Source organism: Bombyx mori, chromosome 13 (assembly GCF_030269925.1).
Source record: "Bombyx mori chromosome 13, ASM3026992v2".
NCBI classification, from domain to species: domain Eukaryota; kingdom Metazoa; phylum Arthropoda; class Insecta; order Lepidoptera; family Bombycidae; genus Bombyx; species Bombyx mori.
Window position 1 is genome coordinate 15,277,944 of NC_085119.1, and position 72,089 is coordinate 15,350,032.

General features: G+C 40.0%; 1 protein-coding gene across 1 annotated transcript; it reads left to right on the forward strand.

Annotated features, from left to right (window-relative positions):
- Positions 1-1,851: 1,851 nt before the first annotated feature.
- On the forward strand, positions 1,852-32,128 carry LOC101738889 (low-density lipoprotein receptor-related protein 6). Its single transcript, XM_038014932.2, has 24 exons — positions 1,852-2,222; positions 2,435-2,658; positions 3,251-3,441; positions 4,543-4,833; positions 5,257-5,444; positions 6,288-6,517; positions 7,278-7,448; positions 10,390-10,623; positions 11,185-11,326; positions 11,786-11,950; positions 12,446-12,590; positions 13,382-13,509; positions 14,075-14,228; positions 15,607-15,881; positions 17,613-17,855; positions 18,858-18,996; positions 19,546-19,821; positions 20,942-21,124; positions 22,232-22,400; positions 23,366-23,544; positions 24,413-24,571; positions 25,277-25,388; positions 25,679-25,875; positions 26,799-32,128. Exons 1-24 carry the CDS (start codon positions 2,132-2,134, stop codon positions 27,019-27,021), a joined length of 4,509 nt encoding a protein of 1,502 aa, XP_037870860.1. The 5' UTR covers positions 1,852-2,131; the 3' UTR covers positions 27,022-32,128.
- Positions 32,129-72,089: the final 39,961 nt, after the last annotated feature.

Here is a 72,089-nt window from a genome sequence, read left to right on the forward strand (position 1 = left end):
GTGTTGCCAGCCAATTTGTGCAGTTGAATTTTGTACTGTTTTCTAGTTAGAGCTTTATATTAAGTAATTTTAGAGCACATAAATTAAAAATCTTCATTCTTTTATGATGCATCATTTATTTACGAATTATTTTCTCAAAAAACTGTTATATGTTCTAAAATAACGTACATAACATACTTATGTGAAGTCAAACCTCTGATATTAAGGATTATAATAATTAAATTGTCTGACTACATTTACCAATGGCACTCATTCTTTTTATTCAGATACCTATGTATTTATTAATAATAGGGGTTAAATTGCCGTTTTATCATAATAGGTACTTCGAATTGACATAGAACCTTCATGGTTTGAGATTTTTGAGTGAAACTTTTTTCAGATGGTACCTATAAGGTTCTTCTTTTAAAAAATGTGCAACATTCAATTATCGACTTTCAGTTGTTTTTTTTTATTCAGCTTATACAAGAAAGATGGATACTTCGAAACTTCGAGTGATTTTTAGATACGAGTTCCGACGCGGAACTAACGCTGCAGAAACATCTCGCAATATCAATGTTGCCTTTGGAGAGGGGACTACTAATGAACGCACCGTGCGATTTTGGTTTAAACGCTTTCGTGATGGAAATTTTGATTTGAAGAACGAATCACGTGGAAGACCGTCCACACGTGTGATTATCAATGAATTGAAAGAGATGATGGAAGCCGATCCGTGCCAAGCTACCCAGGAATTAGCGGCATGGCTTAACGTTACCTTAGAATATTGACTCATTTGCGTTGAATCAATAAAATAAAATAAATACGAAAAATGGGCGCCTCATGATTTGACTGATCTGCAGAAAGAAACGCGTGTTGAAACTTGTGTTGCCTTGTTGAATCGATACAGAAATGAAGGAATATTAGATCGAATTGTGACATGTGATGAAAAGTGGATTTTTTCATAAGCGAAAAATGCAATGGCTGACCCCATGTCAAACGCCGCAACAGTTTCATAAAGCAAAGCTTACCAATAAAAAGGTAATGGCAACTGTTTGGTGGTCTCTGCTCTGATTCACTATAGCTTTCTCCGACCTGGTCAAGCAATAACGGCAGATGTATAATGTGCTGAACTCCGAACAATTGCCGACCTTGCTCCAACAGACTACAATTTTTTTCGTGATTTGAACAATTTTCTACGGTATAATAATAAAAAAAGTTTTCTTCCCAGGAGGCAGTACCAAATGCTTTCACACAGCTTGTAGAATCTAGATCACCAGAGTTCTGTCGCAAAAACATGAATGACCTTCCTATTAGATGGCAGCAATGTATACTTAATAATGACAGATATATTGATTAAATAAATATTATGATAAATAAAAATAAAAAACGAATTTAAATTGTTCAGTAGGTATAAATCGGCAATTTAATACTTTAACCCCTAATATTATAGTACCTATAGTAAACTAAAGCGAGGTTAAAGTGTATTTAATCTTATTGCCAGTTCCGAAGGCCTGGAAGAGCTAGGTGCAATTGGAAATGTCATGATATTTTCTTTATTGCTAAGATAGGTAGACGAGGTCACGATCCACCACTGTTCGAAATATCGGCTGCCACCTTCTACCACCTATACTATATTAGAAGTTTGCAGCGGTACATCTAAGAAGTTGAAACCTAAAAAGAGGTACCGAAGCTAAGTGGGAATAGGGGTACCTATTCTCATTTATTGATTGCCGGAAAAGAAAACTATTATTCTAACAAGCATCTGCAATTTTTTGCTATTTTACAAACTTTAGGCCATTGAATCTTGGTTATAGCATGCAATATGCAGCAGCCTAAAATTTGATTGCCAAAATTTGTGTATAGTCTGTGTAATTTGAGTTCTCTGTGGAACGAAACGAACTCATAATACCTACCTACCTATCGGCACGGCATTTATTTTCGTAAAATAGTTGAAGAACTCCAGAATTCTTAGAAACATGTGAATAAAAGAATTTCGTCTATTTCAGGACGACGAAACTTTTACAAAATGAAGTTAATACATTCACCATAGTGCCTTAGTACAACGTTAATATTTGTGATTGTGACATTAGTTGTGTTTAAAAAAATAAACAATAAATTATCGTTATTTATTCGTTGATTTTCATTTGTTTTCAATATGACAAAGCGTCGGAGAATACTTTACGCGGACAAAATCATTCAGAAAGTCGTTCATGTGTTTTGTTTGTTGATGTTTTTACAGTTGAAAGGTTAGTATTGGCACAAATATCAAATGTTTTACTTATTAAAAAAAACATTAATCCTAAAAAATTAATCGGTCAAAATAATTTTACTCTGCATACATAATTTTAAGTTCACGGAGTTTCAAAAAGTCAGCTTTATTGCACAACAAAATAAGATATAACAAATAAATACCCAAATACAATGGTCACAGACAAAAATGTGCATTAATATTTTTCAGGTCACCATACCACACCTAGCAATCCTATACTCCTTTATTCGACTGCTTTAGATATACGTATGGTAAATACATCGAGATTAACTAGAATCACTACAATCGCTAAGGACTTGGAGCAAGGCACAGCGGTTGACTTCCATTATAGAAAGAATTTAATATGCTGGTCTGATCAGAAGCCCGAACTTATACAGTGTATGAATTATAATGAAACTTATACAGGTGAAAAGGTGAGGTCACTTCAATTTGTATAGATTTTCTATAATAGAAAATAGTAATGCAGGGCAGATGATATGTAGATAGCAAATATTTACTAAACTGTTCAATTCACCGAATGTTTGTCAAACTATTTAAATTCCACCATTATTACTGACATTTAAATACATTTTTAATGGCATTGTATGTTCTCTTTTGTTCATTGAAAAAAAGGAAGACCTAAATCAATAACTAATAAAAAATAAATAAAAAACGTGACAAAAAACAAAGAGAATGGTTTTTTCTACATAGACAAGTTATTGACTATTTCTGTGATTGTTGTGGGAGTATCCTTCATTTCAAACAATTTATGTATAATAATAGTATATGTATTCCTGTGAATCAGAATGCATCCTCAACAAAAATACAGGCAGTGGCTTGGCTCTGCCCCTGGCATTGCTGAAGTCCGTGAGTGACGGTAACCACTCACCATCAGGTGGACCATACGCTTGTTTGCCTAAAAGGGCAATAAAAACTTGAAAATTATTATTTAAGTAATAAAATATTTTGTTCATAATGAGTACACAATATTGACAGTAATGGAAAAACTTTACTTCTTTTTTTTAGTTTAAAATAGTATCAGAAGGCCTAGTGACTCCAACTGGTATAGCTATAGATTGGTACACAGACAAGTTGTACTGGACAGATGGAGAAACAAACAAAATCGAAGTTATTAGTATAGTACAAAAATATAGGAAGGTTCTATTTTGGTCTGAGGTTGATTTGGCTCGAGCTATCGCTGTTGTTCCAGAGGATGGGTGAGATATTGCTACATTTCATTTTGATATTCTGCATAAAAGACATGAGTTCAATTACATTTTTTAGTATTAGTATACATAGTAAATACATATGTAAATGGTAACTATAAAAGTACCAACTTCAGGAATAGTAAAAAGAACAATATATAGGAAATATATAATTTTTAAATATCTTTCACCTCTGAATATAATATTAGTTTCAAGAAGAGAGCTTAATCAAATATGTATACAAAGATATAGGTATAAACATAAATAAGGTTATTGTCATTAGTACAGTCACAACATTTCATAATTTGGGAAAATCCTAATGTGTGTTAATGTTTACCATTGCAATTGATAACTGCAATTATAAAGAATAAACTTCTGATAAAATTGGACCTTATTGTAACTTATATTATTGCTATTATAAATTACTGTGTCATTCGGAGCTCAGGAATTATCTCATACTAAGATAAAATATATTGTTTATCAGAGTTTTCCTGTGATTTCATAGGTAAATATGGTTCATCTTATTTGATCAACTAGTTAATGGCTAGCCCACAGTTAAGTTACCGGAGCCCTTTACTGTTCATATATCTATAGTTAATCTTATCTTTTGTATCAACATAGTATGGTGATTGTAGTTAGCATAGTAATCTATATATCTATCTATCTTCTTCTTCTATATATATAAAAATGAATCGCTGTTCTTTAGTCTCGCTAAAACTCGAGAACGGCTAGACTGATTTGGCTAATTTTGGTCTTGAATTAGTTGTGGAAGTCCAGAGAAAGTTTAAAAGGTAGATAAATATGAAAGCTCGGAATTAGACGGATTCCTTTTGTTTGCTTAAAGTTTATTTTATATAAAATTTTAGGTCTTTTATTTATTGATTGAGACACTACGAAGTCTGCCGGGTCAGCTATTTATACTATAGTTTTACCAAATGCATGAAATACACACACATTGATAAGCATTGAGCCGACATGGGGCTTGTCCATTGTGTCTTGATGGTAGTTTGTTAGAAACCTCCCCAGCAAAGCCAATAAATTCAAAGACTATCAATAAACAAAACGAATGCTAAACTTCACAAATCGAATATAATATGTGAATAAATGTTTCAGATTAATGTTCTGGACTGATTGGGGTGAAATACCAAAAATAGAAAGGGCGGGTATGAATGGTGATCCAGCCACGCGCAAAGTTATAGTCAGAGACAACATATTCTGGCCCAATGGAATAACAGTGGATTACAACAATAGCCTAATATATTGGGTCGATGCCAAACTCCAATTTGTAGACGTCATAGATTTTAATGGCGAAAAACGTAAAAGGGTTGTCAAGGGTGGATTGGTTTATCCTTTTGCTTTGACTTTTTCTAACGATAAATTGTATTGGACCGATTGGCAAAATTGGTAAGTTTGTTGTTAGTGTATCTTTTTTTGTTACTGTTATCCTTTCTTTAGCTATCTTGAAAATTAGGGATGCTTTTTTTTATGTAAAAAAACTAAACAATCAACAACAATAAGAAACATCTCTATTTGTAGCATTGGGTCATAATTACAAGTGTTTGAACTGGCATAAAACAAGGGATATATGAAAACTCTCCTGCCATTGCACAGCCCATCAATTTTACTTGTTTAACTGCCACAAGTTTTCAGCGAGCTTCCGCTGTGTGCACACACCTTAACTTCGTTTCACTGTCGATTTTCCTGAGGGATCCCCCTTAAATTACAAGCAGGATTAGTTATCCACAAAAATTCTATTGAAACATTATTTATTACGGTAATACTATATAATTGAGTGTATTACTGCTACTTATTTATTGCTGTTTTTAGGTCTATTTATACTTGGGATATAGCAGCTAACGGTCCTAAAATAAAGGAGTTGATAAAATCGCATCCCGTTCCTGCAGACATCAAAGTGTATGATGAAAGTAGACAAATTATATCGGCTGAAGATTATCCGTGTAAAAAGAATAATGCTGGTTGTTCACACTTGTGCCTTTTATCACCCGATCCCCCAGGTAAGATGACTTAATAAACTAAGGGGCCTAACTAAACAACAATCAATGCTCATTATGCTCACCTTTGTTCTCTGTATTGCTCACCCTGTCCAGACAATTTTGATGTGAACCTCTTAGCTTTGGACGTATGCTCATGTAAGGAGTTTATGGATCTTCTCGACAAGCCTAAGTCTTTTAGTAGGTTATAGAGAGATTTCGCTAGTATACCTCTCGATCCCGCTTTGACACCATATAAACTAACCACACTAGATGCATGGTTAGTTTTTTGGTTAGCTCGTTCGTAAGTTCATGGTTTTTTTTTTAATGCGTGGTATTTAGGTGTGTTTGTTTCCTAAGTGACAGTAAGCCTAACTATGTAGTAGTATAAGTTCGATTTTCTAAGAAACGAGAATTATGTCAGGTCTGGCAGATGAAATTCACAAGTAACTATACTGAGACCTTAGAACTTATATCTCAAGGTGTGTGGCGCATTAACGTTATAGATGTCTATGGGTTCCAGTAACCACTTAACAACAGGTGGGCTGTGAGCACGTCCACATACATAGGCAATAAAAAAAATAAAAAAATCCTCGGTGATTTTATGATGCTTATCATACGAGTCTTATGATAAACATTATGAGCTACTGAAGGACTCACTGCTTCACGTGTTTTGAACAAACATGCTTTAATTTTCCGGAAAAAAGATTTCTCATAAAGATTTTGACTTATGCTTGTTGTTTGTTAGTTCCTAACATTTCATAGAAGATTAGACTTTAAAGAACTAAAGTTGCATATGTCGCTCTTATCTCCACTATAATGGTAATAGTCACAATAGTACATTTTAATAAAGTAGTATTATTTCAGGTTACAATTGCGCGTGCCCAACGGGCGTGAAGCTGAGGGAAAATAGCAGCACGACTTGTTACGACAGCCCCCAGATGCTGCTGGTGGTCGCCCAGCGCTCCACGATATCCAAGATATCGCTGGACTCGCCAGATTTCACTCCATATACGTTGCCCTTGAAGGATTTGAAACGGACCCTGACTGTTGACTTCGACCCTAAAACGGAATATATTTACTGGGCTGATGGTTTGGTATGCACTAACTATGTTACATTCGTATAAATATGAAGAATTTGTTTTAGATATTGGATTTTTTTTAGATAATATCTATATATTAAAACCTTTAGAATTGTGAAGAAAAACCGAAACTATTCGCGGGCCACCTATCGCACGTGGATTGTACCATGACATATTGCCTTGGATTGCCAACAACTGTACAAAAAAATCCTTTTTTTTTTAATAAGTCGTAACTTTAGAATTGAAGTGATTTAATCCAAAGTTCTTGTTTTATGGTAAACGCTAAAAACGCAATTGAGGAAATGTAATTTTTTTGTTTTTATTTATTTTAATACTGTAATTTGAAAGGTAGGGAAAAAATAAGTTTGTCCTCTTGCTGGACTAAAAGAGAAGAGAATTTTATAAACTAATACAATACATGTTTACAACTCCTTCGAAGCACAAAACTAATTTTGTTAAAAGTTTTAGTTAAACCACTTCAATTCTAAAGGTGCGATATATTAAAAAAAAAGCAATTTTTAGTACAGTTATTGGCAATCCAAGATCTACAACGTAAATGCCGCCACCCACCTTGAGATATGAGTTTTAAGTTTTCAGTATAGTTACAACTACTGCCCCGCCCTTCAAATCGAAACGCATTACTGCTTCACGGCAAAAATAGGCGGGGTGGTGGCACCTGATCTGTAGGACAATCACATTTTCTGTGCACATTTTCCTATCGGCCACAGTACAGATAACCGTAACCAATAAACAAATCCAACTGTCTTAATTTCAGGCGAAAACGATATCGAAAGCTCGCCTCGACGGGAGCGACCAGTCCGTCGTGGTGCGCAGCAGCGGGGTGCCGGACAGTATAGCCATCGATCCTTTGTCCAGGAAGATTTACTGGACCGACCCGGTCATGGACACGATCAATGTGGCCAGACTCGACGGCAGCTACGAAAAGGTGAGATATTAAACTGGGGACGTAAGAGGGCCGTAAGAGGGCAAGAGGGGCAGTAAGACAGCTATTTACCGGTAGGTACCACCACCCTGTCTATTTCTGCCGTGAAGCAGTAATGCGTTTCGGTTTGAAGGGTGGGGCAGCCGTTGTAACTATACTGAGACCTTAGAACTGATATCTCAAGGTGAGCGGCGCATTTAAATTGTAGATGTCTATGGGTTCTCAATAACCACTTAATACCAGGTGGGCTGTGAGCTCGTCCACCCACCTAGGCAATAAAAATAAAAGCTATTGACTATCATACTGGAGTTAAGAAAACGAAATTAAATTAAGTCAACGTCTGTTTTCAACCCTTTTAGTGGTGAGCTTATTTTCATATGATGTTTGCAGAAATTGCCCAAGGAGTATTAAAAAATAAGTGCCGTATAAAAAACAAAAAAATACAAAAATCAATGCTAAATTCATAACAAAATAATTTTAAATGGTTACCGATTTATATGTGTTATTTACTTATTGAATACGTTATACGTGCACGCGTCAAGACACTTTCTATTATAATAATTTACTATTATATAATAATTTACTATTATATAATAATTTACTATTAATCGTCTTTTCGTGAAGCACGCTCAGTTGATATTTTGAAAGCGAAAGTACATGATCTCTTTTTCAATACACAGATAGCTTGATTGTTTTGTAGTATGTTGTGGTTTATGTATCTCTATGTATCTTTGTATGTTTTTGTATGTATCTAGTCAGGTCATAAATTCTGTCACATGTTTAATGTAAAATAATTGAAACAAGTTTATTCATTATGTAACCATTCATATACCAAAATGAACTTAACAAAACATAGATTCTTATGACACTAAAGTTTATTCAAAATGACCTCCGTGATTGTGAATACAGGCCTTCAATCTGCGCGGCCAGTCGTCTATCGCAGCACGAACGAGGTCCATGTCAATATCGACGGCTGCCTTAATCAAGGATGTCTTGAATGACTCCAAATTGGGATGAGGCTTTGAGCACGCCTTTTCCTCCAGGTGTTGCCATATCTTGTAATCTAACGGATTCAAATCTGGACTGGAGGAGGGCCAGTCTTCGTGCCGGATGAAGTCGATTTCACGCGCCGCCAGCCAGTCTTGTGTGCTCTTCGCTCTATGAACTGGCGCCGAATCTTGTTGGAATACCCAATGCCTGTTATTGAACATGGTATGAGAAACAGGTTCCACAAGGTTCGTCAGGACTGTATTTTGATACACAACTGCATTCGTTTTTACACCTTTCTCACAAAAATGTACCTCTGTTAAGCCCCAATAAGAAACTCCCAACCATACCATGAGCGAGGATGGAAAATGACCTCGTTGGACACGCGGAATACGGTTGCTCGCTTCTTCACTACTGTGTGCGTACACCTTATCATTTTGTTTGTTGTAGCTACGGTAAAAAATTTTTCATCCGAAAAAAGAATTTCCCGATATTTTTTTCCCGCGTACCGCTTCAACAAAGCGCGGCATCTCTTCAGTCTCAGGTCCATTAGACGAGCATTCAAACGATTTCCTGTTTTTCTTCGATATGCCCGAAGCCCTAAGTCTTCACTTCTTTAACACCCTTTTCACCGTGGTTCTGCTTAACCCCATCTGAAGGGCCAACAGTTTCTGCTTACGTTTGGGATTTCTTAGAATTCGCGCCTTCACAGCTTTTATCACTGCTGGAGTCCTAGCAGACCGAGGGCGACCACTTCTTGACCTGTCATCTACACTAGAGTCTTCATTGTATCGTTTGATGGTACGATAAACGAATCTTTTGGTTATATTAAAATTTTTCAGTATGTTAAAAATTTGAATTGGCGCGTAACCGCAACGATGCAACGCAATAACTGCAACACGGTCTTCTTTAAGCGTCCACTCCATATTTAAAAATGAGTAAATTTCTAAAAGTATACATTTTTATTTTCATGAACAATTCGAAATTCGAATTCAATAAACTTTTTTGTGGCCAGCATTCTAAAAGAAAAGTTTTTACTGTGTGACAATACTTATGACCTGACTAGTTATGTATTTATGTATTTGTTTTGGCAATGTAATTTATAATCTAGTGTTCATTTTACTAATGTCTACTGTAATTCTTTAAATTATCGCCATGTATTAACTTCATCACAGCAGCTACGCAGCTACGCAGTTCTTGAATCTTTCACTTCATCAACGAAAGTTAACTGAAAGAGAATGCCTGCATGGCGTTAAGTTTGCCTTTGTACAATATTTTGTGCAATAAAGAATTTTCATTCATTCATTATTATTTACTAGCGACCCGCCCTCGCTTCGCTTCGGAAACTGTAATTTATTATTGATTTGTCCACTATTTAATGGATGTTATTATACATACTAGAGGTCCCGCAGTAGTCGAAATTCGACTATAATTAATTGGAATCGTAAGTTTGTACACTATTATGATTGTATTTTATACTACTATAATGACAAATTTCGCCAAGACTACACTATAAAAAAAAATATTAATAAAGACAAACAATATTTAATCTATTCTTAATTTGACCACAGACGACAAGAACAAAAGTTTGACAATAAATAAATAGTATGCATGCGTGTGTGCGTCAAATAGTAATGGTAGTGTGTGGAATGTTTTCTTTATTGATTAAATGTATATTTTATGCATTATTTAAAAAAAAATTAGCATTGTGCACTTTCTCTATATTCTCTATAAGTATGGAAAATTTCATACTCCTCCGTCCGCGCAATTTGCGTAAAAAGAGATACAAAATTTTTGCTTCACGTATTAATATATAGATAAAACTTCCTCTTCAATCACTCTATCTATTAAAAAAAAAACCGCATCAAAATCCGTTGCATAGCTTTAAAGATTTAAGCATACATAGGGACAGAGAAAGCGACTTTGTTTTATACTATGTAGTGATAATACTTTCAAGGTCATAATCCACACGGAACTGTACGATCCGCGTGCGATCGCGTTGCACCTGACGGCCGGCTGGATGTTCTGGTCAGATTGGAACGAAAAGAAACCGAAGATAGAACGAGCTAATTTGGACGGCAGCGGCAGAGTCTTGCTCATCTCCGAGAAGTTGACCTGGCCTAACAGCATCGCTCTAGACACAGTCAATAATAAACTCTATTGGGGCGACGCTAGGACGCACAAGATCGAGGTTTGTGTGAAAATTGTTTTGTTTATTTCAATAAGCATAAGTTGGTAATCAGCAGACACCACAATATGAAAGTTAAACGGTCAATCGGAAATGACAGGTTGAAATCTCAATTATTCTATTCTCGAAGATAAGTAGAACGGCTCGTGCGGGTGTTAAGTGGTTACTGGAGCCCATAGACATCTACAACGTAAATGCGCCACCCACTTTGAGATATAAGTTCTAAGGTCTCAGTATAGTTACAACGGCTGCCCCACCCTTCAAACCGAAACGCATTACTGCTTTACGGCACAAATAGGCGAGGTGATGGTACCTATCCGTGCGAACTCACAAGAGGTTATACCACCAGTAATTACGCAAATTATAATTCTGCGGGTTTGATTTTTACTACACGATGTTATTCCTTCATCGTGGAAGTCAATCATGAACATTTGTCAAGTACATATATATAAAAAAAAAATCCGAAGCATCCGAAAATTGCATGTTATGGAAACAACAAAAAAAAAATAGAACCAGATCCGAAATTTTTGGACAACACTGTACTACATCCAAAACGATCTTCAGGTTTGCAACATGGACGGGACGGAGAGGAAGGAGTTACACAGCAACGACATCATACATATATTTGGACTCACGCTACTCGACGACTACTTGTACTGGACCGACATGCAGAAACGCACGCTCGACAGGATCAATAAAAATACAGGTAATTTTGAAATTATCTTAAACTAATTTTATTATCGAGTGTGAATATTCATTAAAAACAAAATATTAAAAAAAAAAATTTAAATGGTTTTTAATTGCCAAAAAAGGCCTAATATCTTCTGTATTTGATTTAGGTGACATGTGTATTTCCACATGAATACATAAAGCGTTCACAAACTATGTCCATAGCTTTAGTCGTTTCCTTAGGTTTTACACAAACACACACTTAATTATATTTTTAAAGAGAGACAAAGGAAGAGAAAGACAAAGCCTAAATAAAATTTGGAAAATATCTATTACTAAAGTTTTGCAAAGTTTATGCATATGGTATACATGTATTATAAATGCTTGTTTCTAATTTTCACACACTTATTTTGACTTGTGAAGTCAATACTTATAGGCAATACAAAATAATTTATTCTTATTTTTTTCAAAAACTTAATTCAGTTTTTTTTCCTAGGTTTAGACAGACAGCCAGTGGTAGAACAAATGGCCAACATGATGGGTGTCAAGGCGTTCCGTTTGGGGGCGCCACTTGGCTGGAATCCTTGCGCCGATGACAACGGAGGATGCTCACACCTTTGCTTCAACAGGCCCGATGACTACATATGCGGATGTCCTTTAGGTATGACACTTAAAAATAAAACTGACAGACATCCACAACGCCATTGGTAGACACGTGTATTTTGTAATAATTGTCGGAACTGTCTTTTATTTTATTTATTTATGACTTTATATACTAGACGGTATAAAGGCGGACTTATTGCCATAGGTATTCTCTGACCTTAGGGAGGTGCAGAGATGAACCTTGGTAGGTGTAGTGTTGTAGTGATATTACTTAAACATATGTGTATATATAACATACATAATATGTATAGATAAAAATACTCGTACATATAAATATATACATATAAAAATATATATAAATAAAATATTATCAATACTGTCCATCAATATAAATAAATATTACTGTCGACTCGGGAAGAAAGTCGGGAGGTCTATAAAAGCACATAAAGTCGTTAAACGCGGTATAAGTGTGAAAGTTTATGAAATACTAACTGAACTTCGTCAATGAATCGACGACATTTTGTAACTATAATCAGAAACGAAATATTTCCAGGTCTAGAACTAACTGCCGACAAAAAAACGTGCGTCGAGCCAGAAGCGTTCTTAGTTTACAGCCGGAAGAACATCATCGGTCGCCTGAGCATCAAGAACGAGTACAATGACGCTGTGATACCTATTAAAGATTTGAAGGAAGTCAGGTCAGTACATAAAACAATAGTACATTGTGCACCAAGGGAGAAAAGTTGGACATTTTCTCTTGAGTGTAAAATTGCAAACTCAGAAAAACAAAAAATTCTATCCATTCTAGTAACCTAGAGAGGTTATACTAGATTCGCAGAACGAGTAGGTGAGTTAACGGGGCTCTAACCTGAGGAATAAAACGAAATTAACTAGTACTCCTATTTATAGTAACAAGAGGTCCCGCAGTAGTCGAAATTCGACTATAATTAATTGGAATTGTAAGTTTGTACACTATTATGATTGTATTTTATACTTCTATAATCACTAATTTCGCCAAGACTACACTATAAAAAATCATAACAAAGACAAACAATATTTAATCTCAATTTGACAACTGACGTCAAGAACAAAAGTTTGACAATAAATAGTATGCATGCGTGTGTGCGTCAAATACATGGTATGTAGTGTGTGTAATGTTTTCTTTATTGATTTAATGTATCTTTTATGCATTATTTAAAAAAATATATAAGCTTTGTGCACTTCTTCTCTATATTTTCTATAAGTGTAGAAAATTTCATACTCCTGCGCAATTTCCGTCTGCGCAATTTTCGTAAAAAGGGATACAAAGTTTTTGCTTCACGTATTAATATATAGATGACCAAACGGTCCCTGTGGTTGCAGCCGCATTGGATTATATTTTTTTATTGCTTAGATGGGTAGACGAGCTCACAGCCCACCTGGTGTTAAGTGGTTACACCGGACCGGAGCCACGAAGTGTGAACTAACCGTAGAACTGGTTTTGTTACAGCGCTCTAGCTCTGTACGTGTCAGGTTCGAAGCTGTACTGGTCGGACAGTAAGACCAAAACAATAAACCGGTGCTCCGTTAACGGTTCCGCTGTGGAGAAGATCGTGGAGTGGCTGGGACTCGTGGAAGGTATGTGTTTTATTCATTCAACTTATATCTAGTCGCTAAAAGTAAAAAAATGACATTTTCTATGTCGGTGAAACATAACTGAATGCTGTTTGTAAACTGATTAAGAATTATCAGTGATAGGTGGTAGGGCGTGTGAAGGAATGACGGATCATCTCTATACAATTCTTTCTATACAATTCTTCAGTTTCTGTAATGGCTTTTGACAAGAGACGACTCTTCAGAAAGTCGTCGGGGCTTAAAGGATAAGACGTCCGGTGCATTCGCATCTAGCGATAAGAGCTAGCGATAGATAGAAGGACCTCTTGTGAGTCCGCACGGGTAGGCACCACCGCCCTGCCTATTTCTGCCGTGAAGCAGTAATGCGTTTCGGTTTGAAGGGTGAGGCAGCCGTTGAACTTATATCTCAAGGTGGGTGGCGGCATTTACGTTATAGATGTCTATGGCTTCCAGTAACCACTTAACAAACACCAGGTGGGCTGTGAGCTCGTCCACCCATTTCTGCAATAAATCAAAAGAAGGCTGGTGTGTTAATAAACTGATATATTACTCAAAATTCATTTCTCAGGCTTAGCGATAGATTGGTCGGGACAGAACATTTACTGGACCGACACGACAACGCAGCGCATAGAGGTATCCAGGCTCGACGGCTCCAGTCGAAGGGCCATCATATGGCAGGGATTGAAGAAACCAAAGAGCATAGTGCTCGACCCTAAGAAAGGGTAAGATTATCATGTATTATGGTGAAAACTTTGTTTTGTTCGTCCACTTGGATAGGCAAAAGGGTCATAGGCCATTCAGCCAAATTTATCGATCTAATATATGTTGAGTGATAAGCCTTCAAACCGAAAAATGTAATGATGTAAAACATGTACTAAATGGTGGGAAATTACTAAAGTTATAATGGTCTTTTCAACGGAAGCCATTGAACGATATCTAGGAGCTTTTTTTTTCGGTTTGTGATTTTTACCAGGAGTCTTATCATACTATGTTATAGGAGACCATAGACACTACGAAGTGAACGCGCCGTCAATGCCGTAATCTCAATAGCATACCAAACACGGTCATTCATTTGAAACACCTTATAGAACATTAAAATGCGTGATCGTTATAAATCGTATAACATTATGGCGAACGATTTATTTATAGGATGGCTTTGAGTTTTTTTTAAATATTTTATGGCCTGGTAATGAGACTTTTAAGCTGAGTCTAATTTTTTTTTATATTCTGCTATATATGAGAAATGAATATGAGACTTTAATCAACTGAGGAGAAATTAAATGAAATACAGTCTCAGTAAAATGCTTGTTATTTACTTAAAACTTTACACTATAGTTTTTGGAAGACCCCTTGAAGCTATGTCCAGCGGCTTAGTTACGTTTTCCCAACTCGTCCACTTCCACAAGTGTTAAACAGTCAATAAACCACCGCCATCCACATTTAAACTTGAAGTTAAATGAACATAGTGGAACAATTCGCACAACTTCGCTCCTCGCGGTAATGAGTGCTAAAATATCTTATATATTAATAACACGAAGCAAAAAGTTTGTACCCCTTTGCGCAGACGGAGGACTATGAAATTTCCCACACTTTAGAGAATATAGAGAATTTTTTATTACGCAAAAAAACATACTCTTTGTTTATTTTCAAACTTTTGTTATTGTTTAAAGTCTGGTCAAATTGAGAATAGATTAATATTGTTTGTGTTTAATATTATTTGTCTATAGTATAGCCATGGCGAAGTCTGTTATTATAGATGGTATTATAATCTTTGACATTATAACCATAGTAACGTTCAAGCTTATAATTCCAATTAATTATAGTCAAATTTCAACTTTTTTTCAAAAAAAATTATTGCTTAGATGAGTGCACGAGCCCACAGCCCACCTGGTGTTAAGTGGTTACTGGAACCCATAGACATCTATAACGTAAATGCCGCCACCTACTTCTAGATATGAGTTCTAAGATCTCAGTATGGTTAGAACGGCTGCCTGACCGTTCAAACCGAAACGCATTACTGCTTCTCGGCAGAAATAGGCGGGATGGTTGTACCCACTCCCGCAACTACTGGGGGACCACTAGTTATATGAATTGTTTCAGCTACATGTACTGGTCAGAGTTGGGTTCGAAGAGTATCAAACGCGCCGCAATGGACGGCTCCTCGGTGTCGGTGTTCATGGAGCAGGTCGGGCGCGTCCACGCCCTCGCCATAGACTACGAGAGGCGCGCCATCTACTGGGCGGCCCTCGACCCTCCCGTGGTCGAGTTCGCGTTCCTCAACGGCACGGGCCGCCAGACCTTGGCCGACAACATACCCATGCCCTATGCTCTGGCCCTGTTCAACGATTCGGTGTATTGGGGCGATTGGAATACCGGTGAGGTGATCATTTAGTTCAGCGCCATCTATTAGTCAGTGTGTAGTTTTTTTTTACTTACCTAATCTGATAGCCTTGAAAAGCTATGTCAGTGTAATCGGGCAAGTAGGTGAGCTCACGTGGCTCGAACCTGACGTTGCTAACACGAACCATACATAGCAAGAGCCGCGCTTCGCAGAATCTATCACCGGATCGGAAACGCGACCCACTGAGAAAATCCGCCGAGAAACTCAGTGGGCCGTCGAGCCCTTCGTCGCAAGCGACGGGTTCGATGAGAACGATGACCGGGTGTAGGTGTAACGACAAAAGGAAGATCTTCCATGGAGCGGGTGATTATTGCTAGGTAGACCGACGGTCCGAATGTTGTTGGGATTTTTTTTTATTACTTAGATGGCTGGACGAGCTCACAGCCCACCTGGTGTTTGTTGAGTGGTTACTGGAACCCATAGACATCTATAACGTAAATGCGCCACTCACCTTGAGATATAAGTTCTAAGGTCTCCAGTATAGTTCGGCTTGAAACGGATGAAGCCGTAAAAACGGATCTTGAAAATGTCGTAAGTGAGATTCAGGCATCTGTCAAATATATTGTGTTGTATGATGGCTACCCGCCACAAGTGCACATAAATTCGATTTTGTATTTAATACTTTAATTATGAATTTAAAACTTATTAACAATTTAAAGGCACATGTCGTTTACAATTCGGTTTCAACACAAATGCTTAGTTATTTAGTTGATTTATGTTGTACTTTTATATTGAAAACTAGACTAGATTGAACTGGTGATAAGCCCGTTATAGGTAGACCACAAGCTTGTTTATTTCTGCTGCGAAGACATACGCTTTGATTTGAACAGTGGAATAGCAATTGTACAGTGAAATTAGAACTTTGTACTCATGCCTTAAAGTCCGTGATGGCATTCACGGGCTCCAGTGACCAGTCAGAATGTGGTGTGCTGTGAGCTCGTTTGATTCATGATGCATTAAAAAAATGCATAATATCTATAAAGAATGCAATTCAGAAAACTTAGTTGAAATATAATTAATTTTGGCATAAAAGCACAAAACATATTTGCTGTAATACTCGTATATATGACGGAGAGGCTGGTTCCATGATGTCTTTAAAATTTTTACTTTGTTGACGCCATTCTCTTCATCATTATCGGGTTATAGGTAATAAACCCGAATGTGCTGTTTTGAGACACTGGGTTCATATACATACCCATATACCAGGTGCCTCAAAGCAGTGCAGATTTATGAATTAAATGTTTAAATGTTTTAATTGCTAATTTTAATTTTAATTTTACTAACATAGTTCTAAGTATTATTCTACTTACAACATATGGACTTAAGAGGGTCTGAATTAGATGAATTTTATTTTATTTATTTATTTATTTATTATCACTGTCTTTCATAGTGACAGTAATTAAGACTCACTTTTCCAACGAATTCTATTTCAAGTGTACAACGATAAAAACAGAGAGCTCCGCCTCAGTCAGCTGCTCGAGTAGAAATGTTTTGTGCGACAATAGTCACATGTATTTATAGCAGAATGTGGAGGTAGCTTAGTCATGAATTTTCTTAAATACGGTTTTAAACAGTTATTTACGTATATAACATTAAGAAAATAGTTAACTTTTACGATTTTTAGATAACTAAATAGTAACGTTGCGCCGACGTACCATATACTATGACGCATGGTTGTTTGATATCCAAATCAAATTTCACACAGGCCAAATACAGCAAGCGAGAAAAACGGACGGCTCAAATCGAAAATCAATACGCAAGGACTTGGACTACATATCGGATTTGAAACTGTATCATCGCGCCAAGTCCATGGGCAGCAACCAATGCGGGGTCGACAACGGGGGCTGCTCGCACCTGTGCCTGCCCACCCCCGGGGACGTCCGTACCGACTACCGGTGCGCGTGCCCGGCGCACTACCGCCTCAACAAGGACAACATCACGTGTTCCGGTAAGTCCTCCACTCCATCGACATGTGGCCTGATTCTGAGGAATCCTTTGCCTTTCGTCAGCGTTAACGTCAGAGTAGATTGACATTGATAGATCTGACAGATCATACTTCATTGCCGAAGGTCGTGTCCTTGAAAGGCCTTTGTGGCTCTTCCCACTTCCTTCGGTTTTTGACTTCCGTCAGGGCGGTTGTGACAGAAACTCCGATGACCGTGCTTACTTGATCCGACCAACGCTTGGTGACCGGCCGAGGGGTCTTTTCGCTTCTAAAAATAGAACACTAAACATCAGTGCTACAAGTCAATTTAAAAATACACGTTTGTAAGGAAAATTTGCAGGAGCTAATAATATTCAAGCCATTAATTCAAGCTGTTAATTTTTTCATTTCACATCCGGCAAACATTTTGTTATGAGCGGGTTTGTTTGCTCTTCGTCTGGATGTCTGTTATCTATATATGTATATATTTAACCATATATAAGTATGTTTATAAGTATCCGGTACCTATAACACAGGAAACTAACTTGGGATGACCGTGCGTGATTTGTTCGTAGTTATTATTATTATTATTTTAAGGGATTTTATGACCTGGTAACTAAGACCTTTAAGTCAAGTCTTATTTTAATTTATATTCTTATTTTTATGAAAAATAATAATATGGAATGAAATGAAATGAAATGAAGATGATTAATTTGAGACATTAATCAACTGGGATAAAATTAAATGAAATGAGATGGGATGAAATATAATCTCAGTAAAATGGTGGTCATTTACTGAGATTTTTCAGTGGACTTTTTGGAGGTTCCCGAGAAGTTACGTCCAGCGGCTTTGTTTCATTTTCCCACATCACTTTCACAGATATTAAACAGTTAATAAACCACCGCTATTACACATTTAAACCAGAAGAAACACTAAAATATAGACAAAATAAAACAAATCATACAACTTCACTCCCCAAAAAGTCCAGTTATTATTATTATTGTAAAACAAGTAACATTATTCCAGAACCCGAAGAGTTTCTGCTTTTCGCTCAAAAGAACGCCGTCGGCCGGATCATGGTCGCGAACGGAGAGTGCAACGACGCCTACATACCGCTCACCGGCCTCAAGAACGTCCGCGCTATCGAGTATGACCCGGTCGAGAAGTGAGTCGTCATCCGACACGGATTTTGAGGACTTTTCATAGTCTATCGTTGAACTAATTTGAATAGATGCACCAATAGCCACACCATCTGGCGCCCGTGGCAAATGAATTATGGCTATTTATCTATGTTTCAAGTAAACGGCTGGATCGATTTGAATAATTTTTTGCAGAACAACGTCTGCCGGGTCCGCTATATATTATTATATATTTTTTTAATTGCTTAGATGGGTGGTCATGCTTACAGCCCACCTGGTGTCAAGTGGTTACTGGAGCCCATAGACATCTACAACGTAAATAGGCCACCCACCTTGAGACATGATTTGTAAGATCTCACTTTTAACAGTACAAGAGCTGCGCCGCCCTTCAAATCGAAACGCATTACTGCTTCACGGCAGAAATAGAAATAGAAGGACGGGGCATTTACATTGTAGATGTCTATAGGCTCCGGTAACCACTTAACTGTAATGCTCTAACTAAAAACACTTACATAGTGTTTTGCTAACCACTGCTCGTCGCGAGCGCGCAATCTAATACAAAATGACGTTTTCAGGCAACTGTACTGGATGGACGACGATTCGCATTCGATCCGACGCGTGCCCATATCGTACTCGAGCACGTCTGCCGTCGCGGACTCGGCCGCCGTGGTCACCGGCCTCTCGCGCCCCTACCACATGGTGCTGGACGTGCTGGGCCGCACGATGTACTGGACGTGCGCCGACCGGGACTCGATCAACGCGACCTCCATCGACAACAACTCGTCGACCGGCGTCATCGTCAGGGGCGACCGAATGCTGCCCAGGCACCTGGCCTTCCATCAGACTAAACGGTGAGGTTATTAAGGGTTTTTTTTTTCTTTTCATTAATGCACAAAACAAATTACAACCATAGAAATTATAAGCTTAAATGTTTAACATAACAATCTGCATTGCATTCAGAACAGGCGCATACAGAAAAAAATTAACAACTCAACAGATGCCTAAAATATACTATGTATACATACACATTTACGCTCACACACACACACACACACACACGCACACACACACACACACACACAACACACACACACACCGTACGCACACACACTCACACATATGTAAGTTACTATCTGATTAAATTATAGTACATTGTGCAAAAAGGGAGAAAAGTAGGACATTTCCTGCGTGTTTGCCGCGAACTTTCTTTTGGTACTCCACGAACTTTCGGCCTGGTAAGAGAAAAATAGTATGTGCACCGCGGGAAAAAAGTAGGACAACTCATCCCGCGTGTTTGCCACCGCGTTTGCGTTTTGGCAATTTCACACGCGGGAGGAAATGTCCTACTTTTCTCTCTTAGTGCACAATGTACTATTATAACAAAATATAACTTAGCAATTAGTTATTCCTTTCATATATATCATATATAAAAGGAATGGGCGTGCTCATGGCCCACCTGATTTTAAATGGTCACTGAAGCTCATATTATTTCAACAAAGATGTCTATGGTCTCCAGTAACCATTTAACACCAGGTGGGCTGTAAGTTCGTCCACCCATTTAAGCAAAAAAAAAAAACAAAATGTGTGCAATTCACACGTGGTAGAAGTGAAACCTTCCAAAATTAAAATACAATTATCCTAAACGTCTTAAGTATATGTAAAATTTTGTCATTAGTAAATAATTGTAAGGTAGCGCCCTCTGTAAATTGATATTTTAATTTCACGTATAATCCTAAATTAACAAGAGCTTTCATACACACGTTAGTATTAAAAAGTCTCACAGATGGCGCTGTATTAAATAGTATGTATATTTCTGTCTCATTCTTTGCTGGCTTCATCCTACACATTTTTGTATTTGTGTCTCTTACCTGTCGTTTTTTCCGTTGCATCCGGTTTGAAATCACAACGATTCTAAAGAAGTTTTCACTTCAAAATTGTAAAAAAAGAAGAAAATGACCTGTTGTTGTACAGCTACCTGATCTGGAACGACGTGGGTCGGGGCGCCATAATGCGCGCGAACGTGGACGGCACCGGGCGCGTGGAGCTGGCGCGCGCCGACAACGCGACCGCGCTGGCGCTGGACCAGAGCGCCGGCACCGTCTACTGGGCCGTCAGCAGGCAGTTGCACGCCGTCGACCTAGACTCCTCTAACAGGTAACTATACTGAGACCTTAGAACTTATAGCTCAGGTGGGTGGCGCATTTACCTTATAGATATCTATGGGCTCCAGTAACCGCTTAACACCAGGTGGCTGTGAGCTCGTCCACACACTTAAGCAATAAAAAAAAAGGTCCCCCTACTGTTTGTAACGCGCTGGGGTTCGGGATAAATAACCACTGAAGTACAACTTAAAAACCTATTTAACACTTAGAACACTTACAGAGCATTTTACAATTCGTAATTCGCTTCGAGTAGTTCCGATTACTGACTGACTACGTGCCATCTCTGCAAGGCGTTTATAGTCGATACGATATCCCTCGAATTATCGAGAACACTCCTGACAGGTCGAGTAGTTTCGATATGTGTTTCCGATATTTGATAATAGGTGGCGTTGTACTTCTCGAGCGTTCTAGGTGCTACTAGATCCTTCGATATTCGTTCGACTATTTGGTGATAGATAGTGTTACTCTTACTAGTGTAACAATACTGTTTGTTACGCACGGGGGTTCGGGATAAATAAAGCTTCCACCGAAGTACAAATTAAAATACCTGATCCCGTGGACCGAATGGTAAACCATCCACGTCGCTCTAAACACGTCATTTCAAATCCTCTCAATCTATTAACGATGCCTTTAGGTACTTCAAGCACCGGTCATCGTCCTCGCCGAACTTGTCGCTTGCGACGAAGGGCTCGACGAGTAAATTAACCCGCAGACACAGCCCACTGAGTTTCTCGCCGGATCTTCTCAGTGGGTCGCGTTTCCGATCCGGCGCTAGATTCTGCGAAGCACTGCTCTTGCTAGGACAAGTGTTAGCAATACTCCTGGTTTGAACCCCGTGAGCTTACCTACTCGCCCGGCTACGTTGACATAGCCTCTCAAGGCTATCAGCTTAGGTAGAGAAAAAAAGAGAAGTAGTCTTGAGAAACACAAATTTATCTATGGAATTTACCATTTGACAAAATGGTAATGGTAACCGATAATAATAAGAAGGTATTGTCAATCATAATGGACTCTATGATGATCAAGAACCAGTAACAAGAATACACTAGGCTTCTTATGATAAATATTTGATTAATAATATCGCATATTGCGCCCACAGACGCGTGGTGTGGCAGGGGGGCTGGGCGGGCGCGCTGGCGGCGCAGGGCGGCGGGGTGTACGTGTGCGGGGGGGAGCGGGCGGCGCGGGTGCCGCTGCACCGCCGCGACGCGCCCGCCACCCCGCTCCCGCACCTCGTGCGTCTGCTCGCCCTGGTCGCCGTGCACAAGGTACCCACTACCGTCTGCAACTTAACTTAAAACTAAATAAAGTTTTGTTGCAAATATTACTAAGTTGTACTGGTGGTAGGACCTCTTGTGAGTCCGCACGGGTACATACCGCCACCCTGCCTATTCCTGCGGTGAAACAGTAATGCGTTTCAGTTTGAAGTGTGGGGCAGCCGTTGTAACTATAATAATTCCTTACAACTCATATCTCAAAGGTTGTCTGCATTTAGATGTCTATGAGCTCCAGTAACCTTTTAACACCAGATGGGTTGTGAGCTCATCCACCCGTCTAAGCAATAAAAAACCGTACTCCGTTCAGATAATAAAATTTTAAATAAAAATATTTGTACTTAATACGACTGATTGGTTCGTGTCTTAACCGTCAGGGTTTCTATTTCGCAATTTAGGCAGTTAATGATGTTTAGGTTGTGCGCATCTACTACGGAAGAAGCAAAATTTTACCCCTAAGGAAGTAAATATGAGTTCTGAATGGCTGTATGGCCAATAAAAAAATAATTAATAAAAAATTTAAAGTAATAATAATCCATTTTATCATTCAATTCAATTAATATTTGTTTCTACTTGGAAAATAGAATAAATAACTAGAAGAAAAGAGTGATGAAAATATTAACACTAATCATACCAACATTTACCGGTACCTATTTCTACCATAGCGGGTAGTAGTAGTACAGCACAGTAACAAACAAAACAAAACAAAAAAGGATAATAACAATAGATTGATTGGTAAGAAAATGTCTAGAAAGCAAATGTAAAAAATCAATAAAATGATACGTGCATTTTCAATACAAAAGTTCAAAATGGATCATTTGACCCGTTATGGCATGTTGAGTGTTAAATGTATATTATAGGAAATAATTGTCTTATAGTTTTGTGGCTTATTATAATATTACTTTTACATTAAATATATGTATAAAAAGTGTATAGAAATAATAATGTGCGTGTCGCAGGTGGAGCGCTCGCACCCGTGCTGGGGCGGCGGGCGGTGCGGCGGCGCGGCGTCGTGCGGCGCGGGCGGCGCGTGCGGCTGCGGCGTGCGCTGTCCCGCGGCGCCGCCCGTGTGCCCGCCCTCGCACCTGCTGTGCGACGCGCACGCCTCCCGCCCGCAGTGTCTGCCCGTCGAATGGAAGTTTGTATCACACTATTACACATTGTTTTTTTTTTCTTTTAATTTTTTTTTAATATGAATACATATTTACTAACAATCTTCTTCCTATTCGTACACTCTTGACAGAGTGGTCGTAGTCATGCATCAGTCGGATCGTGCGATACCGATGCTCTCGCGATCCGACGCCATGTGGCACGATGTTTCGCAGAGTGAGAGCAATCATTTATGTTGGAGTCAGTCACAGATTTTATGAGGTCTGTCCATCGTGTTGGAGATCGTCCGCGGGATCTTTTGCCCTCGACTTTCCCTTGCAACACCGACCGCTCAATAGAGTCCTCATTACGAGTGTTGTGCACGAAGAACTTGAGGATTCGTATGTGGACTGTTGACGATAGTCTCTCCTTGATGTTGAGCTCTTTCAGGATCGAAATGTTGGTACGTTGGTACTAACAATCACGCCATGTTAATTGGTCCCATGATAAGTTCGTAAAGAACTTGTCTTACAGGTACCAGATAACGGAAATAAATGTAAGATTTTTATTAAACACATACATAATAATATATTTAAGATACATCCATAACCCTGGGAAAGACATTTATATTTATCATACAAATATCTTCCCTTGGCGGGATTCGAACCCGCGACCCCCTTGTGTAGCGACCATGTCACTTACCACCGTTATTGTATCCCACTGCTGAACAGGGCTCCCTCAATATATTTTATGTCAAAATGGCCGGTTTTGCGTTGCCCACATCCAAAAGTCCCTCGCGATTTTCAGCGGGTTACTTACGTTGTGTTTCCTTGTACGCGATCGTCATTCGAGTGTTTGGTCCTAGCGGCCTCCTGCTCTGTTCTAAATTTAAATTCTCTAAGTAAACTCATAAACAGATGTGACGGGCAACAAGACTGCGAGGACGGGCGCGACGAGGCGGAGTGCGGCGCGTGCGGCGGCGACGTGCGCTGCGCCGACGGCACGTGCGCGCCCGCGCTGTCGGCGTGCGCGGCCGGCGCGCTCTGCGCCAACCCGCCGCCGCCCGACGCCTTCAGGTGAACCGAACTAATGCACTGTACCCGATTACAACGCATCACTCGTCACATTATTTGTTTGTTTATTGTTAAATAGGTTAAGAGGTTACCGAATCCTATAGACATTACTGAGGTGAGTGCCGTCACATTATTTGAGACGAGCGGCCCGGTCCGGCTCCGCTCGGGTCTTTAACAAAAATTTCAACGATATTTGACGTTGTTTTATTTTATTAAATAAAATAACACTTATTGCGGCATAACTATAATAGTTAGACATAGCTGTCACGACACTATTTGTAAATATTAATGTGTTCTACAAAGTCGTAATACATTATTTTATTCTATCATGAATAGTTTTCGCAGGGCACGCGATGTAAAGAATATTTTAAGTAATTTTTTTACACCTCGGGTTACATTATTGGAGTTTTAGTAAGGATACTATTATTATTTTTCAAAAAAATTATAGCCTATTATATTACTCGGGAATAATGTAGGTTCCATCAGTGAAAAAATTTTTCAAATCAGTTCAGTAACTTCGGAGCCTATTCAATATAAACAAACAAACAAATCTTTCCTCTTTATAATATTAGTATAGATATCAGGTCTAATACTCGATGCTATAAATTATTGACTGCCCCGTCGTTAAAAATGAAACGCATTATCGCGACAGAAATAGCCGGTCAGTTTGCCCTGCCACTGTTAAATCTCCAATTATAACGACTACAGATGTGACGAAGGTCTGTGCATCGCGGCGAGGTTCGTGTGCGACGGGCGGCCGCAGTGCGCCGACGGCTCGGACGAGGCGCCCGCGGCCTGCGCCTACGGACACACCGACCAGGTGAATGGAATACACCCGCCCCTCACTTAAAGCAGAGACTGTATATAACGCTTTTAACTATATACGTATAATAAGTATAGTGATGTTAAGAAACCCGTTGAAGTTTGATGAAGTTCGGTGCTCGGTAGTGCAGACCTGTTTCTTTCATTTAAATCATCCTTATTAAAATATATGTACTAATTTATTAATGTTTAATAACATTTATGTTTGATGTGAATTTATTTGGAAAACAACAAGCTAATTCAGAAACGTCTGTGAATGTTTGAATTTAAATATAGTTTGTATTGCAGTCGAGTGGCGGCGGGCGGCAGTGGAGCGCGTACGGCGTGTCTGCGGGCGCGGTGGGCGCGCTGGGCGCGGCGGGCGCGGGGCTGGTGCTGCTGCGACGCTGGCGGCGCGCGCGCGCCCCCGCGCACCCCGCGCACCACGCGCTGCCGCTGTGCCGCCCCAAGCCGCAGCCGCAGCCGCTGCCCGCCAGCTCCACGCAGTCAGTACACGCACATCACCACTGCACACTACTACACACTGCTTAATGATCTCCGAATGTTTCCTTCCTTCTACATCTGAGCTAGATTTACAGAACATATTTCAAGCCCGCACGGCACTACCGTTCTGTAGGGATGGACGATATACATCGATGTATTTTAAAAACGCGATGTATGCTAATACTTCAGCATCGAGTATATATCGATGTTTTTCATTCGATTCATCAAATACGTAAATGATGAGATGAGTGTACTATGAGTATGACCAACACTGACTGACGACTGCAGTGAATTCACGACGTTTCGTTTCACGAAACCTTATAATCAGTGCTGCCAATATAACACGCCTATCATTTATCGATTTTACATATTTTTCCTTATACTTACCTAGTTTTCTTTAGGCCTAAATATGTTATTGCGAAAAAATCTATGTTTTAGAAACAACGATGTATGTATTTCTGAATATATCGTATAAACATCGAAGCAACCGATCAATGCATTACATAGGACAAGATACATAGATAGAAAACATCGATAATAATATATATTTTAAATTTCCATCCCTACCGTTCTGCCCACAGCTGTCACTTAAATGACAAATATATATTCCGGTATATAAAATGAAACAGTTATTATATTCGATAACCACGAAATACCACATGAACTGCAAACTCTTATCTACTCGCACAACTAACACATCGTGTCTAACGGAGTCACCAGCTTGGGTCGTGTCTCGGACGGAGATCGGACCGTTGGGCAATATTCCATTAAGCCGGTTTTTTCTAACATCTTGGTGGTCCCATATATAAAGAGCAGGGGGTTCGGCAACTGGCAATAAAAATAAATGGGTTCACATAGTTTTTTGTAAAGTTTATAGCGATTGTACCCTTTGATATTTGAATAACATGAAGACTAACTTCCCCAGGTCATCGGACAGTATATCGTCCAGGTACCCGCGCCCCACAGCCAACCCTCCCCCCAGCCCCGCCACGGCCAGCGGGGGAGCTCCGCGCCGGAGGGCCTACCGACACTACCGCGCCATCAATAGGCCTCCGCCCCCCACGCCCGCCTCCACCGATGCCAACGACTCGGAGCCCGAGCCGGCAGCCAGGGCGCCGCCGCCTTCGCCCGCACCGGCTCTGTACTGAAAAACAAATTTATCGGTTAAGTCACCAAGGATATACTTGATTTTATTACGTATACTAGCTGTACCCGTCCGCTTCGCTGGGCATTTAAAATTAACATTATTATTTCTCACCCCACAAACAATCTCATCATTAACCTCCCCGCAACTGGTGCAGGGAGTCCAACACATATAAATATTAGCCTACCCATTAAGTACATGTATTTTATACATGGATACCAAGTTTCAAGTCAATCGGATGCATGGTTCAGTAGTTATAACGGAACATCCGTAAAAACCACTGTAGATTTATATATTAGTATAGATTTACGTTTTTACAAAATCATCATCATTTGGGTTTGTAAATGTAAAATAAATAAATTGTAATCTGAACCATTAGCGAAGGACCTAAGGCCCAAATTGTAGGGCCTCGTATCGGAGATAACGGAAAAGTTACCCAAGACAAGTTAACAGGGAAATTAAAACTAGTTGACTACTAATATCGCATTCATGATTCCCGATATTTCGAATGCTTTAATGTTTCCGTGGTCCCTGTCGACTTAAACGTGAAATTTAACCCTAAAAGTAATTTTGTTTAAGTTTACGAATACTTAATACGAGTCAAAATTATAAATAACTAAAATATCAAACATTAGTTTATATGCAAAATCGCATTTAAATGTCGGTTTGATGACAGACGTGAACTATTCTAGAACTATTACAACTTGAAATGTGAAAGAAAATTATTTTACTCCTACCCACATATTTCGTAGATGCAATTAAAACATCGTCTGAGTTGCGTGCGACGTAATCGAGTTGATTCGATTGAAATAGAACTGTTGCTGCTTTAACGTAGAGTTGAAAATCGCATATCAATTTTAACGGTGCTCCAATTTTTGTATTAATTGTTATTGAATTACTGCATAGTCTACAAATCAGCATTTTAATTGTGAACACGAAAGAGAACATTTAGTATTAACGTAACGTATTTTGTAGGCAACGGCTTAACTCTGCTCCCGGCATTGCTGAAGTCCATGGGTGACAGTAACCACTCACCATCAGGTGGGCCGTATGCTCGTCTGCCTACAAAAGGCAATTTAAAAAAAACGTAAATTTAATGTATTTTTATTTCTCTAAAATATTTGTTTCTCATTTTTTATGCAATTTTTTATCATTCATAAAACAGTAATTAGAAATTGTGACTAAGCAAAAGATTTGAACAAGGACCGTACTGAAGAGAGAACTATTGTATTTTAATAATGGTGCTATCGCAACAATGTTCGTGCCTGTATAGTTTTAAGAATTAAAAACAAAACTAATCTCTACCTTAAGCACTAGGCGAATGTAAATAAATATTGAATATACATATGTTTTACGTGATTAAACTGAAATATTATATTATTAGTTTTATGTGATCATTTAATTTTAATAATAAATGTTTATAATTGAAAATTACGTTAGAACATCGATTTGATTCATAGGAATATTTGTGGTGTGCTGTGGTGGGTTGCGCCGCGGACCTCACGCGTACTAACGAGACTTGGACCTCAAGTCTATGTGTGTGAGCTGTCTCATACAGTGAGACAGGTCTAAGCAATATTGTACCTTTAGAATTGAAGTGGCTTAATTCAAAATTATTGTTTTCTTTTTTGTTGTAAACTCCAAAAATGTAATTGATGAATTGTAATTTTTCAATTTCGATTTTAGCCTTAAAGATTTAAAACAGACGGAAAGTGTTTTTTGTACCTTTTCTAGATTAAAACTTAAATTTAATTATTTCTTTTTTTTTAACTTAATTTTGTATACTGATAGAATGCATCCTTATAAGTCGTTCAAAGTATAATAAAACTCATTTTCTTAAATGTTTTAGTTAAGCCACTACTTCAATTATATAAAGGTGCGATTTATAAATAATAATAACGCTAAAATGGCTTTAAACCGATAAAGAATTTGAAAGTTTTTCGTTCCTAGTATTTCATGGCGGCTAAATACAACACAAACACACGACAAAGAAACTGTATAATATTTTATGTGCGAGTGTTGTTAACTAATAAATTTGTTAATTATAAACATTATGAGCCGTTTTGAACTAATTTTGAATATATATTTTTATAGTTAATTATGTTTGTTTCTTATGTTACGAAAGTAGTTAAAAATAAGTAGTGCGTAAGAAAAGTTCAAGGGGAGGAGATAAGTGACGGAATAAATATATTTTCATGTTATTATTGTAAGTCGCGGTGATCGCTTAACATCGGAAGGGCTGCGAGCTCGCGCCCTCTGTGTTGATTGTGAAACTGTTGACTCGAGGAGACAAATAAGTTATAATGTCAATTGTAAAACATACTTCCATTGTACAAAATTGTTGTAAAACTATTTAGGTTTAGTCTTAAGATGAATATGTACTATAATATTATGATTATTTCGAGCCATATTATGTATCAGTCGGGTTTTTTAACACTAATCATACCAACACTTACTGGTAACTATTTCTACCATAACGGGTAGATAACGGTACACGACAAGTATTACACAAAAACTGAAACAAAAAAAAGCAAAAGCACTTGGGACTGCCGCGGTAAAGCTATTGCATAGCATTTTTATCAGCTTATGCAATTATAATTAAACAATAATAATTTAATATTAAAACAATAATAAAATAAGACCACGCTTTATTTACAAACATTAAGAAAAGCAAAACATTAACTATCCTCTTCACACTCATAAGCTAGGCCGCGTGAGAGAGAGATGGGCAGACTTTTCATGATGCGCATGCAGTGTGACGTCACGCCGCGCGCTTATTCACAAACACTTTTTTTTTGTTTTTTCCTACCTAAGCTGAAAGCCTTGAGAGGCTATATCAGCGTAACCCTAACTTTTGTAGGTGAGCTCACGGGGCTCAAACCTGATGACGTTGCTAACACGAACCCTAGCAAGAGCCGTGCTTCGCAGAATCTACCACCGGATCGGAAACGCGACCCACTGAGAAGATCCGGCGAGAAACTCAGTGGGCTGTGTCTGAGAGTTAATTTACTCGTCGAGCCCTTCGTCGCAAGCGACGGGTTCGACGAGAACGGTGACCGGTGCTTAAAGTACCTAGAAGCACCGTTAGTGGATCGGGAGGATCCGAGATGACGTGTTTTGGGCGACGTCGACTGCTTTCCATTCTGTCCGCAGGATCGGGAATGTAGTTACCGGCGGCCACGATGAGAGGGTTCTCGTGTCGTGCCGCTTTATCGAAGGTGCTACACAAGCGCAACGTGTGAATGTGTTGAACGCGAGCTACATGGTAGGCGGAGTGGAGGGTGTTAGGTTTTATTTTCGTTACGGAATTTCTTGATTCGGTCGCCGCGCTCAAAGCCTGCGATAAAAGCTTTGCAATAGCTTAAATAATGTATAATAACTGTAGATTAATTGATAAGAAAAAGTCATGAAGTCAAATGTGCAAAAGCAATAAGATTATACGTGTATTTTCAATGCAAATATTCAAAATGGGCAAATTCGACCCGTTGTGGTATGTTTAGTGTTAAATAGCCTTTTTAAGTTTACCTCGTTAGTTCTATGGGATCTCGACTATAGCTGTTTATAAATAAAATTCATAAAGAGATATCACTCGAGTATGTCAATTTCAAAAGCATAATTTTCATTGAATTTCGACCTAATGGCTCCGTCAGGAATTACATTGTCGATATCGAAACTGTCTAAACTGTTAAAAAATGTTTGATTAATGAAAAAAAAACATATTTTTTTTGGTATTTGATATAATGTTTCGTGTAATAAGTGGAAAATGTATGAACGTTTTGTAAGTCGCCGTGGCCTAATGGATAAGACGTCCGGTGTACTCGCATCGAGTGATGACCTTGCATCGGTGTTCAAATCCCGCAGACAGGTACAGTGGCGTAGCGAGCTTAACTCGCGCCCTATTCAGACTATTAGTGCTCCTTTTTATTTACGAATTAACATTTATTATATTACACTAGCACTAAATATACAATATATCAGGCAGAAATCAATTATAATCAAAAATACAGTAATTTTGGTTTTGCGGAACATTTGGCGCCCCTTTGTGAGTTGCGCCCTAGGCATGATGTCCCTTCTTGCCTCCCCGCGCTACGCCACTAGATAAATACCATTTTTTCTATTGGAATACTTAGCACAATTCAAGAGCAAAATCGACTATGAAGGCATAATCATGTAATAAAAATCAAAGCAAACAAGCTAACGCGAGTAGGTACCACTGCCCTGCTTGTTTACGCCTCGAAGCCAGAAGCTAAGTTTGTAGCGTGGAAACTCCTCATGTCACACAATGGAAACTCAGGACCTTATATCTCGAGTTAGTTGGCGACATTCATGTTACGTCATGGCACTGGCGACCACTTAACGTATTGTGGGCCGTGGGCGAGTTAACCCGTCAATGCTATAAAATGACATTTGATCGAAAATATTCACGTTGTGCCTATTGTGACACGCACGGTGGCCGCTAACACACACATTTAAGTAAACCAAAAACTTAAGTGTATATTAAAACTATTACATATACCATTGTATTTTTCATATAAAATTAATTTGTTCATCTAAAATGATTAAAAGTTCATAAAATACTTTACAATATTGCATTTATTTGGATTTAATACATAAAAAAACCAAAGTTTTAACTAGGCAGCATCAGATTAAAACTAAATTTACGAGACGGTTGTGATGGAATGACGCTGAAATTATTTTTGCATTTATCTGTAATTGTGTTTAACCCTTTGAGCGCGAACCGTCGATAGATCGACTCTCTGTGAATGCGTATAAAGCGGAGAGCGTCGAAATTCCGACTATCTGCGCAGTTTCGACCTGTACGGACATGTCTTAGGGCGTGCATGCTTAAAGTTTTTAAAAAGTTTATAAAATTTATAATTTAAAATTATTTTACTGTGAACTTAGAACTGATTTTTGTGTTTTGTTTTTGTTTTTATAAGGTACTTTTTTTGAAATCCCTTAGAAATTTCTGCTAAACATGTGAAATTATGCTAAACATTAAAAGGGTCAAATACAAATTTAAATACAAGTCAATTTCTATTGATACTTTGTCTTATTTTCGTTTACTAAGTGAAGGAGGACTGGAAAAATTAATAAAAAACATAACTGTTGTATTGTGTTTTATTTGGTATTAGTAATATTTTATATTGTATTTTTGGCCCGAGCTGCTTTTCTGCTGTGAAGTCAAATCAAATCAAATAAAAAAAAATTATTCAACATAAATGAAAGTACATACTTGTTGAACGTCAAAAGAACTACCGCCAATTCACAAGAACTAGCCTCCGTCCTGAGAAGAATTGGCAAGAAACTCAGCGGGCATGTCTTTTTTTTAAATATTAGATTATTATTTTTTTAATATAAATTTTTTTTGTTAAATATTCATAGTAAAAGTAGAGGTGTGCTCCGATGAGTATCAGCCATCAGAATTACATTGAAATGTCAATGCACTTCGTATGTCAAATTTGGTGACACCTATCAATATGTTCCAATAAGCACTTATTACCGTTTGGGCGGTGAAAAAGTAAGATCATTTAGAAAAAACTACTTTAATAGTCTTTTTCTTTTATTTTATTGCTTAGATGGGTTGAGAAGCTCACAGACCGTCTGGTGTTAAGTGGCCCATAGACATCTACAACGTACACACTACACGCTACACGTACTAACTACAACTTAGTCGTACAAAACTAACAGGAGCAATTTAAAGAAACTTATTGTGGTTGATCACAATTAAAAACTACCATAGACCGAAGTATCTTTTTCTTTTACTACCTAAGCTGAGAGCCTTGAGAGGTAATTTTTTTATTTTTTTTTTATTGCTGAGATGTGTGGACGAGCTCACAGCCCACCTGGTGTTAAGTGGTTACTGGAGCCCATAACATCTATAACGTAAATGCACCACCCACCTTGAGATATAAGTTCTAAGGTCTCAAGTATAGTTACAGCGGCTGCCCCACCCTTCAAACCGAAGCATTACTGCTTTACGGCAGAAATAGGCAGAGTGGTGGTACCTTCCCGGACGGACTCACAAGACGTCCTGCCACCAAAGAATATAAAGAACTGAATGAAGAATATAAAAAACTAATATGAACATTACAACAAAAAACCTTTCAAGAAAAAAAAAATGTATTAGATTACACGAATTCTCGGTGACAATCACACTATGAGTCATTTGAAGAAACGAACCATTTCATTGCATCAATCGACTCACATTCACATAAAAAGACCGAATGGAACATATTATTACTCGTTCGTTAAACGGACCGGGGAAATCATTCGTTCCATATAATTTACTCTTCGCCCTGATATACCTACGGTTAAATGAGTCGTCTATTATCAAAGGTGGCAATCTGTGCATTTGGATAAAAAAATGTTATTGATATGTCAATACAGATTGATTTGAATATAATCGTCTCCTTCAAAGAATACGGTTCAAAATCTGCATTAAATAAAGGTTGATACTTAACCTGTTATTTATCTAAGATGTCGTTCAGAAGAGTTTTGTGGCTGCCAATGGAATACAAAGTCAATAATTCGTTTTTCTGATTTACCAATAATTGTCCAAAAGTCACATTGCCGGCTTTGATAATAGTCGACTCAAATATAGAAAAGTACAATAGTGAAAAAGAAACATTCATTTAGCAAGTCCTCTTGTAAAGCCACGTGGGTGGTTTCTAAGTTAATTTCTAGGCAGTAGGCAGTGTTGAAGATAAATTTGTACTAATAAAATTTCTTACAAAAAAAAACGTTTTACCAATAGTAAACGTATAAAGTACTAAACTCATTTATTTAAATCAGAACGAAAATTAAGCAGCTTGACCACACTGAAGGGACAGATAGAAACGGAAATAGAAAGATTTTCAAAAAAACTTTAAAAAATATCTATTTCCGAACCTTGAAAGTAAAAATTTTGGAAAAACGCGTTATCCTAATATTGGATTACTTTAACATGGATTATTTTAACACCAAAAATTCATATGTTAAATTAAATAAGTACCGACGCTTGAAAGGCAAACATGACTAAGCGACAATAACTGCTTTGTACATAAATGATAGGCAATAACCATATTCGGTGCGCAAAAAATATATATTTCTAGGTCTATTAAAATCATTTCAATCCTACAGCTACTAGCTAGATTCTACTACATCTAGATTCGTTAAAATAAATTTTGTTTTCAGGTAATTCAACTTGAAATTAGTCTACTGTAAAGTTCACGCATTGTCGCTTAGTCACCGTTTGCCTTTCAAGCGTCAGTACATTATTATGCAATTATGTACGCAGAGCTTTTTAACACGCTTTTATTAGCTTTTTATGTATGTATATATGTTTTGTTTGTTTTTTGTATCTAACGGAAACCTTGAACATTATTTTCACTGACTTCCTTGAAAATTTGTGCACACATTATAGACGAAGACAATATATTATTAAATTTTAACTTCTAATAAATAAACTTCTCTCTGACCGGTTTTAACAGAATAAAAAAGATTAATTTAATAGTTAGTTTTAATTATTATGTAGTTTTCAAACGAAGTGTAATTTTATTACATTAGATTTAAATTACATACATTACAAATTACATTACAAGATAACATGAACAAAAGAAATTTTAAGTTAAGATTCGTTTTTTTCTAGGACAAGCTAAACATTTATAAGATGGTAAAAATTAAAATAAAAAAAACTATGATTAATTTTAACTGATTATCAATGTACTTAGTCCGACTGTTATATTCGTATATTAGAAAAACACACAGATTTGACCTTTCTTTGTCATTTGATATTCACAAGAGTGTTCTAGTACTGCTATAAAACTTCAAAACTGCCTCAAACATTTTATACACTCACATTAACCTTGGTAATACATATAGCTTCCAGCACTATCTTTACGGCGACGCCTCTCAGCTTATTTCGAAGAGGATATGACAAATAGGGAATCATTTCTCATCTTGGAAGCTAATGACGTCATTTTCCTTAGTAAAACACTCGAGAGTGGAATGCGGTGAAAGTGAATAAAACCAAATGAATGAACGATTCTTACGAATTAAAATGTGAATTGAATGTATTTTCATTTTCCATTATCATTCCTTATGTGTAACTGGTTAGAATATCAAATTTGAAATTCATTATTTATCAATTATTAATTTAATTTTAAATATTATCTGTATTTATGATTGAAGTATGATTCGACTTTGTTACAACAGATGAACGCTATCGTTCTTTTAATCGAACCTAGTGATGTAGTTCAGTGAATCGAGTCAGTGAACGAAACGAATATTTGAACGGTTCATTCCCAGTCCGTGCGGAGATTGGCCTCATAATTTATCGCCCTATCGCAGAGGTCCACTCACGATCATCCCGCTAACGTATTGGCCGCTATTCGTCCTGCAGGAGGTCATTTACTAAAGGGTTGTCCGGTGACGCTGATAAGGATGTGTTTTGAAAATAACGTCTTACCTTTTGTTATTTATGAGGCAAGTACTTATTCATTTTGAACGTTCCTCTCATACGGTTTGTAAAGTTTTGATTTATAGCTTACAGATATATAGCTGATCAATATTAATCATCAATGAGTTTTGAAGACTGTTGGTACTGAAATTGTTATATTGCAGAATATAATTTTAAGTGTAATATAATGGTCATAGTGTCTGGATATACATAAAAAACTACAATATTCATCCAATTGCATTAAACTATTCCGTATAAACATTATAAATATTATAAAAATATAATTTAACATTTTCTTTGATTTTCACGTGTCTTAGACTTAATTATTCAAAAACTATTATAGTTTTACGATTTAACTTCGCATTTTTTCTCGTGATTAAATTACATATGACTTCAGACTTTTCGAATGCTTTCAGTTTTCGTGATCATGGGCTGCGCAATCAGTAAAAGTAATTTTAATTAGAAATAGTATTATTTCGCGGGTTGATACCATGTTTTTTGTTTTTGTTTTTAATGAGTGCCCGATGATTAGACAATGTTGCAAGTGCCATGATTATTACTTAAAGTACCTATCGGGTAAGCCTAAGCTTCTTGGAGTAATTGAAACTAGATATTGTGGTGTGAGCCATTAAATATTAGCGTTTTATAATATTAAATGAAATATTGAAATAAACACAAAAACATTAAAAGAAAAATCGTGTAAAGTGTGGACATAGTAGTGTCAGTTAAATGGTTTGAAATACTTGTAGTGTGTAAGAACGCAATGTATTACTTGACGCTGGCCAATGCACAAACCGTGCCAGAGCCAAAAAAATAAAGAAGAAGAAGAACGCAATGAAAATGGGTGGTGTTCGCAAAGCATGAAAGATTTTGGATCGAGTACAAGTGTTGACGCATCGAATGGCCAAACGAATGTTTCCGGACTGTACCAGGATGCGATTTTCGACATACGAAACTGACACAGCGTACCTATACCTAAACATTACAGAATCACAGATTGAATGTTAAAAAGAAAATTATCAAAAATTTAATATATTTCATCAGATTTACGAGCTTCACATCGATATGCAGCAGCTTTTTCTTTTGGCGACTTATGTGCCGGTAGCCTCGAACTTAAGATAACCTAAGCGCTATTTTTGACTTCGTTTTGTTTGGTAGGCGAATTTACAGTGCTCAGCCTGAAGAAGAGAAGAAGAACAATGACAGGGCAAGGCAAGAACAACCACCGACTTTAAAGACATCCTTGATTCGTCTTCAAGGCTAACAAAATTTTATGAGAGTGAAAGAGAGAGAGGGAGGGAGAGAGAGAGGGAGGGAGAGAGGGAGAGAGGGAGAGAGAAAGAGAGAGAGAGAGAGGGAGGGGGAGAGAGAAAGAGAGAGAGAGAGAGAGGGAGGGGGAGAGAGAAAGAGAGAATTTTTTTTTGTACACAGGATGAATAAATAATGTGAAACATTATATGCAAAAAAATTTAGCGATAAGTCGCTAAGACCGATTCCTTCCAGATAACCATAACGTGGACAAGAACTGTTTGGAAACGAATTTCATTTTAATGAAGATTTTAAAAGCCATTTCGACATTTTCGGCTGAAACACTTCGTATTGAAGGTTGGAAATTGGACGAACTTCGCCATTCTTATTGGAGAACTTACCCGGCACATTGTGAATGCCCACTCTAGACATGAGTTGTAGCCCCAATGTCATTGGAATATCGCCTGTAGTGAGAGCCACTACGGATACTCTAGGAAATTCGGACATTTGGTTTTCTACTATGACCTATATATAATTGATTCACTGAGAGTATACCGAACCATAAATAATTCAAATTGTAGCATTCGAAGAATTTCACCCCAATTAGCTCAAATAGCATAATTTTATCAGCAATAGTTTTCATAAAACTTACGTATAACTAGCTGATGTAATAGCGTTAAAGAACTAAAAGTATTCACAGCAAACGAAATTGATCTGAAATTCAAACCGAAATCACTAATTAAGCTATAATTAACGTCACAATAAAACATAATTAGTGTTAACAATCCAAGTGAAATACGACCAACATAAGAACGTAATAGCAATGTTTTTCAGATACTCGTAAAATGAACATTATACATTTAATATGGAGTAAGCAACAGTATAATGTTTAGAGTGAATGAAACCTGTGGACATATAATTAAATCTTTGAATGAATGAACGAATCTAAAACAATTGTCTAAATCCATCACTATTAAGTAAATCGGGGTGTTATTGGTATTTAATTATTATTAACTAATTCCCAAAAAAGAGGGTCGGATATCAATAAAAAATAACTAGGTATATTGTCACTAGTTCATAATACTTTTTTTTTAATTTACTGGTGGTAGGACGTCTTTTGAGACCGCACGGGTAGGTACCATCACCCTGTCTATTTCTGCCGTGAAGCAGTAATGCGTTTCGGTTTGAAGGGCGGTCGTTGTAACTATACTGAGACTTTACAACTCATATCTCAAGGTAGGTGGCAGCATTTACGTTGTAGATATCTATGGCCTCCGGTAACCACTTAACACCAGGTGGGTGGTTAGCACCAGATTTGATTCGAATATTACATAATTTTATTATAAATTATCTTTGTAGGATACGTACGTCATACTTGTAGAATAAAACTGAGCAGTGTGGCAGTAAGCTGCTGAACTGGTTCATGCATGTACCTTATCGCCTTACTAATGCCGGCAGCGTTAGTGTTTTTTGTTTCGTGCCGGATCACACAAAGTAACAGAAATAGGCGCTACAGTAGAAACCCTTAACGCGTTGACTGCCCATCATTTTTGAAGGACTTTCAGCCAGTGCGTATGCTAGGTCTTTTCAAGGCAAGACCTGATCTGATAGACCTAAAAAAGTCAATTTTTGAATATACCAATACCCATAGAAATGTGGAGATGTTTGCTTAGTGCAAGTGTTTTAACGTAAGCGACGAAAGCGACGATAGCGTAAAAGTTAACTCAAATTTGTATGGAGTTGGAACGTTTGCCGCTAGAGGCGCTGTTCCAACTCCATTCAAATTTGAGTTAACTTTTACTCTATCGAGAACGTTAAAAAACGCGCACTAAGCACACTGGTCGCCTCTCGTACCTAGCGAAAGAACGTGATTTTAACTGCCGTACCAGGAAAGAGTAGCTCATGGGCTTTTTAAGCATCATAACGCGTCAACGGGGCTTCGCAACATACATCAGCACTTGAAATATGATTCAGAGTTCAATCTTATTTTTAATATAGACATTCGAGTCATTTGATTAATGTGTTTCGGTGAATGTTTCACAGTGGCTGCATTGTGTTACTGGTCGTAGGACCTCTTGTGAGTCCGCGCGAATACCACCACCCTACCTATTTCTGCCGTGAAGCAGTAATGCGTTTCGGTTTGAAGTGTGGGGCAGCCGCTGTAATTATACTGAGATCTTAGAATTTAAATCTCAAGGTGGGTGGCGCATTTACGTCGTAGATGTCTATGGGCTCCAGTAACCACTTAACACCAGGTGGGCTGTGAGGTAGTTCAACAATCAAACCAATAAAAAAAAATAACAAAAATTAAAAAATCTGTGTCCACATTCGAAACGAAAACATGTGACCGCCACAGTTTCGAGTTTCGCACTTAAACTACGCTAATCACGTATTCAAATGGAAACATTAAGGTGATTAACTAGTTTGTTTATGGTTCGTGTTTGTTTAAATGCGTTATTTGAAATTAATGGATCACCATCTAGAACCCAATTAGTTGAGTTTCGGACGTCGAACGCAACGAAGTGAGCGCACAGAGGCCTACCTAACCTACGACCGTGCTATTCAGTTTCATTATTCAAAATTCGATTGAAAATGTATAGGGCGGCACTGAAAATTTCGGGAATTAACGAAGTGATACAACATTACTATTTAAAAATGTATTTATTGCTTTTCGAAGTATTCTCCGCGAAATTTGACACATTTTTCAATACGATGGAACCAGTCCTTGAAGCAACCATTCCATTCGGAAGTTGGGGTCTCTAAAATGGCCGTTTTGTAGGCGTCCACAGCTTCTTCAGGTGATGAAAATCTCTGTCCAAGCAATTTATTCTTTATTTTAGGGAAAGTATAGAAATCATTAGGGCTTAGGTCGGGGCTGTACGGCGGATGGTCTAATAATTCTATGTTTTCTTGCTCTAAAAACTCTTTTGCTCTGTGCGCGGTGTGAGAACTCGCATTGTCGTGATGGAGGATGATGCGGCGGTTGCAGTTCTCTTTACGGAGTTCAGAAACGACCTGTGGCAAACAAATGCTAGCATACCATTCTGCATTAACCGTTCTTTGTCCCTCAAGAGGAATAGTCGTAACATGGCCGGTTTTGGAGACAAACGTGGCCACCATTTTTTTTGCAACACTCCGTGAACGATCAATTTTTGTTGGCTTTAACTCATTTTCGAACACCCAAACTCGTGACTGGTTTTTTGTTTCGGGTTCGTACGCGTATATCCAGGATTCGTCACTTGGTACAATGTTGTATACAGCATTTGAGGATCCTGCGTGGAATCTTTCGAGAGTTCTGAGGCACCAAGTAACGCGAGCCGCTTTTTGCTCTTCACAGAGCGAATGCGGTATCCATCGGGAAAACAACTTTTTTACACCTAATTGTTCATGCAAGATTATTTGTATTTGACTCATGCCAATGTCTAAAGTTGCCTGAATTTCGCGGTATGTCACATATCGATCTTCCTCAATCAGCTTACGCACAGCATCAACGTTTTCTTGGGTGACTGCAGTTTTTGGACGACCTTGACGGGGATCATCACTGAGCTTGACACGTCCACGTTGAAACTCAGCAAACCAGCGATAAATTGTGGTTTTGGATGGGGCTTCATCACCAAATGCAGAAATCATCCGGCCAACACACTGTTTTTGTGTTAAACCACTTCGAAAGTCATAATAAATCATCGCTCTTGAATTTTCTCGAGTGAATTTCATTTTCTCAACGACTAAACAAGTTTGACAAAACCTCGTGACAATACCGAGAATCTTTTTTTAAATAAATACATAAATGGTATTCGATTTTTAAAACCAAGGAGTTTTCAATTAAAAAGATTTTAATATGACAGGAACAGTGGAAATATTCCATTCCCGATACTTTTAGTGCAGCCTAGTACTTTTTATTAATACGCTTTTATTAGCTTCAGACGTATATAATATGTTAGTATGTAACGGAATCTTTGAACATGATTTTGACGTTCAAAACGTCGGCATAACTCGAAATTTGGCATACTTATTGAGGACCGATGACAATTTAATATTTAAAAAAAAACAAATGAAAAAATTGAAATTCAACTAAAAAATGAAAATTAAATAATAGTTTAAAAAAAATAAAAAAAATACGCTTTTATAGAAATCCAACTAAAAAATAGACAATAGATTTTAATAAATTTGAATTAAAAATAGTGTAAGAAAAAATGATTTTATTGTAAAAAACCGTGGGGTGCATGGTATCAAGTAGTTAAAAATATTTTATGAACAGATATGAGTAGCGCCCCACGCTTTTTTTTACAATAAAATCAATTTTTCTTACACTATTTTTAATTGAAATTTATTAAATTTTATTTTCTATTTTGTAGGAAGATTTTTATAAAAACGTAACTTGTTAGTTTTTTAATACTATTATTCAATTTTTATTTTTTAGTTGAATTTCAATTTTTTTTTCAATTTTTTAGTTTCTTTTGTTTTGTCACCGGTCCTTAATAAGTACACCAAATTTCGAGTTAATCTGACGTTTTGAAGGGGGTGAAAATCATGTTCAAAGATTCCGTTACAAACACACATACGTCTGAAGCTAATAAAAGCGTATTAAAAATAAAGAACAACGGCTGCCCCGCTCTTCAAACCGAAACGCATAACTGCTTCACGGCAGATATAGGCAAGGTGGTGGTACCTACCCGCGCGAACTCACAAGACGTCCGACCACCAGTAAACAGGACTTATATATACTTGCATGACTTATGAATTATATAATTTAGAAACAAAAACTGAATTGTTATGGTTAACGAACCTTACAATTATAATATCGATAAGAGCATTATCAGAAACTTGAATACCAGCATGCGCCAAATGAATAAAATCGGTTGTTCGTTTTCAAAAACTGTTTACTGGTGGTAGGATCTCTTGTGAGTCCGCGCGAATAGGTGCCACCACCCTGCTTATTTCTGCCGTGAAGCAGTAATGCGTTTCGGTTTGTAGGGCAGGGCAACCGTTGTAACTGTACTGAGACCTTAGAACTTATGTCTTAAAATGGGTGGCGCATTTACGTTGTAGATGTCTATGGGCTCCCGTAACCACTTAACACCAGGTGGGCAATGAGCTCGTCCACCCATCTAAGCAAAAAACAAATTTTGCAATGGCCGTTTTAAGTTTATCGACTATCATTAGGCACATTTATTTATTGTTCAAGTTTGCCTTGAACGTTTAACTGTTAGCTAAAACAAGTTCAGAGATATATTGTTTTTCTTCTTACCCTAAATTGCTTGTAATTTGCTATTTCTATTGGAATGTTATCGAATGGAAGGATTAATTGAAAGTTGAATAAGGAACGTTTAGGTATTAGGTTAATTAGTTAATACTTTCGTAAAAGATGTTAGAATTTGAAAATTTTGAGTTTTTTTTTATTGTTTGGATGGGTGGACGAGCTCACAGCCCACCTGGTGTTAAGTGGTTACTGGAGCCCATAGACATCTACAATATAAAGGCGCCACCCACCTTGAGATATAAGTTCTAAGGTCTCAGTATAGTTACAACGGCTGCCCCGCCCTTCAAACCGAAACGCATTTACTGCTTCACGGCAGAAATAAGCAGGGTGGTGGCACCTATTCGCGCGGACTCACAAATTAAGTGGTTGCCGGAGCCCATAAACGTCTACAACGTAATTGCCGCCAGCTACCTTGAGATATATTACAGTACAACAACTGTCCCACCCTTCAAACCGAAACGCATTACTGCTTCACGGCAAAAATAGGCGGGGTGGTGGTATCTACCCGTGCGGACTTAAATGGGGTCCTACCACCAGTAAGCAACAACAATAAAAAATGTGATGACTATGGGGTATACTAACCAATTTATACCGGCTAGGCTGAGAGCTCATTGAACCTACGCAGTATTGGAACTTTCAAAATGCATAAAATACTTTACTACATTTAACTTTATAATCACTATAAGCTATTAACAGAGTTGTATTGCACGGGATTTGGGAGGATTCTCTGAAAATAATAGAACTGATGATAATAACTCATTACCTGAATATGAACAGAAAACAAAACTAATTTGGAGAACTGAGCTTAAAATTACTCTTATTATATAGTCGTCCCGCAATTGAAAGCGAATTTAGCGTCCACGAAATCGTGAACCAGCGCGTCAGTCGATTTTTATAACGTAAAATGTCTAGGTTAGCTGGTTTACACCGATGCATACTATCTTTAATATTGTTATTTGTAGGATTTGGCAAAATCTAAATTCCCATTAAAGAAAATAAATCAATTCCACGTTTGTTGCGCGGAGGCCATTGAATTTTGAATTAAGAAAACACAAATAGAGAAGATTTTTGGCGCTTACCTAACACCTGAGATCCGCTTAGCGTGAAAATGGAAACGAATGCCAAACAAATTATCATACCTTAACATATAATTAGTTAGTTCTGTATGTACAGAAATGTAAAATCATACAAATATTTTTAATGTTATACAGCCTATAGCCTTTCTCAATAAATGCTATCTAACACAGAAAAACTTTTCAAATCGGACCAGTAGTTCCTGAGATTAGCACGTTCAAACAAACAAACAACAAACAAACAAACTATTCAGTTTTATAATATTAGTATAGATAGGAAAATAGACGGTAGTTAACAACATTCAAATATCGACGAATGTTGCATCGGCCTAAAGCTGCTTTCAGACTATAGTGCCATATAGTATAGCAGCGTATACTTAGCCAATAATATACCTATATAGTACAGTACAGTGTGAACGTGTCCATAACAATGTATGGTGCGCGATATTGTTGTGCTATGAGCTATGTACTATATACTATTAAATTATAGCGTAGTCTGAATTAGTCTGAAAGCAGCTTAAGTTGTCCGGTGACCACAAAAGCTGTGAAGCCTTCGAAAAGTCAAAAAGAACGCATGTACAATAAAAAAAACGCTACGACACATACAACTCGCAAAAACCGAAGAAAATACTATTATTAACATTAACGTGATTGCTGGAGCTCATGGACATCAACAAGGAATTTTTTTTTATTGCTTAGACGGGTGGACGAGCTCACAGCCCACCTGATGTTAAGTGGTTACTGAAGCCCATAGACATCTACAACGTAAATGCGCCACACACCTTGAGATATAAGTTCTAAGGTCTCAGTATAGTTACAACGGCTGCCCCACCCTTCAAACCGAAACGCATTACTGCTTCACGGCAGAAATAGGCAGGGCGGTGGTACCTGCCCGTCCGGACTCACAAGAGGTCCTACCACCAGTAAAGTACCTATCTGTTTTACAGAACAACGGCTGACCCGCCTTTCGAAGCCGAAAAACTGCTTGACACCAGAAATAGGCAGGGTGGTGATACCTACCCGTGCGGGCTCACAGGACACCCCATAAAGCAGCCCGTAGACATTCCAACATGAATGTCAACTGAAACATGAATTATTAAATTTATTATTGAATGTGGTAGGTACTCTGAGAACGGAAATCCCTGGGAACTAAATGGCAGAACGCCAGTAGCGGTCTCTGCGTCCTCAGAACAGAGCCAATAATTGTTCAAATGAATTTAGTTATTGTCGTTTTCCGTACACGATATTATTCATTCATCGTGGATGTACCTAGTTCTTGTAAGCGTATGTGGTATTGTAATCATTAAAATATTACATAGTACTTGCGTGCCAAATTTGGACCTTGTCACATTCGAGAATTAGTCGTAGCCTTAGGCAACTGTATTAGTATTTTTATAAAAATGTATATATGTATGTATGTATTTGTGTATAATTTATACTTATATTTCCAACGATAGGTACACCGCGAATAATTTATTTGCTAATGATCCTAGTCCATCTTATGGTTGTTTGGAAGATATCGCTCTTAGCGACAAGACCGCTAATTGTGCTTTTTTATGTTTAACGTGTCGCATTTTTTATTAATTTTTTGTACAATAAAGCATACTTTCTCTCGCTATTTCTCTCTCTGATTTTGTTCTGTCTAAAATCGATATTGTATATTCACGACACTAAATTTGAGGGTACCTTTACTATTTACACTAGGTAGCTATAGTGACCAGGTCAACACAATTGGATGGTAGAATGCCCTGTAAAGCCGAATCCTACACCACTTTTACAGCGTTACATAACCGTTCCGAGACCCATGTCTAAATGTGTTTAGTGATGGGAATCAAACGACTGAACTGATTCGATGAAGTTTCTTTTATCTTGTGTGGAGGGACCAACTTATGGGCCAACTGTGGAAAGTGGTTGCCGAAGCCTATAGACATATTTTTTTATGTTTTTGGCGTATTAACGTCATATAAATTGATTAACACCGGCTGCACGTACTAAGAAAGAGCAGGTAGCTTTCTGAATTTTTAATCCATTTCATTTTCATAATCACTTTCTGACTAAGTTAATTTTTAATTTCGTTGCGAAGATTTGGACCGTAAAATATACATTTTTTTATTAATTTCATTATATCAATAATAATTGTTAGAGCTCTTAACTACATACCTATTAACAAAAGTGGACATATTATGTATCTATCGAAATAAATAATTTTTACGCCCAACTTGAGCTACGAAGTCGTTTATAATTAACTAGTGACCCGCCCTCGCTTCGCTACCCATGCGCGTAACGTCGCGCATGGGATTCAGATAAAGGTCGCAACGCCGGGCGACCATAGGGCCCTCTCAGCATACCTCCGAAAGGAGAACATAGGTTTCCACACCTATGCTCTTCAGGAGGACCGCGAGCTCCGCGTAGTAATACGCGGAGTTCCGAAGGAACTCGACATAGAGTATGTAAGGGAGGATCTGACCGCTCAGTCCCTCCCGATAGTAAGTGTGCACCGGATGCACAACGGCCGCGACAAAAAACCATATAACATGGTTTTAGTCGCTCTAGAACCAACCCCGGAGGCCAAGAAAAAGATCGCATGTCTCGCGACAGTATGTGGCCTATCCGGGGTTACCATTGAAGCCCCCCATAGACGTGGCACTCCCGGACAGTGCCACAGATGCCAACTATATGGCCACTCGGCTCGGAATTGCCACGCGCGCCCCCGCTGCGTGAAGTGTCTCGGCGATCACGCCACGGTAGATTGCTCGCGAGTTAGGGAAACCGCGACCGAACCTCCAAGCTGTGTCCTATGCCTTAAGCAAGGGCACCCCGCGAATTACCGTGGATGTCCTAGGGCTCCGCGAAAACGTCCGACCCACCCAGCCCCCCGTACCGTCGGCCCAAAGACTTCGGTGCCTTCAGCACCGAAACCCGCCTTCGTACCGGCTGCGGTTCCCACCGTCTCGGCGTGGAATAAACCGCTGCCGTATACGAGGTCGGGAACACAAACCGCACCCCAGCCCCCGCTCGCGACACGTCCCGCGCCGCAGCCCCTGCTCGCACCTCCCCCCGCGCCCGCGTACCGTCCCCCGCAACCCTCAGCCGTCAACGACTTCACGCTCGTGCGCGACTTCGTCACGACGGTCAACTTCGACCGTCTGCGATCGTTCGCAGACGCGTTGCGAAGGGCGGTAAACCCCGAACAACGGCTCGCGGCCGCGTTCGATTACATGGACGTTTACGAGTCCGTGGCCCGTACTTTCTAAAATCACCGGTAATCAATGGCGCAAAACGCTAGAGAGAAACCATATTCCCTTACGTTAGCATTCTACAATGCTAACGGACTCGCGCGACAACGCGATCAAATTTACGAATTCCTCCGCGACAATCTTGTAGATATTCTGCTAGTGCAGGAGACCTGCCTGAAGCCCTCGCGTCGTGACCCGAAAGTCGCGAATTACGTCATGGTTAGGAATGACAGACTCACCGCCTCCAAAGGCGGGACTGCCATTTACTATAGGCGGGCCCTGCACGTTGTCCCTCTCGATACCCCCTCGCTCTCACATATCGAGGCGTCAGTGTGCCGTATCTCGCTGACGGGACACCAGCCGATCGTCATCGCATCCGTCTATCTCCCCCCGGACAAGCCCCTTCTGAGCAGTGACATCGAGTCACTGTTCGGCATGGGAGACTCCGTCATCCTGGCAGGCGATTTAAATTGCCACCACACTAGGTGGAACTGCCACAGTTCAAACATAAATGGTAGGCGTCTCGACGCGTTTATAGACGACCTTACCTTTGAAGTAGTCGGTCCCCCAACTCCAACATGTTATCCGTATAACATCGCGCTCCGTCCGAGCACTATAGACCTGGCACTGCTGAGGAACGTAACTCTGCGCTTGCGTTCCATCGAAGCAATGTCAGAGCTTGACTCAGACCACCGACCTGTCGTTATGCAGCTCGGTCGCCCCCACAACCCAGTCACAGCTACGAGGACCATGGTGGACTGGAAGAAGCTGGGCAAATGCTTAGCCGATGCCGCTCCACCAATCCTCCCCTGCGGCCCGGATTCAACTCCCTCCCCCGAGGACACAGTCGAATCCATAAACATCATCACGGATCACATCTCTTCCGCGATCATAAGATCCTCAAAAGAAGTCGATGTGGAGGATAGCTTCCACCGCATCAGACTGTCCCCCGAACTTAGGAACCTCCTAAGAGTTAGAAACGCGGCAATCCGGGCCTACGATCAACTTCCCACGCACTCAAACCGGATTCGGATGCGTCGTCTACAGCGGGATGTAAAATCTCGCCTAAGCGACGCCCGAAATGAGAATTGGGATAGTTACTTAGAAGGACTCGCGCCCTCTCATCAAGCATACTGGCGACTAGCAAGGACTCTCAAGTCCGAAACTACCGCTACTATGCCTCCTCTCGTACGCCCTCAGGCCAACCACCGGCTTTCGATGACGATGACAAGGCAGAGTTGCTGGCCGATGCACTGCAAGAGCAGTGCACCACCAGCACTCAATACGCGGACCCCGAACACACCGAGGCAGTCGACAGGGAGGTCGAGCGCAGAGCTTCCCTGCCACCCTCGGACGCGTTACCCCCCATTACCTCTGACGAAGTTAGAGAAGTAATAGACAACCTTCAACCTAAGAAGGCACCCGGCTCCGACGGCATCCGCAACCGCGCGTTAAAACTCTTACCAGTCCAACTGATAACAATGTTGGCTACCATCTTAAATGCTGCTATGACGCACTGCATCTTTCCGGCGGTATGGAAAGAAGCAGACGTTATCGGTATACACAAGCCGGGCAAACCGAATAATGAAACCGCTAGTTACCGACCGATTAGTCTCCTCCCAGCGATAGGCAAAATTTACGAACGGCTCCTTCGGAAACGCCTCTGGGACTTCGTTACCGCGAATAAAATTCTAATAGACGAGCAGTTTGGATTCCGCGCCAAACACTCGTGCGTACAACAAGTGCACCGCCTCACGGAGCACATCTTAATAGGGCTAAATAGGCGTAAACAAATCCCGACCGGCGCCCTCTTCTTCGATGTAGCGAAGGCGTTCGACAAAGTCTGGCACAACGGTTTGATCTACAAACTGTACAACATGGGAGTGCCAGACAGACTCGTGCTCATCATACGAGACTTCTTGTCGAACCGTTCGTTTCGATATCGAGTAGAGGGAACTCGTTCTCGTCCCCGTCATCTGACTGCCGGAGTCCCGCAAGGCTCCGCACTCTCCCCGTTACTATTTAGTTTGTATATCAACGATATACCCCGGTCTCCGGAGACCCATCTAGCGCTCTTCGCCGATGACACGGCTATCTACTACTCGTGTAGGAAGATGTCGTTGCTTCATCGGCGACTCCAGACCGCAGTAACCACCATGGGACAGTGGTTCCGGAAGTGGCGAATAGACATTAACCCCACGAAAAGCACAGCGGTGCTATTCAAAAGGGGTCGCCCTCCGAATACCACTTCGAGCACCCCACTCCCCAGTAGGCGCGTAAACACCTCCGCCGTTAGCCCCATCACTCTCTTTGACCAGCCCATACCGTGGGCCCCGAAGGTCAAATACCTAGGCGTCACCCTCGACAGAGGGATGACATTCCGTCCCCACGTAAAAACGGTACGCGATCGCGCCGCGTTTATACTAGGACGACTCTACCCAATGCTTTGTAGACGAAGCAAACTGTCCCTCCGTAACAAGGTAACCCTCTACAAAACTTGCATACGCCCCGTCATGACGTATGCAAGCGTAGTGTTCGCTCACGCGGCCCGCACCAACTTGAAACCCCTTCAGGTAATACAATCCCGATTCTGCAGGATAGCCGTCGGAGCACCATGGTTCCAGAGGAACGTGGACCTCCACGATGACCTGGAGCTCGACCCCGTCAGTAAGTATCTACAGTCGGCATCGCTGCGCCACTTTGAGAAGGCGGCACGACATGAGAACCCTCTTGTCGTGGCCGCCGGAAACTACATACCCGATCCTGTAGACCGTTTGGTAAACCGTCGACGTCGCCCAAAGCACGTCATCACGGATCCTCCTGATCCACTAACGGTGCTTTTAGGCAATACAAGCACCGGTCACCGTCCTCGCCGAACCCGTCGCTTGCGACGAAGGGCTCGACGAGCGAATTAACCCACAGACACAGCCCACTGAGTTTCTCGCCGGATCTTCTCAGTGGGTCGCGCTTCCGATCCGGTGGTAGATTCTGCGAAGCACTGCTCTTGCTAGGGCGGTGTTAGCAATTCTCCGGTTTGAGCCCCGCGAGCTCACCTACACAAGCTAGGGCAAGCTGAAATAGCCTCTCAAGGCTATCAGCATAGGTAGGAAAAAAAAAAAAAAAAAAAAAAAAAAAAAAAACCCTCGCTTCGCTTCGGAAACTATAATTTATTATTGATTTCTCCACTATATAATGGATGTTATTATATAAACAAACCCTCCTCTTCAATCACTCTATATATTAAAAACCGCATCAAAATCCGTTGCGTAGTTTTAAAGATTTAAGCATACATAGGGACAGAGAAAGCGACTTTGTTTTATACTATGTAGTGATATACCAGAAAGTTTGATACAAAAAATAATGAATAAATTTCTGTTAAATACCTCAGATCATCACCACGTTCTATTGTGTGCGGCTGAACGTTCCACAAGCGGAAATTGATTCACCAACCAACAATAGCTCCGGCAAATTCCCGTCCCTAAAGAAGTACGCGTTTGGAGATGCCCGTCTCGGAATGACACCATCTTCACGACACTCGCAAATTGAAACGGAAGGTGTCCGATAAATTCCACATTCACCCCCCAAGGAATTCGGGCGTGCGAAGTTCCCGCTTTGTACGTAGGTACGTGAATTTTTTAGGAATCCCCCCCCCTCTTTCCTCGGGGGAATAGTGGCCACTTTTACTGTATGCGACTTTTTTGCGTGTCAGACGAATGTGTTTTGCATGTATATTTCTTGGAGTGTCATTATGATTTACCGGTCGGAGAGGATAACTTTAATCAATGTCGCGCAGTGTGCTATAATTTATACGTCTCAGCGTCTTGGGTGTTTTATTATTTTTTTCCTACCTAAGCTGTTGGTCTAGGGGACCATATCAGCGTCACCGGGATAGCAGGTGAGCTCACGGGACTCAAACCTGACAATGTTGCCAACACGAACCCTAGCAAGAGCCGTGCTTCGCAGAATCTACCACCGGTTCGGAAACACAATATCCCTAGATAGTAGGAAACTTAAGATCTTTTTGCATCATAGATTATTTTTGAGTTGATACCATCGTCGTACCAACAATAGAAGTAAAGTTGATTAAATAAGTTTCATAACATTCCGAATTTGCATTCGAAAATGAGGTTGGAATTAAGTTGGCCAACTGAACTAGATGTTGGATAAACATGTTTGCCAAACATTCATATGAAATCGTTTCGAACTGGGAGTGATTGATAGGTTTTACGTTGAGCGCGGGGCATTGCAATTGTCGTCCGCGCTTTATCCTATGCGGGAATAGGCACACTGTATCGACGTCCTGTTAATTAATACCAGCTTGATAGACTTGTAACTATGCCAAATTATTTGTTATTGGCTGTTAGAGAATAATAATTTATAATCATACGACATGACATCATTAACTACTTTTATTCGTCCGGGTGCCGAGAGAATGCAAACCCACACCGAAATCAGCCGAAAAATATTTATTGAAATAGTCAAAATAATTAATCACTTTATTTCGATTGGTTACCCAGTGGCGGATTTGCAGTCTCAGCCGCCCTAGGCCTCAGGCCATCAGCCGCCCCTTTCTCAACAAACAAGCAAACATACAAATAAAACTAATAAAAGTGTGTTAAAAACATAGAAGAGTATTTTAAGGATGCTGTATATACTGCACCATGCAGTGCAGTCCGCCCGCCATACGTTAAAATAAGTTTTTTGACACGATTGGGGCCGCCCCTAAATCTGGCCGCCCTAGGCCCGGGCTTACCGGGCCTTAGGGTAAATCCGCCACTGGTTACCCACAGACCTTGAAATTTCCCGACCCTATGAAGCCTCATCAAGGTCATGTAAATACCGTGAAAGACACTCGAACAACTCGAGAACCACTCGACCTTGGAGTGAGCGAGATAGCTACGTTGTTTATCTTATTCTGTTTACGGGCGTCGGCCACTAGATGGCTTGTTATTCGTTTCTCATTGCTCCTGTAAATGGCAGTAGCATATCAACTACCTTATATTTTATTTTTAATGAAGGATTCGAAAAAATATATTGTTTATTTTGCTATATATAATGTAAAAAATATATAAATGGTGAAGAGGTCGTTTCTCTTATACATAGCATTCCCAAAGTTACAAGAGAAGTTTGATTTAAATATGAAAAATGAAGAAAGCCACAATATTACACACCGCAAAAGAAGTTTCACTTCTTTCACGTGCGCCAAGGTGCACGCGCACCTTTTTTTTATATAGATAGAGAAGCCATTTATCATGGAACGCAAAAACCTCTCTGTACACTCAGAATCTCAGAGGTTCCAAGTTTAGTGGTGGTAGGGCGTCTTATAAGTCCGTCTGGTAGTTATCATCACCTTTGCCAACTTCATCCGCGAATCAGTACTGCAAGTTAGTTGTATAATTGACATTTAAGCCTCACGTCTCAAGGTGGTGGTATTGAAGTGATGTCTATGAGCTGCAAGCAATTAACCACAGGTAGGCCGTGAGCTAGTACACCCGTCTATCTAATATATAAAATTCTCGTGTCACAATGTTAGTTACCGTACTCCTCTGAAACGGTTTGACCGATTTTTATTAAATTTTATATGCATGTTTAGTAGGTCTGACAATCGGCTACTATCTATTTTTCATATCCCTAAGTGGTAAATAAGGGTTGTCCACCCCTAACATTTATTTGGACTTTTTTTTTTGTTATAACGAGGAGTTATGTGGTTGAATGAGGTTTTGTTAATTTTTTTATTCCCTCATCGTTCACAGCGCTACATGCCTCTTTCACACATTTACCACATTCTTACACACTTACAATAAGTTAGGTTTTTTTTCTACACTAGAAATTCCCTAGAAATCTTATATTATACGCCAAAACAATGTTTGCCGGGTCAGCTAGTATAGTATAAAATTGATATTTTGATTTGCATAATACAAAATACAGTGTAACAAAAAACTACTGCGCATTGGATCTAGGATTATACATATTTCTTGATTATCGTACGCTACCGTGGATAACAAACACCTAGAGTGGACAGCCGCTGCTTGATGATGCTTTTAGTTATTTATTGCTATTCCATTAACAAAGATATGTGACTAATTAGATTAACTAAGATATGTGAGCGTTAAATGCGGTTCAGACGGCCGTCTGGTGTAGTGGTAAGTGACATGGTCACTACACAAGGGGGTCGCGGGTTCGAATACCGCCAAGGGAAAATATTTGTATGATAAATATAAAAATGTCTTTTCTAGGGTTATGGATGTATATTAAATATATGTACGTGTATAATTAAAATCTTACATTTATTTCCGTTATCTGGTTACCTGTAACACAAGTTCTTTACGAACTTAGCACGGGACCAGTCAACGTGGCGTGATTGTTAGTAAATATTTATATTTATTTATTTATTCAAATAACTGAACTCAAGTTTAAATGGATTGACTTATGGCTCAATTTTAATATCGAATATATCAGTTATATACTTGTCAGCACAAGTCAGTGAAGCGAACCAGAATTATTGACACATATATCCATCCGTTTAACTTAAATTCAATCAAAACCAAACTCTTTTACTTTTAATTAATTAATTACTTACTTAAGTAAGTACTTTAAGTAATTACTTTTTCCAGCAGATACCTGAATGGTAAGCATTGTACATTGATATGTACCTACCAACACTCAATAACACTGTTATTGTCTCAATAACACCACGAAACCACCATTGTTCCTCAAGCAAACATCCGCGGTATTGCTTGTGATGTTACGAGCGTATGAACTGTTTCTGAGATTGTAATTGGTAACACGTTCAATAATGAAAAAAGTAGTGTCACTTCTATTGCAATAGGTGGCCAGACAATTCGTATCCAAGTATAAGAGGTATCCTGTATGTATATTCAAGTGGTTGATCCTTCTTGTAGCCATAGAAGTAACATTTTTGATTTAATTTAGGTTATAATATAATAATATTAAACCATAGCTTGCCTGACATACGCTATATTCGGATACGATTTGGCTTGTAACAGAAAATCTGGCCAGTGATTAGTGGAGGAGATGTACTAGCAAAAATCGTCGCTTGCAACGAAGGGCTCGGCGAGTAAATTAACCCACAGACCATGACCCATGGTTCCTGAGGAACGTGGATCTCCACGATGACCTGGAGCTCGACTCTGTCAATAAGTATCTACAGTCGGCATCATTGCGCTATTTAGAGAAGGCGCCACGACCTGAGAACCTTCTTGTCGTGGCCGCTGGAAGCTACCCGATCCTGTAGACCGAATGGTAAACAGTCAACGTCGCCCAAAGCACGTCATTACGGATCCTCCCGATCCATTAACGGTGCTTTTAGGCACCACAAGCACCGGTCACCGTCCTCGACGAACCCGTCGCTTGCGACGAAGGGCTCGACGAGCGAATTAACCCATAGACACAGCCCACTGAGTTTCTCACCGGATCTTTTCAGTGGGTCGCGTTTTCGATCCGGTGGTAGATTCTGCGAAGCACTGCTCTTGCTAGGGTCAGTGTTAGCAACACTCCGGTTTGAGCCCCGTGAGTTCACTTACACACGTTAGAGTGAAGCTGAAATAGCCTCTCAAGGCTATCAGCATAGGTAGGAAAAAAAAGGCTCTGCTCTTAGCATTGCTGAAGTCCACTGGCGACGGTGACTATTCACCATCAGGTAGTCCGTATGCTAGTCTGCCTACATTCCGATTTGAGCAACCGACGCGCGTGGACGTGCTCATTGTTCGTTCGATTGCCCGACCTCGGTTCGTGGCACATCTGGCGTCCAAGTGTTTTGTCGGAAGTGACTACCGGTGATAATAGATTACTGTTCGTGGCACATCTGTGGCCCAAGTGTTTCTCGGAATTTGTACCTGCGCCTAATTGCAAGGCATTGCCGCTCGAGAACTGTGCAGGTGTTCTATTCACTCTAATTCTATTCTATTTATTCTATTCACTTAAATTTCTAAAATTCCTAGAATCGCTTCGGCCAATTTAGTGTTACCGACACAGGGGCCTCGCCGCAAGGCGAGCGCGTGTTTAAGTCCCGGGGCAGCCCCCCCTGGGCAGTCCGAAGAAATGGAGTTTTCTCCAACCAACACACTGCTCGCGGAATTCTTAAGCGAGAAATACCCGGCCCTCGAATCAGAATTTTTAGCTTACAAAGCTAAACGCGCCGTGAACTGTTCTGCCGTGCCCACCGCGCCCGTCGTTTCCGCCACGCCTGCCGTTCCCGCGTCCCCTGCAAGCGCGCGCAAAACTCCCGCGCCGTACACCGCAGCCTCCGTCGCGCCCAGCACACCCGTGTCCCCCATACTGTCGCGAAAAACTCCCGCGTCTACCGCGGCAGCTTCCATTCTACCTCAGCGATCATCTGCGGCTTCCGTCGCGTCCGCCGCTCCCGCACCTTCCTCCTCGTCCTCCGACTCTGACTCGGATATGGAGGTTGACCTCGTTCCCGCCTCATTAACAGATGGATTCACCCTCGTGCAAAAGGGTAAGAAGCGCGCCGCGGAGTCCCGAGCTTCCGCGGCCGCTAAAATAAGCAAAGCCGCGAACGCGTCGCGCCCCCGCCCTCTGACCCCCGTCGCTCCCTGTCCCCGTGCCACGCCGTCGCCGCGCCCGGTGGCACAAACGAGAAATCAGGCCCCTCCTCCGTTGATTCTTCAAGAGAAGGCTGCTTGGGACCGTGTCTCCCTGGCCCTTAAGGCCAAGAACATAAATTTTGTCAGTGCCCGTAACCTCGCGAACGGAATACAGATAAAAGTAGCAACACCCGACGACCATAGGGCCCTCTCAAGCTACCTCCGAAAGGAGCGTATAAGTTATCATACGTATACGCTCCAGGAGGAGCGTGAGCTCCGTGCAGTCATACGTGGCATCCCCAAGGAGTTAGATGCCGAGCTCGTAAAGGCCGACCTACTCGAACAAGGCCTACCCGTAAACTCCGTGCACCGCATGCACACAGGACGCGGGAGGGAGCCATACAATATGGTTCTCGTCGCCCTCCAGTCTACCCCCGAGGGAAAGCAAATCTTTAACGTTCGAACGGTCTGTAGGCTTTCCGGAATCACCGTGGAAACCCCTCATAAAAAAGGCACTCCGAGCCAGTGCCACAACTGTCAGTTGTACGGGCATTCATCCCGTAATTGTCACGCGCGTCCTCGATGCGTCAAGTGTTTGGACGATCACGCCACGACTCTTTGCATTCGCGATCAAAAAACCGCGACGGAACCACCTAGCTGCGTCCTGTGCCGAACACAGGGTCACCCCTGCAGCAGCACGTGCAAAGGCGAAAGAATTAAACTACAGGTTTGTGTGGGTTAGGAACGGACGGATATATATAAGAAAAAATGAGGAAAGCAGTCACATCCCAGTGCTAAATAAAAGTGTGTTAGACAATTTAGCAGTTTAAGTTAGCTTAGTATGTTTAATAATTGTGGACTCTAATGCATGTCTTAGTAAATATATGTATCAATAATGGTTACTCATAAAAAAATTAATCATCAAGGATTCAAAACATTTTCGCTTGGACTGTTAAATATACGCTCAATGAATACTGGCTGGGACAAGTTCCAAGAGTCAATGGATACTAATGATCCAGACATTCTTTGTTTATCTGAAACTTGGCTGTACCCTAATACAGATATTGAACCATTTGATTTCGTTAGGAAAGTATATATACAAAGGACATTCACGCTCAAACATAACCTACTCACAACATATATTAATTGTATGTTTAATGCGACACTTTATTTAAGTTCTTGTTCTTTTTCAAGTATAAAAATTATAGTATCTTATCTACTAGGTCTTCCTATATTCTCACGGGCTCTATACTTCAGTGTTTCTTTGCTGGCGAGTAGTCTATTTCGTATTACTTTACTCTCAAAATGGTTGATTTAGATAATTTAAATCATGAACTCGAAGAGCTAGTCATTTCTCACGCTTATAAATGTCCTTCTCAGCATTGTGATAGGTACTTGAACCCGCACTCAAAGTCTCTTACGATTATACATATGAATATCAGAAGCATAAACAAAAATTTTGACGAATTTTATGTGCTCTTGAGCTCCTTTAGCTTTGTACATGATATTCTTGTGCTGTCGGAGTGTTGGTTGATGAATACTGTACACTTACCAAAACTTGACGGCTTTATCTCATATTCATCGAAAAACGCGAGGAACCAAAATGAAGGGGTAGTTATATATGTAAGAAACACTCTGAAACATGTTATTTTAGAACCATCTTTCACCGATGCCAATTGTTTAATATGTAAAGTTTATGATGAACTTGCTATCATTGGATTGTACAGATCACCTTCTTATAAAAACACAGACAATTTTATTCTTAGCCTAAATAATGCTCTTTTAAATTTATCTTCTTTTAAACATATCGTCATCATTGGTGATGTCAACATTGACATCAAGGCCCATAATAAAGATCCTCATTCGCACGAGTATTTGAACACAACTGCATCTCATGGACTTCTACCTGGTCATTTGTTTCCCACGAGAGGAGATAGTTGTCTGGACCACGTACTCATAAAGTCGAGCCTGGAGTCTACGACTCTTGTCACAGACTCCACTATAACTGATCATTATTCTATAATTTTTAACTTAAACTTCCAACCTATGAGACGGCTCGTTAACAAAATTGGTACTAAAATAGATTATCCTACGCTAATTGCTGAACTAAAAGTGTACGATTTTTCAGAAATCTACACCTCTCATGATGTTAACCTGGCTACGGATCTATTTTTAAACAAACTTATCTCGCTGCTTCAAACACACACAATATCTTTTGTAATCCCATGTAGATTAAGAACTATAAAACCCTGGGTAACCACAGGCTTAGTAAGATGCATGCGTAATCGTGATAACATGCACAAAAGCGTAAAAGCAAATCCCAATAACCTCATTCTTGTCCAGACTTACAAAAGATACCGCAATTTCTGCAATGATCTACTTAAAAAGCTGAGGAGAGAGTTTGAGAGATCAGAGTTTAATAAAGTAAAAAATAACCCAAAAAAGACCTGGAAGGTAATTAAGAGTATCACTCAAACTGGTAAAGAAACTATTCCGCCTCTAGAGCTTCTTAATAATTTTAGTGATGGCCAGGTCTCCATTAACTCAGTTAACTCCTACTTTTCAAATATTGGGAAAAAGCTTGCTAGTAAAATAATTCATGCTTCGGTTACTGAAACCACTGTTCCCAAGTTGACATATTCTCAACTGAATTCAATGGTTCTGCCGGGAGTATCCGAACAGGAAGTCATTGACGTAATACGTGGCCTTCGTGGTGACTGTGCTTCTGGCTGGGATGGTATACCCCCTAAGTTATTCAAGCTCGCCTGTCCTGCGTTAGCCCCAGTAATTACCTACGTTTGTAACCTCGCTATTGAATCCGGAAAATTTCCCAACTCACTCAAAAAGGCAATTGTCCATCCAATATACAAGAGTGGGGACAGAGACAGTGTTAACAATTATAGACCGATTTCAGTGTTGCCAACTTTATCGAAGGTTCTGGAAAAAATTCTGAATAAAGCATTGAGTGGCTTTTTAGATTCCAATAAAATAATTTCAGATTATCAGTTTGGATTTAGAAAGAACATTTCCACTGAAGATGCTGTAAGTTCGCTAGTTAAGCACACTGTTGCGGAAATTGAACGCAAACAAAAGTGTCTTGGTATCTTTCTAGATCTGTCTAAGGCATTTGACACTGTCTGTGTCCCTCTTCTGATCAATAAATTGGAAGTTCTGGGAGTCAGAGGTAACGTTCTGTCTCTTTTCAGTGACTATTTGTCAAATCGTACACAATGTACCAAGATCGGTCCTCATATAAGCAAGCCGGAGCAAATTGAGTACGGGGTTCCGCAGGGCAGTATTCTTGGGCCCACTTTGTTCCTGCTCTATGTAAACGATCTTTGTAGTCAATCTTACCCCTACTGTCGTCTCTTTGCATATGCTGATGATACAGCACTTATAGTTTCAGGCAACACGTGGGTAGAGGCAATTGAGAATGCTGAGTTTGCAATGAAGCAGACGATGACATGGCTGAACCGCAACCTATTAACTCTAAACATTGACAAAACCAAATTTTTAACATTTGCAAGCAGAAAATCTGTCCAACCCCCGCGTGATTCCATTACTCTCAAGGCCCATGTATGTAATGGACGATATTCCGCATGTAATTGCTCGGAGATTGCTAGGACTGATAATATCAGATACTTGGGGGTGTTGGTGGACAGCTGTTTCAATTGGTATGATCAACTGGAACTTGTGACGACGCGCATTCGAAGCTTAATTTTTATTTTTAAAAAGCTAAGAGGCTCGGCAGATAAGCAAATATTGTTTACCGTATACACTTCCCTTTGCGAGTCGCTTATAACTTATTGCATCCCTATTTGGGGATGTGCCTGCAAGACAAAGTTTATTAATATCGAACGAGCGCAAAGGGCAGTGCTTAAGGTGATGCTGGGGAAGCCTTTTGGGTACTCTACTAGACAACTGTATCGTGACGCAGGAGTGCTGACGGTTAGACAACTGTTTATCCACAGGTCCGTTCTGCGACAGCACTCCTGCCTCCCATCAATACCTAAAGAAACTTCACTTTCCACAAGGAGACGAAAACCGGCCTTTGACACTATTGCTTGTAGGACGGAATTTGCCAGACGACAGATTTATTCGTCAGGTAGCAGAATTTATAATAAAGTAAATATATCTCAGCAGATAGATGGCTTAAATAGGTATGACGCTAAAAATAATCTGAAGTCTTGGCTCTTAAACTTAGACTATTTTGAAACAGAACAAGTCGTGTTGTAAAAATGTATAATGGTGTATATATAGTATGATATACTGTTGATTTATTGTAGCTAATTTTAAATTAATATTTTATATAATATATAATAATATTTTTATACTTTATTATATGATACACACACACAAACACACTAACACACATACACTCACACACACACACACGTACGTACTATATTCTTACAGATCGTTCTTCCTGGTTAACTTTCTTTACCTGGTGACCTAGCACTGAACCACTGACTTTTGTAACACAGGTTTTCCTAGCATAAAAGTCAGGGAATATTGTTATTGTATACCTCATAAAAAAGCCATGTATATTATTATACTAGTGTTAAGTATTTTTGTACGTGTTTGTATTTTAAGAGGCTTGAATGAATAAATATTATTATTATTATTATTATTATTATTGAATATGAAGTTTTTTTTTTATTTGTTCTCGCTTAACTTCAACAAAAACGTTTCAATGTGTTGTTATAATATTTGGAACTTAAAATGTTATGTAATAAATACTTATTCTTCTGACCCCGCGAATTACCGTGGATGCCCCCGAGCCCCTAAAATAAATCGCCGCGTCGCGCGCCAAAACCGCCTCCGAGCTTCCGGCCCTGACATCAAAGCCACGGCACCCTCTGTGCCGAAGGCTAAGCCTGCCTTCGTGCCGGCGCCGGTGCCCAGCGGCTCGGCCTGGGCTAAACCGTTGCCGTACACGAACACGGCTGTAGCTCCCTCCCCCGCGATACGTCCCTCCCCCGTGATTCGTTCCTAGCCCGCGACCAGCACTCCGACCGCGTCCGACAATCTCGCTCTAGCGATCGACTTTTTTCAGTCGATCAACTTTGAGCGTGTTAATGCTTAGGGTGACGCCATTCGCGCCGCCTCCACTGCACAACACTTCATCGCCGTTGTGCAAGAATACGCTGACGTATACGCGTCGTTAAATACGTACGTCCTCCCCTCACTCCGCCGGTAATCAATGGCGTACATAAGTAGAATAAAGCCCATATCCGTAACGATAGGATTTTTTAACGCTTACGGTCTCGCAAATCAACGTCATCAGGTTTGTGATTTTTTGCGTGACCATCAAATTGACATCTTTTTGGTGCAGGAGACCCTGCTTAAGCCCGCGCGCCGCGACCCTAAAATCGCGAACTATAACATGGTTAGGAACGACAGGCTCACTGCTCGTGGTGGTGGTACCGTCATTTACTATAAACGAGCCCTGCACTGCGTCCCACTCGACCCCCCCGCGCTTTCTAACATCGAAGCATCAGTATGCCGAATCTCACTGACTGGACACGCGCCGATCGTTATCGCGTCCGTTTATCTTCCACCGGATAAGATCGTTCTAAGCAGTGATATCGAGGCGCTGCTCGGCATGGGAAGCTCTGTCATTCTGGCGGGCGACCTAAATTGTAAACACGTCAGGTGGAACTCACACACCACAACCCCGAATGGCAGGCGGCTTGACGCGTTAGTCGAAGGTCTCGCCTTCGATATCGTCGCTCCGCTAATCCGACTCACTACCCGCTAAATATCGCGCATCGCCCGGATATACTCGACATAGCGTTATTAAAAAACGTAACTCTGCGCTTACACTCGATCGAAGTAGTTTCAGAGTTAGATTCAGACCACCGTCCCGTCGTTATGAAGCTCGGTCGCGCTCCCGATTCCGTTCCCGTCACGAGGACTGTAGTGGATTGGCACACGCTGGGCATCAGCCTGGCTGAATCTGATCCACCATCGCTCCCGTTTAGCCCGGACTCTACCCCGTCTCCTCAGGATACCGCTGAAGCCATAGACATCTTAACGTCACACATCACCTCGACATTAGATAGGTCATCGAAACAAGTTGTAGCGGAGGACTTCCTTCACCGCTTCAAATTGTCCGACGATATTAGGGAACTCCTTAGAGCTAAGAACGCCTCGATACGCGCCTACGACCGCGGAAAATCGTATTCGAATGCGTGCCCTACAACGCGACGTAAAGTCTCGCATCGCCGAAGTCCGAGATGCCAGATGGTCTGATTTCTTAGAAGGACTCGCGCCCTCCCAAAGGTCTTACTACCGCTTAGCTCGTACTCTCAAATCGGATACGGTAGTAACTATGCCCCCCCTCGTACGCCCCTCAGGCCGACTCGCGGCGTTCGATGATGACGAAAAAGCAGAGCTGCTGGCCGATACATTGCAAACCCAGTGCACGCCCAGCACTCAATCCGTGGACCCTGTTCATGTAGAATTAGTAGACAGTGAGGTAGAACGCAGAGCCTCCTTGCCACCCTCGGATGCGTTACCACCCGTCACCCCGATGGAAGTTAAAGACTTGATCAAAGACCTACGTCCTCGCAAGGCTCCCGGTTCCGACGGTATATCTAACCGCGTTATTAAACTTCTACCCGTCCAACTCATCGTGATGTTGGCATCTATTTTTAATGCCGCTATGGCGAACTGTATCTTTCCCGCGGTGTGGAAAGAAGCGAACGTTATCGGCATACATAAACTCGGTAAACCAAAAAATCATCCGACGAGCTACCGCCCGATTAGCCTCCTCATGTCTCTAGGCAAACTGTATGAGCGTCTGCTCTACAAACGTCTCAAAGACTTCGTCTCATCCAAGGGCATTCTCATCGATGAACAATTCGGATTCCGTACAAATCACTCATGCGTTCAACAGGTGCACCGCCTCACGGAGCACATTCTTGTGGGGCTTAATCGACCAAAACCGTTATACACGGGAGCTCTCTTCTTCGACGTCGCAAAAGCGTTCGACAAAGTCTGGCACAATGGTTTGATTTTCAAACTATTCAACATGGGCGTGCCGGATAGTCTCGTGCTCATCATACGGGACTTCTTGTCGAACCGCTCTTTTCGATATCGAGTCGAGGGAACCCGCTCCTCCCCACGACCTCTCACAGCTGGAGTCCCGCAAGGCTCTGTCCTCTCACCCCTCCTATTTAGCTTATTCGTCAACGATATTCCCCGGTCGCCGCCGACCCATTTAGCTTTATTCGCCGACGACATGACTGTTTACTATTCTAGTAGAAATAAGTCCCTAATCGCGAAGAAGCTTCAGAGCGCAGCCCTAGCCCTAGGCCAGTGGTTCCGAAAATGGCGCATAGACATCAGCCCAGCGAAAAGTACTGCGGTGCTATTTCAGAGGGGAAGCTCCACACGGATTTCCTCCCGGATTAGGAGGAGGAATCTCACACCCCCGATTACTCTCTTTAGACAACCCATACCCTGGGCTAGGAAGGTTAAGTACCTGGGCGTTACCCTGGATGCATCGATGACATTCCGCCCGCATATAAAATCAGTCCGTGACCGTGCCGCGTTTATTCTCGGTAGACTCTACCCCATGATCTGTAAGCGGAGTAAAATGTCCCTTCGGAACAAGGTGACACTTTACAAAACTTGCATAAGGCCCGTCATGACTTACGCGAGTGTGGTGTTCGCTCACGCGGCCCGCACACACATAGACACCCTCCAATCCCTACAATCCCGCTTTTGCAGGTTAGCTGTCGGGGCTCCGTGGTTCGTGAGGAACGTTGACCTACACGACGACCTGGGCCTCGAATCAATTCGGAAATACATGAAGTCAGCGTCGGAACGATACTTCGATAAGGCTATGCGTCATGATAATCGCCTTATCGTTGCCGCCGCTGACTACTCCCCGAACCCTGATCATGCAGGAGCCAGTCACCGTCGACGCCCTAGACACGTCCTTACGGATCCATCTGATCCAATAACCTTTGCATTAGATGCCTTCAGCTCTAATACTAGGGGCAGGCTTAGGGACCCCGGTAACCGTACTCGTCGAACTCGACAAAGAGGTCGACGTGCAACCTAACCCATGCATCAGCCCGCTGAGTTTCTCGCCGGATCTTCTCAGCGGGTCGCGATTCCGATCCGGTAGTAGATTCATTCGCGAAACAATTGCTCTTGAGTTGTTAGGTCTCCTTCGGAGGCGCTCGGGCAGTTGTTAGCAAATCCCGCCCCTCTTGGCTGAGCCTTTGCTCGCCCACCTGTCCTGGTGAAACTGGAAAGGCCTTCGGGCCACCAGTAAACTGTCAATCATAAAAAAAAAAAAAAAGTCTGTCTGCAAGAGCGATAAAAAAAAGGAAAACAAGTTTTCATTTACCGAACAATGTGTGATTTGATTTACCAACGAAACGTAACTTCTTAGTCGCACAACGCAGAGTTGACGGTCATCAATCTTCTCAGCTCAAAAGTTCATAATCTCCAGTGTCGCAGTCTTAGTGTCAACAAGAAGCGTTTCTTTGAAGCTTCATGTTACAGTTGTCAGAATTTAAGACTGAGTATTGTTTAATACGACTTTCCAGGAAAGTTAATTTGATTTTTGGCTGTAATACTGTATTTTAAAATGGAAACTTGCTTAAGCAAGGTTTTTGTTATGAGTAAATTTTCAGCGAATAAAATAAAATGTCTCTGAAACGTGAAAGTTACATTACAAAAAAAGTTTACTTTTATGGATTACAGAAAAATAAAGTATGTACACATATCACTTTTTTTTATTGCTTAGATGGGTGGACGAGCTCACAGCCCACCCGGTGTTAAGTGGTTACTGGAGCCCATAGACATCTACCACGTAAATGCGCCACCAACCTTGAGGTATAATTTCTAAGGTCTCAAATAGGCAGAAATAGACAGGGTGGTGGTACCTACCCGCGCGGACTCACAAGAGGTCCACCGCCAATAAATAATTATCACTACACAATTTCGTTACTATTCTAAAGTGAAAATATAATGTTAAAATCTTGATTTAAATTGGCGTTTAGAATTGTACAAATTTCTTCATTACCAGCTGCCAAGTATGTTCAATCCAGCTAAAGGGCCACGAAAAAGGTTACATAATATATTATTCGGTAGTTTTAAGCATTTCACAGAAAGAACATAAAATCTTTTTCAACATACAACCCATTTTCAAACCACAAAAGCTCGTTGTACGTTAAACGGACTTCTTTTAAATACTAACTTGTTGGGTCCTAAAACGATTTAAAGAGACATTCACAGTAGCGGGCAGGGTGGAATACACAAGACATAATGTTAAGAGGCCGCAGGACGTTGAGCTTTACGTGCCTTGTGCGAGGGACAAAGCTCTGTAGCGACATACAGCTGGAAACAGCTTTGTAAGCGAAACACACGAAGGCAAGTTGTTGCACAAATTTTGCGATTTTTCTTCTTCAAAATTCCCAATTATGTCATTCTAAGCTTTGGTTGATCATGCCTTGGACCGGTCAGATGAAGTCTGCCTTAGGAGGACCAGTGCATAAATTTAACAAAATTAACATGAAAAAAACTATAACTGTAAGTATACCCGAAAAACTACAACCCAAAATAAAGACCACTTTTTTTTTCTAGCTGAGCTGATGGTCTTGAGAGACCATATCAGCGTAACCGGGCGAGTGGGTGAGCTCACGGGGATCAAACCTGACGTTGTTGCTAACACAAACCCTAGGAAGAGCCGTGGTTCGCAGAATCTACCACCGGATCGGACACGCGACTCACTGAGAAGATCCGGCGAGAAACTCAGTGGGCTAGGACCAGCAACAACGTACCGAACAGAGACAGATACTAGACAGACTCGCCTAGTAGACTAGCCTAATTTTATCGTTTTCAATAAAACTTAACTTTGCATGTGCGCCTGAACCTACCCAATTTTTTCTGGTAGTTTATACCTAGAAGGAGGCAAAGTCAAGGTAATCTGGTAAGACTGCATATAACAGTGGGTAGGGCCCTAACTTCCATCTCTTGGCACTCAACATCTCCGGACCGTTGAGTCCCAGTTACCCCGCGCGCCTCCTACGCCGGTGGACCTCGATGACGGTTCGGTGCCCGGCGCCAAACAAAAGGCCTTCAAGTAACCATCGTCCTGTCTAATGCTGTGGCGGTGTGATCACACATCTTCAAGGTGGTATCTTCGACTGATGGTAGGACCTCTTATCTTTGAGAGACCTTTAAGATTCGACCATGACTCGATTTAAGTGGTTGAATTCTATTCGGTCAGACCTTATATGACTCTGCACGGGTAGGTACTACCACCCTGCCTATTTCTGCCGTGAAGCAGTGATGCGTTTCGGTTTGAAGAGTGGGGCAGCCGTTGTATCCATACTGAAATCTTAGAACTTATATCTCAAGGTAGGTGGCGCATTTACGTTGTAGATGTCTATGGGCTCCAGTAATCACTTAACACCAAGTGAGCTGTGAGCTCGTCCACCCATCTAAGCATTAAAAAAAAAGATGGAGTAGCTAACACTGTTCTCCTACGATTTGCAACTCAGCTCGACGCGTTTGCGCCCCGTGTTTTTATCCGTATCAAGAGCAGGTGGTACTGCCCGAGTGATAGCGCCATAACGCTAAAATAAAAGTAAGCTATTGCGTTCCCTGCATTTAGCTCTGATTTCGTGACTCGCCTTACAGCTTTGAAAATAAGGCCTATTATCTTTGGCGGCTTTGCTTTTCACAGTGCATTAGGAATTACTACGTTGAGATTTTCGTTTTATTGGATTCGAGGTCATTTTGAGTTCATACGATTATTAATTTAGGTGTTAAGTCGACTGTGATGTTTAATAATAAGATCTAACTTTTCAAATACATGAACGACGTTGCTTGTTGCATTTTGTTTAAATACATAGTTATAGGGTTTATTTTTGTGTATTATTTTAATTTCGTTTTTTTTGTTTGGGAAATATAATTTGTATTTTATATTAGCAATCTTTATGCAAAATCGTAAACAATCTACATTGTTACTATCTATCTGCTTTGTTTTTCTTTTGTTTATCTAAATGGGTAGACTAACCCTTTTTTTTTATTGCCCTTGTAGGCAGACGAGCATACGGCCCACCTGATGGTGAGTGGTTACCGTCGCCCATGGACTTCAGCAATGCCAGGGGCAGAGCCAAGCCGCTGCCTACGATCCACCTTATATTTACTAATTATTTGAGCCCATAGATAACACAAACGCAAGTCCCGCCGAAGTCTTATATCGTGTACTAGCTGTGCCCGCCGCTTCGTTCGCGTGGTAATTAACAAAACATTATTTTTTTGAAAATAATTTAATATTTTTTTCTAATATATAAGTAGCTTAAGTTACTCTTGTAATAACATCAGCTATCTGCCAGTGAAAGTCCCGTCAAAGACGGTCCAGCCGTTCCAGAGATTAGCCGGAAAAAACCGACAGACAGACAAAAATTGTAAAATATGTTATTTTGGTATATGTAACATATATAAATTCATATGCTTGTAGTAAAAAGCGGTTATTTTAATATTACAAACAGACACTTCAATTTTATTTATATGTATAGATGACAGCTGTGACATTATTCTATTGATGTGCACGACGGGTTCGCGGCAGTGATACTGGATTACGGTACTTAACCGTGCTATACAACATGCATTACCACCAGTGAAAGCTAGTATGGAATCATAGCTTCACAAGCCTAAAAAACCCACGTTCAGTAAAAGAAATATTGAACTGTCTTCTATGTTTAATTCAGTATAATATCATTTTACAAATAACACCAAATATTATTAAAAACGAATCTTCACGTTACAAATAAAAAAGGCATCAAAACTATTTTAAATATACATAATTAGAAGACAATCTGCATTTTTTTTTATTGCTTAGATGGGTGGACGAGCTCACAGCCCACCTGGTGTTAAGTGGTTACTGGAGCCCATAGACATCTACAACGAAAATGCGCCACCCACCTTAAGATATAAGTTCTAAGGTCTCAGTATAGTTACAACGGCTGCCCCAACCTTCAAACCGAAACGCATTACTGCTTCACGGCAGAAATAGGCAGGGTGGTGGTACCTACCCGTGCGGACTCACAGGAGGTCCTACCACCAGTCGTTGGCAGTGACGTCATAAGCCGCTATGGATTCATTTAAAAAACTACCTATGTTTTTAAAAATCAAGTCCGACATGGGTCTTATTTTCTTATCACAAGCTTCTGTGTGATCTAGCTGTTTGAAAATTTGAACATAGCTCAGAATCGAATCACAAAGCAATAAAAAATGTATTAATTGATAAGTGAGACTAAAGAGATATTATATTATAACTAGAGGTCCCGCAGTAGTCGAAATTCGACTATAATAATTAATTGGAATTGTAAGTGTTGGATGCTTGGGTTTCTTGAATAAAACTCCCACAATCGATTTTGTGCTTGTATTTCCTTTATACAGTGTTTTTCTTGATTTTTACATTGCGAACGAGTTAGCTTGGCACGGCCATTAATTGAAGTGTTTAAAAATTGTGTCGGTGAACATAAATAAAAATTTAACATTGCTCAGTAAAATTTCGTAGGCGTTAACATCCTCCCCCCGTTGAAAGTCGATTCTTCGGGTTTCAACCCTCTAGTTCTTCTGCGGTAGGCAAAGCACACAGACGAACCAACGGGCGGCGCACGCAGCCTCTAGAAGTATTGACGTCAGCGACTCGAGGTACTCCATCATTTGGACCATAAAATAGTCTGGATATGCGTCCAAGTCTCCAGCAGAGAGGAGGAACATCATCTTCTTGCAACAGTACCAAATCTCCTACATTTGGTTTTGAAGAATTGGTCTTCCACTTGTGGCGTTGTTGAAGCTCAGCAATATATTCACGCTGCCAGCGCTGCCAAAAATGTTGATATATTTGCTGTAATCGAGCGTAGCGTTGCAAATTATTGTAGTTGCAGTTTTCCAGCACAGGCGAAGGAAGAGCAGTGAGAGCCCGGCCAATGAGAAAGCTCCCGGGAGTCAGGCAAAGGAGGTCATCAGGAGAGGGTGACATAGGACATAATGGACGGCTATTCAATATAGCCTCTACTTGTGCGAAAAGAGTAGATATTTCTTCGAATGTTAAGTGTGAATTAATTGCAAAAACAACAATGCAAGAAAGGATAAAAAATAATAATTAGGCACAGTGGGTATTCAGTTATTTAAAGAACTATCTAGCAAAATTTGTACCTAGCGACAGTACCCGCTTATTGTTGGGTGGCCGTCCGCTTGTCTTCCTTTGTTAATAATATAAATATAATTACTCAATGTAGAAAATAATAACGAAAATTAAGAAACACTTTTTTGGTTTGGATATTTTTATGATGTGGGTAAGACTCACTATGATAAAAACTAAAATGAATTGAAATTATATTGAAAAGATAAAAAACACTGTATAAAGACAATTAGCACAAGTACAGACTAATCGATTTGGGTAAATAGGAAAAAATGTTATTGGAGTTTAGGTTGGTGTGATTATATAGACGGAAAAGTATGGGAAGGGCACTTAGCTGCATTGGCCTGGGCTGCGGCTCGATGCTGATTGCTGATCGATGACCGGCGATGGCTGCAATGGCTTGAGCTCCAAGATCCCGTGGATACAGTTGAGGACGGCAGCTGGTTTCGGCGAATACGTTTCTGACCGATACTATGACTTGACCATCCGATTGAAAAAATGTTCTTTTCCGAAGAATTTTGAAGGTTCTTTTGACGGTCGCCAGATGTTGGATGCTTGGGTTTCTTGAATAAAACTCCCACAATCGATTTTGTGCTTGTATTTCCTTTATACAGTGTTTTTCTTGATTTTTACATTGCGAACGAGTTAGCTTGGCACGGCCATTAATTGAAGTGTTTAAAAATTGTGTCGGTGAACATAAATAAAAATTTAACATTGCTCAGTAAAATTTCGTAGGCGTTAACAGTAAGTTTGTACACTATTATGATTGTATTTTATACTACTATAATCACAAATTTCACCAAGGCTAAACTATAAAAAAATATTAATAAAGACAAACAATATTTAATCTATTCTCAATTTGACCACAGACGTCAAGAACAAAAGTTTGACAATAAATAGTATGCTTGCGTGTGTGCGTCAATTACATGGTATGTAGTGTGTGTAATGTTTTCTTTATTGTTTTAATGTATCCTTTATTCATTATTTTTAAAAAATATTAGCATTGTGCACTTCTTCTCTATATTCTGTATAAGTGTGGAAAATTTCATACTCCTCCGTCCGCGCAATTTTCGTAAAAAGGGGTACAACATTTTTGCTTCACGTATTAATATATAGATGATCTTCCCACCACCGAATCGAATAATTTTGATCGGTAGATCGGTAGATCAACAAATAAGGTATTATTTTAGAACAATTTTATAAACATTCGAATTTACATCTTATCTATTGTAATCTTCAATTAGTAAAATGTGCCAACATTTCTAGATTAACTTAAATGTATTCAAAAGCAGCTTATATAATTATATGATCGACAGAGATACTGTGATATTATTTAGTCAAATAGCAGACCTCTCAATCAAAATCCATTATGTGTCCGTGAAGCATTCCCATCAGACAATAATGGCGAAAAGCTCATTTTCAATACGCGAAAACGTAAAAAAAAAAGAAATTAATTTGAAAACCTCAAACGCAGATCCTGGTATACACCACGCCTCAAATATCAAAGACAATAACGGTCGCCAAAACGTACCTGCTTTGTTTTCAAGTGAGCTCATTAAGGGCTTACTGGCTTAAGTGCTTCGATCTCTGTTCCTTCGACATTATTTTCATCTTGTTTTTTTTAGTTCGTGGTGTCTAGTAAACTAATGTACGGTCCGAGAGAACTTTATTTAACTTTGATCATTTTACGATTACGACCATAGATATTAAAGTGCATATCGGTGATAATGGCATTAAGCGCCATTGAAAGGTGGGAAAGAGTTGTGGCCAGTACTGTGTAACTCTAAAATTCTTTGAAAATAAATTAAGCATTCATATTTAAACATAGTTCATTAATAATAACTAGAATATCAGGGATGCTTTTCGTTTTATTTCATTTATTGTTTGCATATACATAATATATCTTTCTTTCTGACATTACAGAAAGATCAAGGGACAGCCTAAAAATGATTAAACGACATTATCAGCCTTACATTTTATACAAAGACGCGGATGTAGTAAGCCATGATTATGACTAGCGTAATTGTCGAACGCCCAAGAATCGGGATGGCAGCTTGAAAAATCCCATTCGCCGGCATCCCACTCGAAAATGGAGTTCAAATAAAGCCTACTTTAGAGGAGACCCGTAATTAGTTCTTAGACACAAAGGCCGCTGTGATGGTATTACCGTTTTAGCTGCCACCTATTTAATTAAGGCTTCCACACAAAATACTATTGTAGAGTACTTCGAGAATATATACCGTTAATGAAATATTTGGAGTCGATTATCAAGATGATCTTCATTAAAGTTTCATTGTATTTCCACTCTTGAGAAGTAAGGTCGAAATCTTAGTTGTGCTATCCGAAGCTATTCCTGAAGTCTAAAACTGAGTAAGTGTTGCTTGCTTGTTTAAGCTTTATCATTTTCATACTGTTGATTTATTATGTGTATGTAAATATATTATCTCATGCTTATAATCAGTATGAGAGATACTCATAGTGATGGGTGAAGTGGATGGAAAACGATTCAGAGGTCGGAGCCAAAAAAGATGGGGTTTTTTTCCCCTACCTATGCTGATAGCCTTGAGAGGCTGTATTAACTTCTCCTTGACATGTAGGTGAGCTCACGGGGCTCAAACCGGGTGTGTTGCTAAAACTGGCCCTAGCAAGAGCAGTGCTTCGCAGAATCTACCACCGGATCGCAAACGCGACCCACTGAGAAGATCCGGCGAGAAACTCAGTGGGCTGTGTCTATGGATTAATTTACTCATCGAGCCCTTCGTCGCAAGCGACGGGTTCGACGAGGACGGTGACCGGTGCTTGTGGTACCTAAAAGCACCGTTAATGGATCGGGAGGATCCGTAATGACGTGTTTAGGGTGACGTCGACGGTTTACCATTCGGTCTACAGGATCGGGTAGGTAATTCAAGATGGAGTGACCAAGTGTCCGAGCATCTGAACACGAAACTGAGCCACGCAGTTCACTGGGCCACTGACCGACATAAGTGGCTACAAATCACAAGAAAAGTTCACACGCGAGCCATCACAATGCTCAACAATGAGCGATCGACTGAAGGAGGAGATGGAAATTATTAGTATGTAAGTATATTGATATATCTATACTAATAATCTACAGTGGTTTTTACGGATGTTCCGTTATAACTACTGAACCATTTATCCGATTGACTTGAAACTTGGTATCCATGTAGAAAATACATGTACTTAATGGATAGGCTAATATTTATATGAGTGTTGGATTCCCTAATGATAATGACAATAAATAATAATGTTAATTTTAAATGCCCAGCGAAGCGGACGAGTGCGGCTATTAAATCATATAGTCATTTCATATTACATGTAAACGGTATGTGTATATATATTTATTGTATTTATGTATTTTCTATTGTTATTAGTACACCGCCACATATCTGCTGTATTTATCTTCTCCAGAATTTCTGTAAATTAAACGGTTGTCTGGAAGGGATCGCTTTAAACGATAAGAGCGCCTATTGTACAAATATATCTGCTTATTGACTGTTTTCTTTAATGTTAATTGTGTTTTGGAGGGCAGTAAAGTATGTATATTCTCTCCCTCTTTCTCTTCCGCTCTCTAACTGACTGCATAGCGGCAATGCAGAATACGGTTATCAATATGCAACTGTCTATGTAATTCAATAAGACATTCATAATTTCATCTCAAAATGGGCATTGAGGTGATTAGATTTTACCGAATAAGCGACAACGTCTCAAAAAATATTCATCGTAAAAAAAAAAAAACATTTGCCACCCTAAAATTGTAATTCAAGATTGCCAGCGCACAAATTAGCAATTTCCATTTCCAAATTATCCGTTGCGTTCCTAAAGCTTCTCGAAGCTCCCCTCGGCAAATCGGCATGCCCATACAGAGCTTAAAGTCGTTTAAAATTCATTTTCTCTCGAATTGTTAGCCCTCGCCCCATAACTACCCTCTAATCACGCGGTACTAACATGTACACTTATGAAGTGGCCTTTAAAACATCAAAGACTAACGCCTCGTTCCTAAAAATAGGGGAGAGAAAAATGATAGCAATACTGCTTTATTATGAA

Coding starts and splice junctions, on each gene's coding strand:
- LOC101738889 (XM_038014932.2), top strand. CDS start 2,132: ATGACAAAGCGTCGGAGAATACTTTACGCGGACAAAATCATTCAGAAA. Junction 10,624..11,184: donor CTAGGACGCACAAGATCGAG/GTTTGTGTGAAA, acceptor AACGATCTTCAG/GTTTGCAACATGGACGGGAC. Junction 11,327..11,785: donor CAGGATCAATAAAAATACAG/GTAATTTTGAAA, acceptor TTTTTTTCCTAG/GTTTAGACAGACAGCCAGTG.